This window comes from Sus scrofa, chromosome 10, assembly GCF_000003025.6.
Source record: "Sus scrofa isolate TJ Tabasco breed Duroc chromosome 10, Sscrofa11.1, whole genome shotgun sequence".
Taxonomy (NCBI): domain Eukaryota; kingdom Metazoa; phylum Chordata; class Mammalia; order Artiodactyla; family Suidae; genus Sus; species Sus scrofa.
In genome coordinates this window covers 60,104,708-60,173,810 of record NC_010452.4, presented here as the reverse complement: position 1 = coordinate 60,173,810, position 69,103 = coordinate 60,104,708, and the positions used below count along the sequence as shown (strand labels likewise).

Here is a 69,103-nt window from a genome sequence, read left to right as displayed (position 1 = left end):
TGTCATTGGTAAAGGGGTGGCCCCACAAGTCAGCACTCAAACACTGCGTTTGTCCACCTTAAGGCACAGGGACCAGCCTTTCATCCACAGGCGGCCGTGGCTTCCCGCTGCCCTTGGGCTGGCAAGGCTGCATGGCTGCATGGTATCCAGAGCAGAAGGGGTGACTTAGGGCTGCGAGCGGCCAACACAGCCTGTTTGAGAAGACCTGGGGGAGCCCCCGTGTCTGTCATGGCAGGAAGCACCGAATTCTCATCCTGCTGGTCCTCTGATGAGGATTTTCCCAGACAGGTGTCTTCGTCCATCGTGTTTACTGATGTTTATTTCTTCCTGCCTTTGCTCCCTTGATTATTTTTGCACGTCTGCTGTCCCGGCTTCCACTTCCCTCCCTCGGAGTGTGGCTGGATTCCCTGGGACTTACTTTTCCAATCGCTTTTCCGTGACCCGTCTGAGCTACACTCCCGACAGGGGTTTTGGAGTCATAGCCACTGCCTGGACCTGGTCACTCAGCAGGGACTAGACAGGGAGGTTTCTGTGGGGTTCTGATCCAGCCTTCTTTTCTGAGATGGTCCTAGATTTCTCGCTAGCACGTTAGGGGGATTTCTAACCACTGTATGGATCTCTCCGGTCTTTGGGTCATGCCTCCACATTTTCTGGAGTTCTGGCAAAGGGCTAAGACCCAAGGATCCTGAGGGTGGGTAGGGATAAGAGCTTCCATTTTCATGAAATTTCCTCGTCCATATTGCTGAGACCATGTCATCCACTAGAAAATGTTCTCCCAAAACTCTGGGGACTTGATTGATTAAACGTCCTTTTTATATATTGCTTTCAGGGGTCCATGGCAGGGATGGAAGCGGAGTGAGCAGCTGCTTAGGGCATCACGTTTCTTTCCCTGGCGGTCACTTTTCCAAGTTTACAGTGTGGGGTTGTACCCCAACGGTGAGGAGCTGGACTGGACACGACCATGTTCTATTGATTTCTGACTTTATTTCTTCTTGGAAAATGCAGGTCCCTGAAATTAGAGACCGGCGTTCCACCGCGAAGGTGAGACCAGATCAGGACACCAGCTACGGGGCCACTTGGCAGCTCTGGGACCGTGGCCTGTGTGTCTTCCCCACAAAACCCCTGCCAGCCCTTGGTCCCCCATATGGAGATGGATGTCCTTGTGGCCTCAACCAGAGCCAAGAAAACAGGAACCTGCCTTCCAATGAACTGCCATCTGAGAAAAAGAAAGCCTTTCATTTCTGTTAGGGGCGTCCACCTTCTGTCTGCTCCAACCACAGGGATGGCCTCTGTGGCCATTGCCTCAGCAGGACCTTGTAAAGGACCCACATTCTCTGAGGCTTCCACCCAGTCCTTCTCCAGATGTGCAGGAAGCTGTCTGCCCCCAGAAAGAATCCTTTCCCAAGGCAGTAATAGCAGTTTGGGCACTTGAGGCTCAGAATCTGCAAAGTGCCCTCAAGCCACCAAAACAACCATGGCGAGAGGCGGGCCTCCCCTGTTTAGACAAAGCCCCTCCCTGCGCCCTGGTGTCCACCAGAGCTGACACAGGGGCCGGGGTCACCTGGCCACCCCAGCCAAAGCTCTGCCCTGCGGCAGGGATGGGAGAGGCAAGGAAAATGGTGAGGCATTTCCTCCAGAGTCACAGGCGGACAACTTCACAGTCTCCTAAAATCGTTATTTCAAAAACCATCACCCTCTAAAGGCTGGTGTCCAGAGGCCAAGCCCAGCCTCCCTGCTCTGATCTGGGCTTCACTTCGCCCAGGAAGACTCCTGGCTGACACCATGCCCCTGGGTCGTTTCCAGCCTTTCCAGGCACCAGGTGCCCCCAGCCCCATGGGCATCATCACGCATTTCCTAAATGTACACAGTGTGTGACGTGAGCCTGGGCAGAGAAAGCCAAGTAAGAACTGGCCCAACAGAGAGAGGCTGGTATCCAGAGCCGAGAACCGCTGAAGTCTTAGAGCAGAAGGAAACTGATGAGAAGCAGAGCCACTGTTGGGCAAACCCACCCTCAGGCTTGTTGGAGAGGTTAGGAATCCCTCACCTGATTCCCGGCCACAGATGCTCCCTAGCAAGGGGTGATCCCCCCCCCACCCCGCGCCCACAGTTCTGATAGGGATGGAGTAGGACAATCACGCAGGCAGGCAGTTGTAGAGGTCCCAGTAGGGGACCACAGACAGAGAGGGAAAGCTAGGGCGCTTTGGGAGACCACTGTAACTTACTAATCACTCGAGAAAACCGTCCAAACATCCATGGAATGAAGCAGGCTCGCTTAACTATAAAACCATCAATAAAAGCACCAGATAGGCCTCCGGTCATTAAGTGAAAGATAAAAGGAGGCCAGCATTCAAGTTCAGCAAGATAATGATCCTTAAGGAGCAAGGACAGGAATTGAAGGGAAAGACGGCATTCCAAAGCAGAAGACCCTCATTATACGGAAACCTGAGATAACTCAGCATGTTTTAGCACATGCCACCGCCCTTCCGCTGATGCAAATAAGAGCCACTATGGTCCTAGTGAGACCTCATAGGGTCAAATACTCTCTTACGAAGGAGGAGCTAAGGATGCAAGCCTGATGCTGCTCGAAGAATAAGAAAGAAGGCGCCTTTTCCCCCTCCCCACTTTCCTTGGATTATAAAGATGTAGCCCACCTAACCCTCTGGGCAAAGCCTCTTCCCCTGCCCGCCTGCATCTCTCACAAGCATCCTATCTTAATAAATCTATTTCTTGCTCATCACTTTGTCTCTCGCTGCATTCCTTCTGCGCTGAGACGCAAATAACCTGACCTTCAGTAAGTCCAGACACCAGGTGGGTGATTCTAGTTAAAAACACATGGGTTCAAGTCCAAGTCAGAAGTGTTTCGGTTTCAACAGCAGGAGGCGGGTTGTCCCACGTGGGGTCCACCTGTCCCTGTCTGATCACGGCCTCTTTCAGCTGGGGAGCCTCCTGCTCTGCAGGGCCACTCCTCACCCCACCATCGACCACAGCTCCGAGGGCCCCCGGGGTGCAGCCCCTGTGGTGCAGTCAGGCTATTTTATTAGAAGCCTTTGCAGGGGTGGGTGGGTGAGGAATAAAAACCCAGCAGATCACACCTCTTCACGGCCCCATCCACTCTGTAAGATCATCATATTGTTATACAAGTCTGTTGGGATGGCTTTGATGACAAGTAAGAGCCAATCTAACTCAAAATGGGTTCTGTTTGGGAGTTCCCGTCGTGGCGCAGTGGTTAACGAATCCGACTAGGAACCATGAGGTTGCGGGTTCAGTCCCTGGCCTTGTTCAGTGGGTTAACGATCCGGCGTTGCCGTGAGCTGTGGTGTAGGTTGCAGACTCGGCTCAGATCCTGCATTGCTGTGGCTCTGGTGTAGGCTGGCAGCTACAGCTCCGATTGGACCTCTATCCTGGGAACCTCCATATGCCGCGGGAGCAGCCCAAGAAATGGCAAAAAGACAAAAAAAAGAACAAAAAGGTTTTGTTTGTTTTGCTATTTAGAGCCTCACTTGTGGCATATGGAAGTTCCCAGGCTAGGGGTGAATGGGAGCTACAGCTGCCGGCTTACACCACAGCCCCAACAACTTGGGATCCCAACTGCATCTGTGACCTACATCAGAGCTCAAGGCAACGCTGGATCCTTAACCCACTGAGTGAAGCCAGGGATTGAACTCACATCCTCATGGATACCAGTCAGGTTCTTAATAGATGAGCCACAATGGGAACTCCTCAAAGTGGTTTAACGATAGGAAATTACTGTTTCACACAAATGAAAAGCCCAAATGTGGGATGGGCTTTAGGCAGGGGTTGATCCAGCAGTTCAACAATGCCACCAAGGAGTTCCCATTGCGGCTAAGTGGAAACGAATCTGACTAGTATCCATGAGGATGTGGGTTTAATCCTTGGCCTCTTTCATTGGGTCAGGGATCTGACATTGCCTTGAGTTGTGGTGTAGGTCACAGATGTGGCTCAGACCCTGTGTTTTTATGACTGTGGCATAGGTCAGTGGCAGCAGCCCTAAAAAGGAAAAAAAAAAAAATGCCACCAAAAAATCATCTTTCTGGGAGATTGCTAGTATCCATGAGGACATGGGTTTGATCCCTGGCCTTGCTCAGTGGGTTAAGGATCCAGTATTGCTATGGCTGTGGTGTAGGCTGACAGCTGCAGCTCCAATTGGATCCCTAGTCTAAGAGCTTCCGTATGCTGTGGGTGCACCCTAAAAAGACCAAAAAAAAAAGGAAAAAAAATCATCTTTCCATTTCTTGTCTCTCTTCATCTTCCTGGCATTGGTTTCAACCAAGGGCCCTCTCCTCTTTGGTTACAAGATGATCCCTAGCAGCTCGTGGGAAAAGCTGCCTCAATCCCAAAGACCAAGAAGAGAATAATTCCCCAGTTGGATCTGAAGTCCTGGGCCGTGTCAGTGTGTAACTGAATCACCTCGCACAGCAGAAATTCTCACAACGTTGTAAATCAACTTTATTTAAATAAAACTTAAAAAAAAAAAAAAGTCCTATGGAGAACAGACTTACGGTTGCCAAAGGGGAGGGAGAGGGATGGACGGGGTGTTTGGGGTTAAGAGATGCAAACTATTACACTTAGAATGGATAAAAGCAAGATCCTACTGTACCGCACAGGGAACTATATCCAATGGCCTGGCATAGACTGTGATGGGAAAAATATACTAAAAAATGTATATATGTGCATAATTGAGTCACTTTGCCGTACAGCAGAAATTGTCACAACATTGTAAATCAACTACAACATTTAAAATTTTTAAATTATTTTTAATTTTTTTTATTTTAAATAATTTTTATTTTTTTCTGTTATGGCTGGTTGACGGGGTTCTGCCAATTTTCTACTGTACAGCAAGGTGACCCAGTCACACATACATATATACATTCTTTTTTCTCACATTATCGTGCTCCATCATAAGTGACTGGATATAGTTCCCAGTGCTATACAGCCGGATGTCATTGCTGATCCACTCCAAAGGCAATAGTTTGCGTCTAATAAACCCAAACCCCTGGTCCATCTGACTCCCTCCCCCTCCCCCTAGGCAACCACAAGTCTGTTCTCCAAGTCCATGAGTTTCTTTTCTGTGGCAAGGTTCATTTGTGCTGTATATTAGATTCCAGATAGAAGTGATATCAGATGGTATTTGTCTTTCTCTTTCTGACTTACTTCACTTAGTATGAAAGTTTCTAGTTCCATCCAAAAAAAAAATTAAAAAAAAAAAAAGATGTCCTGAGCATCCTTGTGAAATGAACCACCCTTGATCACATGCCCATCTCTGGACCGATCAGTGTGCCCGGAGGTAAGATGGAACCACCTTAGAAAACAAGGACCCATTTCCGGAGAGGGAGGGAGGGAGGTGGTAGAATAGCCACGCCACCCAAATCACACCCTGCTTTGCAAGCCTTGAGCCTAGAGGCAGGCTGACACAGATGATCTGGGCTCAGCTTTACCATCCATTGCACAAGATACAGGACTACTGAAGAGCATAGAAAACAAAACACACTACAACGTCTGTAGCGGGAAATGGTGTGTGTGTAAAATATGCCTTGACTGATGATCCAGGGGGAAATCTTTAAGGAATACCCTTGTTGTCAGCAGAATTATGGTCCTCAAAGAGATTGCACACCCTCATTCTTGAGATTGCGAATACACTATCATGTCTATGAACATGTTACCTTGCAGGGCCGGGGGGGCTTTGCAGGTGTAATCAGTTGACCTTAAAATAGAGCGCTCACCCTGGGTGATCTGGGCAGGCCTGATATAACTACAGAAGCCTTTAAAATCAGAGGCGGAAGAGGAAGTCACAGAAATGCAAAGCACAAGAACAATTCCACACAGAGGAGGCCATGTGAGAAGGCGAGTGGGTGACCTCTAGGTGACCCAGAGTGGTCCTGGGGTGACAGTAAGCCAAAATGGGGACTTAGGAGTTCCTGTTGTGACACAGCAGAAACGAATCTAACTAGTATCCATGAGGATGCAGGTTTGCTCCCTGGCCTTGCTCAGTGCGTGGAGGATCTGGTGTTGCTGTGAGCCGTGATGTAGGTGGCAGACTTGGCTCAGATCCTGTGTTGCTGTGGCTGTGGTGTAGGCTGGCAGCTGCAGCTCCGATCTGACCCCTAGCCTGGGAACCTCCATATGCCATGGGTTCAGCCCTAAGAAAATGAAAAAACTGGGGACTTAGGGCCTACATTTGCAGGGAACCCAACTCTGCCAAAAATCTAAGACTGAAAGTAGATTCTTTCCCAGAACCTCCAGATAGCAGTCTTGATTCCAGCCTATGAGCCCCTAGCAGAGGATCCAGCTAAAACTGCCTCACTCCACCCTGCAGAATTATGACAAGATGTTGTCTGAAGCCACTGCCTTTGTGGTCACTTATCACGTAGCAAGAAAAAACGATGAATACCGTGAGGTGGGTGATTGCATTAGTGAAGAGTTCCCCAGAGAAACAGAATCAATAGGAGATAGATGGAGATAGATAGATAGATAGACAGACAGATAATTTTGAGGGACTGGCTCACATGATGATGTGAGCTAAGAAGTCCCATATAATCTACCCTCTGCAAGCTGGAGGTCCAGGAAAACCAGTGATGTGGCTCCAGCTCAAATCGAAGGCCTGAGAACCAGGGGGCCGAGGGTGTGAGGTCCTGGTCCAGGTTCAAAGGCCCGAGAACCAGGAGCACCGGCGTCCCAGGGCAGGAGCAGAAGGATGGCCCAGCTCACGCAGGGAGAAGGTTCCCTGTCCTCTGCCTGTGTTTTCTGTTCAGGCCTCAGCAGTTGAAGGCTCACTGCCGTGGGGGTTGGGGATGGGATCCTCTCGATTCAATCCGCCACTGCAGATGCTAATCTCTTCCTGGAAACATCCACACCAACTCACCTGCAGGAATGTTTTGCCAGCTCTCTGGTCAACTCTCAGTCAAGATAACACATAAAATAAACTGTCACAGCACTATTATTATACATTTCTGTTTTACAAGGCACAGAGAAGTTAAGTGACTTGCAAAAGGTGGCACAGCAAGGAGGTGATGGTGCTGCCTCTTCAAATGATACAGGCTCCAGCGACTGTGCTCATAACCATATTACCATCCTGTGTGTGTGTACACACGCATGGACACACACATACACACACACACACGAGGGTGGGGGTAAGGTAGAATTGGACTCAGCAACACTCATTTTCCGCTTTGGAGATGAGGGTCGGGTTTCTCTGAGGCAAGAAGTCACCAGGCAGTGGACTGGTTTTCAGAGCGCACCTTGCAGACTTCATGTGCCAGCACCGGATGCCGCATTCAAAGGTGAGGCTCCCTCTTCATTTCCAGAACAGACAGCTCTGAGGCCCCTGGGGTGGACTTTCTCCTTGTTGCCTCATAGCACAGGTGGCTGCAGAAATGAGTTCAAGCTGGTTTTGCATCTGACGCAGGTGAAGATTACAGCAGTAACCAGGATCCACTCTGCCCTCTCTCCACATTGGGTTCTGGGCCTTTTGCAAACACTGTTTCCTTCAATCTGTGCAGGAGTCCTCTGAGATGGACAAGGACGTTTCTTAAGGCAGAGGCAAATAGATCCAGCCTCAGAGAGGTCCAGTGATCTTCTGAAGGTCAACCAGCCAATCAGCTGGGCCCCAAAGTCCCAAGCCTGAGCCGTCCCTCTGTCCACCTGCCAATTAGGATGATGTCCATGAAAGCGGGCCTGGCATTCTCCCAGATGTGACAAAGGTCACTGGAACATTGAAGAGGGTGGAATTCTTGCTATTGTGCAACAGGATCAGTGGCCTCTTGGGAGCACTGGGATGCAAGTTCAATCCCCAGCCTGCACAGTGGGTGCTGCAGCTTGGATCTGATCTGTGGCCAGGAATATGCCATGGGAGGAGAAAGACAAAAGAAAGAAGGAGAAAGAGGAAAGGAAAGGACGAAAGGGAGAGGGAGAGATTGAGGGTGAGAAAGAAAGAGAAAGGGAAAGAGAAAGAGAAAGGAAGGAAGAAAGAAAATTCAAGAGGGTGTGTGGTGACATGTTTGGGGCCTAGCTGTGGGGACTTAGCAAAAGCTAGATACTAAAGAAAGTCATTTCTTTGAAGCTTGAGGTGGTCAGCACAGTGCTGTTATAAGCCTTCGATAAGCAAAGTGCTGGGTTCATTGTACAAAATCTGGGAGGGGTCTGAGGAGAAGGGACACATCACACTTATCCCAGGGGGCCTCTAAAAACACAGAGTCCTGAGCTTTCCTGCAGATCAAATTAGAACCTATGGGGGTGTCACTGGCACCTCCATTTTTAATAAGTCCCCAGGCAAGCCACAGGTACACTGAAGTTGAAGACTTACTGGTGGTTATAGGTTGAATTGTATCTCCCTCAAATTCATATGCTGGTTCCTAACTCCTAGAACCTCATAACCTCAGATTAGGACCTTAACAGAGAACTCTACTCTATACCTTATAATAACCTATAATGGAAGAGAATGTACATATCTGAATCACTTTACACCTGAAACTAACACAACATTGTAAATCAACTACATTTCAATAAAAAATTTTTTTTTCTTTTTGGGCATATGCAAGTTCCCAGGCCAAGGGTTGAGTTGGAGCTGCAGCTGCTGGCCTACACTACAGCCACAGCAATGTAGGATCCCAGGCACATCTGCAACCTACACCACAGCTCATGGCAATGCCGATCCTTAACCCAATGATCAAGGGCAGGGATGCAACCTACATCCTCATGGAGACTAGTGAGGTTCTTCACCTGATGAGCCAAAAAGCAAGCTCCTCAGTAACACTTTTTTTACTTTTTATTTTATTATTATTATTATATTTGTCTTTTTAGGGCTATACCTGTGGCATATGGAGGTTCCCAGGCTAGGGGTCGAATTGGAGCTACAGTCACTGGCCTACACCACAGCAATGCTGTGATCCTTAACCCACTGAGTGAGGCCAGGGATCAAACCCACATCCTCATGGATGCTAGTCAGGTTCGTTAACCACTGAGCCACTATGGGAACCCCAATAAAATTTTTTAAATAAAAATAAGCTAATTTTAAAAAAATAATGGAACCTTATTTGGAGATAGATCTTTACAGAGATTTCAAGTGAGGTCATTACAGTGGGCCTTAATCCAACATGACTGGTGTCACTACAAAAAAGGAAAAATACTGTCCAAGAGACAGGCATAGAGTTAAGATGAAGAGCCTTTGACAAGCCAAGGAGAGCCTGGAACAGACCCTGTCCCCACCGTCCCCAGAAAGAACCAACCCTGCTGGCCCCTGGATCGCAGATTTATAGCTTCCAGAACCCTGAAACCATAAATGACTGTTGTTTAAGCTATGAAGTTTGTGGTCCTTGATGACAGAGGCCACAGCAAACCAACTCACCAGCCCCACCCAGAGAGGGAGATTTGCAGGATGTGCATCTGCCAGGGGCCTGGGTGGGGGCCCCTGAATGTTCAGAGCCACAGACCCGAGACAGGACGAGTGTTCCCTTTCCCTTCCAGCAGGGAGAGAGATTTTCACACCAAGATCTTGCAGGGAAGTAATCTGAGAGCAGCAGAAAAGCAGTATCTGTTTTCTGGGACAGGATGCAAAGGATGGAACAAAAGCACCTGACCCAGAGGAGGCAAAAAGCAGGAAGGAGAGAGGCTAAAAGTGGAAAAAGACGTGGGGGTGCTGGGAGATCGGCGTTTTCTGTCGCTGTTTGTTCTTAACTTCTAGGCTGCAGCTGCAGGGGGTTCTTCTTTCCTCTGCCTCCAGGAGTTTGAAAAGTAGGATTCGGTTGGCATCCTGAGCCGCGTGCTACTTTGTGAAATAAACGCACCTCTCCATCTCCCACTGGTCCTTTAAGATTCCAGGTGGCTGTTCCTGCGGCAGGGTTTGCGGGAAGGGGGCTGGGCTGGCAAGAAGGGATGCCAGTTACTCCTGGGCAGCCCTCTGGCCTGTCCAGTGTCCATCAAAGCCCTGTATTCCCAGTGGAGTCCTTTAGGCTTCATGGCCCTGGAAATGCTGCCTTTGAAAGAAGAAAGCACCAGAGTTCCCGTCGTGGCTCAGCGGTTAACAAACCCGACGAGCATCCGTGAAAGAAGAAAGCACCTGGGGAGAGGACACCCCCCACCCCCCGACCCCACCCCACCAGGCAGCCCTCGAGACCCAGGGCAGGGCCAGCAACCTCCACGGCCCTTGGCAAATAGCAGCTCTGCGATAAATGCACGATGACGGGAGGCCCCAGTGAGTACAGAATGTCCTGGTGGGGTCATCTCAGGCCTTAGGACGGCCACCACACTGCTTTTTCTATCTTACCCTAAATGATACTGAATGATTTCCCTCCCAGCCTAGAAGTTCCCCAGTTTGCTATAAGCTCAACTCCCCTTCTCTCTCTACCCTAAGAAACCGAGGCACATTCCATGAAATCACGGTTCGCCCCAGCTGGAAGGGATCCTAGGAATCACGTGGTCCACCCCTGACTTTATTGGTTAAGAAAGATGAGGCTCAGAGTTCCCGCTGTGGCGTGGCAGGTTCGGAATCTGACTGCAGTGGCTTGGGTCATTGCGGAGGCGCAGTGGGTTAAAGGATCTGGTGTTGCCGAAGCTGTGGCTCAGATTTGACCCCTGGTGCCGGGAACTTCCATATGCCTTAGGGATGGCCATGAAAAAAAGGGAAAGAGAGAAAGAGAAGGAAGGAAGGAAAGAAAGACAAGGCTCAAAGAAAGAAGAGTGCTGTCTCTCCAGAGATCACTGAGTTTCCCAAGCCCTGGCCAGGGATCTTCCTGTAAAACCACAGCCCAAGGCTGAGCCCAGGAACACACGGGAGGCCGGGGAGGGGTGGAGAGAAGGCGTTTTCCGATCAGATCTGTTTTCAAGACACTCAGAGGTGCCCAGCCCTTTCCTACTCAAGACATTTGCATAAACCGCCCTCCTGCCTCAAAGTCGTTGCACCCAGACCTCTTGCTTCTGGTCCATGGCCTGTTCGTCTTCAGGTCTCACCTCGTTTCCCACAGAAAAGGCGCTCCAGGATTCCCCAGGCTGATCAGTGCCTCACGATAACCGCCCTCAAGACACCGGCTTTGCCCCTGTGCAGCACCTACTGTCACAACTGCATCCTCAGAGCAGAGGCGGTTATTTTCCGTCTGTCCCCTGCTGGCGTACACACGTCACATCATGTTACTTACATATACCCGTCAGGTCAACCTTCTCACCCCCGTGGTCCCGGCACATTAAGGCTGGGAGTGAACAAGGCAGCCAGGCCCGTGCCCCCCTGCGCGTTCCCCATCCAGTTCACTCAGCAAATGCTCCCTGCCGAACTGTTCCCAGGAATGAGTCTGGGCACCAGGGATCCAGCACAAAAAGAGATCAAAACAGATGCCCCGGGGAAGCTCCCCTTCCAGTGGTTCCAAGAGGGAAAGCTGTCACGTGTGCCCAGAAGGGTCATTAGAGGAGGAGTGGTCACGGGGGGATTCGCTTAGAGTTACAGTGGTGACCACCCGAGGGAGAAGGGCGGGACTTCACGCTGGACCCCAGGAGCAGAAAGCGGGGCAGCCCTTCTGGCCAAGGGGCCTCTCAGGAGAGGCAGAGGAATAAGCCCGCTGACCTCACCGCCACCTGGAAGCCTGGGGGCGGGAGAGCCTGTGGATCAGTTCTCTGGGGTCAGCTCCCTGCTGCAGAGCCGGGGGGGGGAAGGTGGGGAATGGGGCGGTGAGGGGCGCGGGGTTGGGGTTGGGGGTGATTTGTCACTCACTCCTCACGGCCTCTTCCCGCATCTCTGTGTCGGCAACTCTCCATCCTCTCTCTTTGGTCTTATAGGGACATCGCCCTATTTTTTTTTCTTTTTAGGGCCACACCTGCAGCACATAAAAGGTCCCAAGCTAGGGGTTGAGTGGGAGCTACAGTTGCCACAGCAACTCGGGATTTAAGCCACATCGTGACCTACACCGAAGCTTGCAGCAACGGCGGATCCTTAACCCACTGAGCAAGACCAGGGATCGAACCTGCATCTCATGGATACTAGTTGGGTTCTTAACCCACTGAGCCACAATGGGAATTGCAAGAGGCATCACTCTGTAGATTCAGGGCCCAGCCCTAAACACAGGATGACCTCATCCCAAAGTCCCTACCTCTGCAAAGACCCTACAGGGGCCTTCGTTTCCGTGTAAGCTCACCTTTACAGGTACCCGAGTTACTCTTGGACATAGATTTGGGGGAGATAGTTCGATCCCCTACGCTAGTACGTGGCCCTGAGAACTGCTTAATGGCTTTGAGCCTCCATTTCCTCACCTGTGAAGGATGGAGCCCCGACTGGAAGGGTTGCTGTAGAGGTTTGGGAAAGATTCGGATCACAGGCTACAGGACGGATGAACCAGCAGACATCAGGCAAAGGGAAATAAGCCAGACATGAAAGGACAAACCCTGCGTGATTCCACTGACACGAGGTCCCCAGAGCAGTCACATTCATAGGGACAGAAAGGAGGGGCTCGAAGGGGGGTGGGGAAGGGACAAAGACGAGTTCGCGTTTAGTGGCAGAGGTTCTTTGTGCAAAATGCAAGAGTTCTGGTGATCAGTCTCACAACCACGTGAGTATATGTAAGACTACTGACTAGTGCTCTTTCAAAGGGTGAAAACGGTACATGTTGTTATGTCTTCGGTCCCAATAAAAAATGCATAAAGAAAAGAAAAAGATGAGGTGATGGAAGTGAACACACTTTGTAAACTGTAAAGCACGATGCACATCGGTGGTATGACAGGCGTCTCCCCAGAGAACAGGGCCCAAGAGTAGGTGCTCAGTAAACATTCACTGAGGGAGTGAATCTTCTTAACGAATCTTATTTGAAGGGGGAGAAAGGGGACATTCGAGAGAGGAGAAGAAGCAGGAGAACCTCACCCTGGTGAACAGATGGTGCTTCCAGGAATAGGGCCCCTTGAGTGCCCAAAGCTGTGCCAGCTGGAAGGGAAGTTGTCCATTGTGTGTCAAGTGTTGGGAGTGTGGCTGACGCCTAATAGAACCTTCAGGATTCTGCAGTCACACCCTCTCTCCTACCGACTTTTCTGCAAGGAGGGGGCATTCTGAATGCCCCCCCCAAAGAAACGCAGGTGCAGGCAGAGGGGGCTGCTGTGTAAAGTCACGCCCACTCTGGATCACACTGCTGCTTTTTTTTTTTTTTTTTTTTTTTTTGCTTTTTAGGGCCACACCTGCAGCATAGGGAAGTTCCCAAGCTAGGCGTCGAATCAGAGCTACAGGTGCCAACCTACACCACAGTCATAGTAATGTGGGATCCAAGCCATGTCTGAGACCTACACACAGCTCACGACAACACCGGATCCTTAATCCACTGAGCAAAGCCAGGGATCGAACCCACATCCTCATGGATACTAGTCTGGTTCTTAACCCACTGAGCCACAGTGGGAACTCCCTGGCTGCATTTTGAACCTCGTCTGGAGAGAGACCCTCAGGAAGATCTTAAAGATATCTCCAAACAGAAACAACTAGAATCCAGACCACCTCCGCCTCCGGCCACAGGTTCACTTCCCGACACCCAGCACAGCTCCAGCAGAGTAACCAGCACACCTCAAGGGAAACAGTCACTCTTTCAGCACCTCCCGGCCTCCTCTCGGCAGCCTGTCACTTTCTCGCCCACTGTGGCATCGTTCCAAGGACGTGTGGGCTCCAGCTCTGCCTGGAGGTTCTTCAGTTTTCGTGGAAGTGTCTCCAACATGAAATCCGTATAAACACCAACTGATGTTTCCTTTCCTGATGAAAAAGCCCCTTAAAAAGAAATCACACCATTTCTGTTCTGTTTGTTTGCTTTGAGACATAGCTGCTATTTCGGGCATCCACAGGCGCCCAGCTGCTCTGGCGGTCCCCTCGGCAGCCCCCCCGGGGAGTCTGCTGCCGTGTAGGTGTCTGAGCTTCCAGAACCCAAGCTACAAAGAGCAGGCGAGGCACCGTGCTTTTATGACACCTCAAGGAGCAGACTGGCATTTGCACAAAGCCTCAGCCAGGAGTGAGGCTGGCTGGCCTCCACCCAAATGAGTGTACAAACGCTAGTGGAAGGAAGGCCTGCGGGGGCCTGGCAGTCCAGACAACGGTCGCCCGCGCATTCACGCACACTAACGTCCACACACACGCTGAGAAGAATCTGCAAGACTCCGACCACATCCGAGGAGAGGGAAGCCCAGGAAAGGCCACTACAAGGATGCTATTCGGGGGTGCAGCACAGACCCGGGCATGGGCACCCCAGGCTGCGCCTTCACCATCTGGATCTTCTTTAGCCTCATCCAGCACTTGTGTGAGGTCACAAAATACATTCCACATCTACCAGTGGATGCAATGGAGAAATAATTTTTTTTTTTTTTTTTTTAGGGCAGCACCCACGGCATATGGAGGTGTTCCCAGGCTAGGGGCCGATTCAGGGTCATAGCTGCTGGCCTAAGATGCCACAGCCACAGCAACACCAGATCCGAGCTACGTCTGCAACCTACACCAGAGCTCACGGATCCTCAATGCTGGATCCTTAACCCACTGAGCGAGGCCAGGGATCGAACCCGAATCCTCATGGATGCTAGTCGCATTCGTTACCACTGAGTCACAACAGGAACTCCAGGAGAAAGAATTTATGGATGTTTTTGAAAGATGTTTTAAGATCTTGGTTGGAGGAGTTTCTGTTATGGCGCAGGGGGTTAGGGACCCAACTAGTATCCATGAAGATGTGTGTTCCATCTCTGGCCTCACTCAGTGGGTTAAGGATCAGACATTTCTGCAAGCTGCGGTGCAGATCGCAGATCTCAGATTCAGCTGGGGTCTGGTGTTGCTGTGGCATAGGCCGGCAGCCACAGCTCCAATTGTATCCCTAGCCTGGGAACTTCCATATGCTGCAGGTGCGGCCCTAAAAAGACCAAAAAAAGAGAGAGAGAGAGAAAGATCTTGGTTGGAAAAAATTCCTGTGGGGTTTTGAGCTTAGGAAGGAGGACTTTTAGGTAGCAAAGAAGTAAAAGCATTGCCATCACAGTGTCCTAGATCCAGTATCCAAACAGCCTGGGGTATTAGGACGGATGGCCTGGAAGGTCTGGGAAGCTTTCTCAGGTGTCCCCAAGGGGCCAAAAGGCCGCCCTTAACCTGACACCGAGCTCCAGGGATGGAGGACTAGGAATTTCAGCCCAGGGACCAAACTCAGGCAGAAAACCGTGCCCCATGGCCCATCCTCCCAGCAAGCTTACCTTAAAATTCACCCCGAACCACAGGGGTGACGACCTCACAGGCATGGCCTGGACTGGGAAGCATCGCTGAGGGCCAGTGCCAGGGATGCCACGCTTGGCCTGAGGAAGAATTGTCCTACCCACGGAGGCCCAGCTGGCCCCAGGAACATCTGTGCTCGGGCAACCCGAGCAAGACCACCCGCCGAGCCGTCTAAGGGCCACCTTTGTATCAGGCCTCCGCGTACCCACCCCCTCAGAGCGGGGCTGCCCAGCGCCAGACGCCAGCAGGCAGGAGCCCAGGAAAAGGCTTCCCAGGGCCTGGCCCGCCACCCTCCCCGCAGAAGTGCCCTCTCCCTCCCTCCCCACACAAAGGATGCTTCGAGGCCTTCGCCCCACGCCGCGTGTCCAGTCTCAGAGAGCGAGCGAGCAAGGGCAGGCAAGGATGAGCGGAAAAGGGAAAATAGACTGAGGACACCTTTCCCCCCCAACTAGTCTGGAAAGGGGTGGTTGGAAGCCACAAACAGGAACTGGACAGGAAAGTAACGAGACGAGGCCATTTCTCAGGAACCGTTGCTTATGCTTTGGGTTGGGATGTGGGGTGCCCTTGTTGTTGCTGCGTTTTGCCAGTTGACTACTCTTCCTGGGGGAAGGATGTGGGGAAAGGAGAGCCTGTGAAAACCCCCAGGCAGCCCAAGATTGAAGACTTGGAAGGGGCTGGGGTGGGGCCTCCGTGTCCTGTCAGCGGCCGCGGGGCAGGACCACGCCCCGTGGGTAGGGGTGAGCACGCCCCCTGCCCATCGCCTGAAAGAGGTCCATCCAGAACGAGGAGCTCAAGAGAAACAGCTTCCTCCTTGTTCCTTGGAGTGGAAAGTTGGGCCCAGATTGCAAGGTGGGAATTGGTTCAAGGGTAAGTTGGCTTTGGCCTCATGGACCCCTCAAAGGCTGGAAGCATCATCCATTTATTCAACCATCGTCTATGCAGGGCCCTGTGCTCAACACTGTCCCCATATCATAATTTGGGTTGCACCCATAGCATGTGGAAGTTCCAGGCCAAGGATCAAACCCATGCCATGGCAGCAACCCAAGCCACTGTAGTGACAATGCCAGGTCCTTAACATGCTGCACCTCAAGGGAACTCCCTAATCTTCTTTTAATAGTAGCCATTTCAATGGATGTGCAGGGGTAACCCTCTGTGGTCCTATGTCGAACATTTAAAAATTTACTGCAGTGCCCTTAAGACTTCCCCAGGGAAAGCCCTGTTCAGGGTATCCACACCAGAGCCCCACTCTATTCTCTGCTATCTAAATGTTATTTGATGTCTTTTTGTTGTTGTTGTCTTTTTAGGGTCATACCTGCGGCATACGGAGGTTCCCAGGCTAGGGGTCCAAACGGGAGCTGTAGCCACCGGCCTACGCCAGAGCCACAGCAACGTGGGATCTGAGCCGCAGCTGCGACCTACACCACAGCCCACAGCAATGCCGGATCCTTAACCCACAGAGCAAGGCCAGGGATCGAACCTGCATCCTCATGGATGCTAGTCTGGTTTGTTAACCGCTGAGCCATGACAGGAACTCCTGTCTTTTTTTTTTAATGGGAAATGTGACTCACATCACTGCGGTTCTTCCCAACTCCTGTTTATCTGGCAGAGCTTCCTGATGCCAGGCAGCAACCAAGATGGGTGTGTTGACTGAAAAAAAAAAAAAAAAAGCGCAATGTAAAATGGTGAGTTAAGAGTTATTTGGGGACCTACTGAGGACTATAGCCCAGGTGGCAGCCTCTCAGTAGCTCTTTGGAACGGCTCGCAAAAGGTAGAGGAGGAGCTAAGATACATACCAATTTTTTTTTTTTTTTTTTTGGCTGGGAAATACACGTAGTCAAGCATACATCTTGATAAAAGATTATTACTGATCACACACATACACACACGCACACACAAAAAAAAAAAAAAAAAAAAAAAAAACAGATGGTTCTTTTTTTTCTTTCTTTTAGTGTCATACCCGTGGCATGTGGAGGTTCCCAGGCTAGGGGTCAAATTGGAGCTGCAGCTGCCGGCCTACACCACAGCCACAGCAGCTTTGGATCCGAGCTGCATCTGTGACGTATACCACAGCTCACGTCAATGCCAGATCCTTAATCCACTGAGCAAGGCCAGGGATCAAACCTGCATCCTCATGGATACTAGTTGGGTTCTTCTTCTTCTTCTTCTTCTTCTTCTTTTTTGACTAGATAGGTTCTTAACCAGCTAAGCCAAGATGGGAACTCCCCAGATATTTCACGTTAATGACGTTAGCGCTTGTCTATGTGTAGGAAGAGGCAAGAACCTGAGGGCACTGAAATGTTCCCCTAGATACACGCATCTTCAGAGCACAGAGTGCTTCCTGCTTTTCTCTGTCCTGGATTCCTCCCAGGGCACAGCGCAGTGGCTGCTGGCTGATCCTTGCAGAACTGGAAGGGCGGGCAACATTCTTTACGAGTGGGATAAGATGCTGTTCCCTTCTGCCTTTCAGTGGCCAGGTGGAGCTCGAGGTGGGCTGTCACCCTGAGTTGGTGGCCACATAGCTTTGTCCAACATACTCTGCAAATACCATATTACCATTTTCTTTTATTTCAGGGTCACACCCACAGCATATGGAGGTTCCCAGGCTAGGGGTCAAATCGGAGCTGCAGCTGCCAGCCTACACCACAGCCACAGCAACGCAGGATCCGAGCCGCGTCTGCGACCTACACTGCAGCTCATTGCCATGCCGGATCCTTAACCCACTGAGGGAGGCCAGGGATTGAACCCAGGTCCTCATGGATACTGGTTGGATCCGTTTCCACTGTGCCACAACAGGAACTCCCCAATGTTACCATTTTCTGTGTGTCCCACAAAATGGAAATGTTTGGGAAGTTTTGTTTGTTGAGTTCTTTGGGCTTTGCCTCTTTCAGAATTAAACTCTGGGAACTCTAAAATCCTTTTCCTTTAAAAACAAAACCAAAAAAACAACAAAACAAAAACAAAAAAACAAGCAAAAACTCAGCTCTTGCAAATGAAATGGGCCTGGGATTTTAAGTCATGAATGACGAGGATGAGTTAAAATCAACAGCTAGGTTCTCTCCAGGTTACTCTGTCATGTCCTTTTGCTGCAACCCAGGAATGTCCCCAGGGCAGCGCAAAGCCGTGGGCGATGAGGGAAGGGTTGCAACGTGGCCAAACCCCACTGACCCCAGCAAAGGTGTCCTCACCCTCCCAGAGCACCAACAAGGTGTGTCTCTTGCCTCTGAGGCCCCTTCCGGGGCCAGGGGCTGTCCCCTTGGGCACTGCAGCCAAACTGTGAGGGGCTGGTTTCCGAGGAAGGCAATGAAAAGAGAGCAGCCCTCCGGAGGCATCCAGAGATTAGAAGACAGAAAGAAGTCTCCCCACAGGGGATGGGGGGGCATTTAGCAGGAAGGGAACTGGTTTTAGGAAGCTCCAGCCTGGATTCGCTCCCTCTGAGAGGCGACATGTGCTCTCTGCGGTCAGTTGTTCAGTCCTTCTGTGTCCCAGTGTCCCCTTCTACAGAGCAGGCCCCAATGTCACTACAGCGCGTGTTGTGGAAATGGATGAATAATCGGGACCTCCCACGGAGGACGGACGCCCTAAAGTGCAGTCAGGAGCCGCGCTGAATGCTTGTCACTGGGAAGCTGGAGAGACACGCTCAGATGCCAAGCTGCAGGGCCGCTGTGCAATGTGTTGTCCACCGTCTCCCCCCTTTTTTCTCCTTCTTTCTCTCTCTCTCTTTTTCCCCTTTTTTTTTTTTTTTTTTCTTTTTGCTCTTTACGGCCATACCTGCGGCATGTGGAGGTTCCCAGGCTAGGGTCGAATCGGAGCTACAGCTGCCGCCTACGCACAGCCACAGCAACGTGGGATCCAAGCTGCATCTGTGACCTACACCACAGCTCACGACAACGCGGGATCCTTAACGCACTGAGCGAGGCCAGGGATCGAACCCGCCACCTCATGGTTCCTAGTCGGATTTGCTTCCGCTGAGCCACAACGGGAACTCCTCTTTCTTTCTCTCTTTCTTCCATCCCTCCTTTGTTCCTTCCTCCCTCCCGCCCCACCTTTTTCTTTCTTTTCTCTTGTTTCCTGCAGCATGATGTGGGATCTCAGTTCCCAGACCAGGGATTGAACTTGGCCACTGTGGTGAAAACACCCAGTCCCAACCACTAGACCATCGAGGACTCCCAATGAAGAGTCTGTCCTTGAAGGAGCTGCTTCTGACAAAAAAGAAGAGCAGGCTGAGTTTCTATAATTCCTGAAAAGCCTCTCTCCCCTTCTTTCAAAGTTCCCCGGGCGGTCTGTTCCCTGGGACAGTAAGTGCTTGAGACGGCGCGTGCACTGAGGTCTATGGAATGACTGGCCAACGGGGACCTGCTCTGCAGCGCTAGGACCTCCGCCCAAGAGTCTACGCTAATCTATGTGGGGAAGGAATCTGAAATGTGTGTACATGCATAACTGATTCGCTGTGTTGTACAGCAGATATGATCACAATGCAAACTATTGCCTTTGGGGTGGCTAAGCCATGAGAGGCTGCTGTATCGCACAGGGGGCTATAACCAGTCACTTGCGATGGAATGGGATGCAGGAGAATGTGAGAGAAAGCATTGGGTATGTGTGTGTGACTGGGTCCCTTGGCTGTACAGCAGCAATTGACAGAACATTGTAAATCAACGGTCATGAAAATGTTTATTAAATTAAATTTAAAAAATAAAAACTATTACAACATTGTAAATCAACTACAATAATACTTTAAAAATGAAAAAGCATATATATATGTGTGTACACACATATATACATATGATCCGTATGTCTTTTGCTTGGGTTGACTCAAAAAAAAAAAAAAAAAAAAAAAAGGATGTGCCTGGAGTTCCCGTCATGGCTCAGTGATAAGGATCCCGACAAGCATCCACGAGGATGTGGGTTTGACCCCCAGCCTTGCTCAGTGGGTTAAGGATCTGGCATTGCCATGAGCTATGGTACAGGTTGCAGATGAGGCTCAGATCCCACGTTGCTGTGGCTCTGGTGTAGGCCAGCAGCAGCTGCTCTGATTTGCCCCCTGGCCTGGGAACATCCATATGCTGTGGGTGTGGCCCTACAAAGACAAACAAACAAACAAAAAAAATAGGTTGCATAAAAGTGATGTGTCTGGAAGGGTCTTCATGCATCTTCTGGTTATGGTTTGAAGACAGTGTTCTGCTGACATAAACCAAGGCCTTTCGCCAGAGCCCACAGATCAGACAGGTAAGAAAGCAGCTGTTGGGTGGCCGGTGGGGCCGGTGAGGCCTGGGGCCTTGCCCTCTTGCCACCCACAGCCCTAAGGCCCCTCCTCATCCCTGGGGCTTCTCAGGGCAGCTTGAAAGCATCCGGACAGATCCTCTGCTTGATCCAACTCTACCCAGCCTCCCCTGCACTCTTCCAGGCTTCCACTTTCGGCTTCCGTGTTCACCTCTGCATGGGCCAATTGTAGCAAGGAGCCTGTTAACTCGGTTCAGCTAGAACCACCCCCACCCTCCATGCAAATCGGGTTCCCCAGCCTCCACCACGCCCAGGCCATATCTGATCACCTGGCCTGCCCTCAGCAGGAATCCTGGCAGGGTGGGTTAGCCAGCCCCCCACCCTGATGTTTCTTCTTAGGAATCGTCCATCCACCACGCCCCCCACCCCACCTGCTCCCTGGCCGTAAATCCCCACTGCTCCTGATGGATTGGAGTTGAGCCTGCTCTTACACTCGGGCGTTCTCCCCCTGCTACAAGACTCCTAAATGAAATATGGTTTTGCTGCTTTAACCGGAGTCCAGCGCTTGGTTTCTTTAACATTCCCAAATAGCTTCTGCTCCAATTTGATAGATAGTAGACAACTATTACTAGAATCTGGGTTTTTTTTTTTTTTTGCTTCTTAGGGCTGTACCTACCGCATATGGAAGTTCCCAGGCTAGGGGTCCAGTCGGAGCTACAGCTGCCAGCCTATGCCACAACCACAGCAACTCAGATCTGAGCTGTGTCTGTGACTTATACCACAACCACAGCTCACAGCAACACTGGATCCTTAACCCACTGAGCGAGGCCGGGGATTGAACCCGCATCCTCATGGATATTAGTTGGGTTTGTTACTGCTGAGCCACGACAGGAACTCCCCAGAATCTGGACGTCTTGATTCCAGTCCCAGTTCATTTCCTTTTGCACCAGGCTGAGAATGGTCAGAACCATTGACAAAGGCGTGATGGAAGCGGTGATGGCGGGGAGTCAGGGCGGGAGGTGGGAAGAGGATGGACAGAGGCCTCAGATAGCTAGAGGCAACATTCTTACAAAAAAAAACAAAATCAAGAGGGCATATCTGACTGCAGGAGGCCAGAGGCACTTCCTTCACATAGAAAAGACACTGCAAAGGAAAAAATCCCTGTCCCATGAGTTGAGAAGAGGAGAGAGCTGTGACCTGCTCCAGCCCCTTGGCCAGGGAGGCCGCGTCTCTGGTGTCACAAAGGCGTATGACTCTCTGAGATCGCCAATTACTGAAGCAGGCATTTTGCAGGTGTCTGAGTCTTAAATCAGTGAGTGATAAGCTAACCTCGACGTGTTACGGTGGGGGTCTTTCTCTGATCGGTCTGTGACTGTCTGGAGTGATTAAACAATATGGTAAAGGTGTAGTGATTCTCAGATTGCTCTGTGCACCCTCTGCTCTCTGCTGTCTCAGCCACATTTCCCTTAGTTGTTGAAACACAGAAGACATCCTTAAAATACCCGAAAAACTGTTCAACCCATAAGGCATGGACACGTACAGGGTAAGGCATCCGGCGGGTACCGTAATCTCTGTGGAGCAAAGTTAACCATATCAGCAGGTGATTTCTAAATCTGATCCTAGGTCATGTTCCCTTCCTCTCTCTCTCTCTCTTTTTAACGGCCGCACCTGTAGCATGTGGATGTTTCCAGACTAGGGGTCGAATCAGAGCTGCAGCTGCAGACCTACACCACAGTTTGTGGCAACGCTGGATCCTTAACCCACTGAGCGAGGCCAGGGATGGAACCCGTGTCCTCATGGACATTATGTCAGGTTCTTAACCTGCTGAGTCACAACAGGAACTCTGTGTACTCTTTCTATTTAAAATACTTGAGACCACAGGAACCATGTCTCTGGAGGACAATTTTGCAGCAAGTTATGGAGCGCATCAAATATGTTCTTATCCTCTGATCCAGCGACTCTGCTTCTAGGAATTCATCCCAGAGAAAACCAGAGATGCGCAGAGATTTATGCAAAAGGTTGTTTATTGAGGTATTACTCATCATACTAAAAATGAGGAAAAATTTAAATGCCTGTCGAGAGGCTGGTTAAGTAAATTACGGTAAAGTGATATTATAAAATAGCATGTTGCTGGGAGTTCCTGTGGTGGCTCAGTGGTTAACGAATCTGACTAGGAACCATGAGGTTGTGGGTTGGATCCCTGCCCTTGCTCAGTGGGTTAAGGATCCAGTGTTGCACTGAGCTGTGGTGTAGGTCACAGATGCAGCTTGGATCTGGTTTTTTCTGTGGCTGTAGTATAGACCAGCAGCTGCAGCTCCCATTCAACCCCTAGCCTGGGAACTTCCATATGCCGCAGGTGAGGCCCTAAAAAGACAAAATAAAGCAAAATAAAATAAAATAGCATGTTGCTATTCAAGTCATTTATGGAATATCAGTGTCATCGAGGTATTTATAATGTATTCAGGGAAAAAGCAGGTTGTAAAACATTACACTGTATTATTCTAAGTTTATATGATGTGTTATAAAATATATACATTTGGAAAATACCTGTGACTTAGATATAAAATGGGACCTCTCTAGTTCTCAAGATCTCGTGATAACTGGTTCAGGACTCCCGCAGCAATTTTACCGGGAACGTTGAAAGCCTTCCCTGAGATTCCTGCGATTCCCAGGAGGAGGGGGAGGGGGAAGGTGCTTGGCTCCACCGTGTTGAGCCGGATGGGACACTCCGCCCTGTCTTTACACCGCCTATGATGACACACAGACACGCCCCCACACAGACAGGTGCACGATGGCACAGCCCATGTGGGAGGGGGGGACGGGGCGGGAGGGGGCGGAGGGAGGAGGACTGGAGGACAGAAAGGCGGCGATTCTATTTCAGCCTGGAAACCACCTTAAACTGAATTCTGCCAATGTATTCAGCTTATTCAAATGCAAAAACACGCAAATTAAAAAATGCAAAGTAGCGTGGGAGAGGGAGAAGGGATCCGGAAAGCAGTGGTTTGACACCCGGAAGTCCATCATCCAGGCCAAAGGCCCCCGGCAGCAGTTTCTATGGCTATGGTTGTAGTGACATCCCTGGATTAATGATAATTAATGCTTTGCCCATTTAGATCAACAGCAGGGGGGGAAAAATCTAGCTCAGGTGGCAGCGCTTTCATAACCCACTTCCCACATAATGTCTCAACATTAAGAATGGAAACAACTACATTCACAAGTAGAAATAAAATTCTGGACCAAAAAATTGTGAAAAAGATTTGCCACCACCTGTCATGCTGCTCAAGAATTCTTTTAAAATTCCCTAGTTATGAGCCCAAAGGAAGTAGTCAATGGGCTTTGATTATTTGGGCCATCTTTTAGATCACTCAGTTTGTCTTTTTAGGGCCGCACCTGTGGCACATGGAAGTCCCCAGGCTAGGGGTCAAATCAAAGCTGCCGCTGCCAGCCTATGCCACAGCCATAGTGACATGGCATTCAAACTGCATCTTCGAGCTACATGGCAGCTTATGGCAAAATGGGATCCTTAACCCCCTAAGCAAGGCCAGGGATGGAACCTACAACCTCATAGATACTAGTCAGATTTGTAACCCACTGAGCCTCAGTGGGAAAAGTCCCAGTGATGCTTCTTTGTTGCATGTACGATAGGTCTTCCAAACACCACATATACTCTTAAAAACCAGAATGGAGGATCAGATAGGGGACTGAAATCCCGTTGCTTATTCCTGGTATGTTTCAGCATTTTCTTATCAAAAGACAATTTTTTCTTGAAAGGAAGAAGAGCCTGAGAGGCAGCCCCTCCCCTGCACACAGCCTGTCGGAATCAGCTCAGGATGCCCTGGCAAAACACCACAGACTGGGTTTTAAACAACAAAGACTTATTTGCTCACAGTTCTGGAGGCTGGGAGGTGGAGATCTGGGAGCCCGCGTGCCCGTGTTCTTGGGGAGGGCTCTCTCCCTGGCTTCCAGACGGCCGCTTGCTCACTGCGTCCACACCACGGGGCCCCTTCCTCCTGCCCTCATCTAAACCCAAGCACCTCCCAAACTCCCTGCCTCCAAATACCACCCCACTGGGTGGCTTCAACACCTGTGTGTGTGTGTGTGTGTGTGTGTGTGTGTCTTTTTTTCAGGGCCACATCTTCTGCATACGGAAGTTCCCAGGCTAGGGGTCAAATTGGAGCTGCATCTGTGACCTATGCCACAGCTCATGGCATCACCAGATCCTTAACCCACTATAAGTGAGGCCAGGAATTGAACCCACATCCTCATGGATACTGATGGGGTTCTTAACCCACTGAGCCACAGTGGGAACTTCTTTTTTTCCTTTTTTTTTGTGTTGAGAGAGCACAATTCATTCCATGACAGGACCCCCAGCCCTTCTTCATTTGGAGGCTCACCATGTCAGTATCACAGCCGTCATCTGCGATCACAGGGCCCCTCGTTCAGAGAAAGCAGAGGTGAGGTTTGGCCTGTTTCTCTAACCAGATGCAATCTTTGGATTTGATTTATTACCTCTCTTACTGGGCCCACTAAATCATGTCTTACATTTCTTTCCTGTCATCCACAGCTGGTCAGTATGATCAGTGAGACAGAATTCAGAAGGGGCCCCTTCATCTTTAAAATAGTTTGGCAACTAATCCAACTAGCGCAGGCCTGTCGTTTTGCTTGGCTGGGGCGCCCCCGTGTGTCCCTGTAGGGAACTACCTCTAGGTCTTTGAAAAACAGAATCTATAATCCACAATTTTTTTTTTCTTTTTAGGACCCTACCTGCAGCCTATGAAAGTTCCCAGGCTAGGGGTTGAAGCATAACTGTAGCTGCTAGCCTATGCTACAGCCTCAGCAACGCAGGATCCAAGCCACATCTGCGACCTATGCTGCAGCTCAAGGCAATACCGGATCCTTAATCCACGGAGTGAGGCCAGGGATTGAATCCGCAGGGATACTGGTCAGATTCTTAACCCACTGAGCAACAACAGAAACTCCAATAATTTTTTTTTTTTTTTTGCATCATGGTGGCATATACAGGGGTGACAAGAACACAGATCATGCCCTCAAGAAACTCATGGTTTCAAAGAGAAAATCAGACCCACAGAAAGAAACAAGGGACAAATGCCTTTTGTGGCAACAGAGAAAGTGCTGAGAAAGCCTGGAGGAGGCAAAATGAACACAGCTGGGTGTGTTGTTGACGGCTCTGTGGCGGGTGTAGCCCATTTGACATGGGCCTTGAAGATTGGATGTGATTTAGGTCCAGGCATTTATTCCTCCCTTCATTAATTAATTAATTAATTTGCTCTTTTTTTTTTTTTTTTAATGGCTGCACCCACGGCATATGGAGGTTCCCAGGCTAGGGGTCGAATCGGAAGTGTAGCTGCCAGCCTCCACCACAGCCACAGCAACACCGGATCCTTAACCCACTGAGGAGGCCGGGGATCGAAGCCGCATCCTCATGGATCCTAGTCAGATTGGTTTCTGCTGTGCCACAATGGGAACTCCCTGAAATATTTTAAATACTGGTCAAATCAAACCAACAAGGCAGAAAAGTGCAGGACTCATGAGAAGACAAGCAAGCGGTTTTGGGTTACGGGAGCAGGGATTTGGGAAGGGTGTGACTGGGAAGATTAAACGAACTTGGACTTCTCTGGGCGGTAGAGAGGAGCCGGAGGAGTGTGGTGCTCATTTATGCTTGATTTACTCCACTGTCTCGTTCACCAGCTCTCAGCACACCTGTGTGTGCCTGGCACATGGCCCTAGGTACCCAGCAGGGGGACAGAGCCACGCAGGCCCAGCCCTCAGAGAACCTATAGCCGGGACAGGTGAGGAAGAATTCACACTCATACAGAGCAGGTTAAAGGTTTTAATAAGGCAGATGAAGAACAGGACAAAGGATCATCAGAGCTGGGGACTTCGTGGAGCCTGAGCTCAGAGGGAACCCCTTTGAGACACGGAAGTGAGAAGTGAAGGATACATGGGTGACGCCGGGGAGGCATGGGAAGTGAAGCTTCCGTGCTTGTGTGAAGGCCCTAAACGAACAATGACTTTGCTAAGCTTGAGAGCCTGGACAAGGGATTCCCGTGGTGGTTCAGTGGGTTATGAATCCAACTAGTATCCATAAGGATGCGGGTTGGATCCCTGGGCTCGCTCAGTGGGTTAAGGATCTGGCATTGCCATGAGCTGTAGTGTAGGTCACAGGTGCAGCTCGGATCCTGTGTTGCTGTGGCTGTAGCTTGGGCTGGCAGCTGCAGCTCAGATTCGTTCCCTAGCCAGGCAACTTCCACATGCTGCAGATGGGGCCCTGAAAAGCGCGCACACACACACACCACAAAGGCTGGACAAAAGGCTGATGCAATGGAAGGGCAGGAACAAGGGGGGAGGGTGGCAGGAGATGGCAGAGAGGGAAGTGAGCTCTCGTCCAGGCTGGCCTTGTGTCTTCGTGGCAATGACCTGGATTGTAAGTGCCTTGGGGTCTAGGGGAGCAAGGGACTGCCCCTGCAGCTCAGAAACATCAGGCTGGTACAGAGTGAAGAATGCCCTAGAAGGCTGGATGGGCAGCTCAGGGGCACCAGTCACGAGGCTTCTGCAGGTGAGACTTGGGATGGAGAGAAGGGCTCTGGAAAGGCTAATCTGGCTCCAGGACGGATTCTGAGAGGAAAGGCTGGAGGCAGGGAGGCCACATTCGGAGGCCATGGCAAGTGCCTTCCAGGCACACAGGAGTGAAGCATGAGAAGGAAGGGTGGTCGGTATGTAGCTTGGAAAAAACTCACCCAAACTCCCAGGGTGAGGAAGCCTCGGTCTAGGGAAGAAGCAACGAGACACTCCAGGCCTTCGAGGAGACGGGAATGCTTTGAGCTTGCATAGGAATCCAAGGAAGCAGTATGAGCGGGTGAGGGCAGAGGATGGGTCTGGCCAGGGGCTTCTCATCTTTGGGATGACACCCAGTTGTCGATACCCAGAAGGAGGGAGAAATGAGGCTGGAAGCCGTGGGTTCATTATCACCCGTGATTCTCTAACCTCTGAGCAAGCTGTCTCGCCTGGACAAGGGGAGACATAATGGCCCTGAAAGGGTGCATGGGGTGCAGGAAGGGCTGTGAGGGTATCACGGGGGGTTGGGGGGATGTTGAGAAGAGAAAGACCACACAAAGGTGCCCAGAGCCCGAGGCACTCGCTGAGCAAGAAACACAAATGCACATGGCGGTGACCAAAAATAACTCTCATCTACATTGAAATGGTTCTTACATGATGTTGTATTAAAATAACAGCAGCTCAAAATGTTTTCAAGACTTGAATCTAAGACCTGAAACCATAAAAAACTCCTAGAAGAAAACACAGGCAGTAAGCCTCTTGACCTCAGTCTTGGCAATAACTGGGGGGATTTAACACCAAAAGCAAAGGCAATAAAAGCAAAATAAACCAAGGGGGACTACACAAAACTAAAAAGCTTCTGCCTGGCATATGAAACCATCAACAAAATGAAAAGGCAACCTACTGAATGGGAAAAAGTATGTGCATCCATCTACCTGATAAGCGGCTCATATCCAAAATACAAACTCATACCTCACAACAGCCAAAAAAACAAACCCAACTGAAAAATAAGCGCAGGGTCTGAACAGATATTGTTCCAAAGAAGACAGAAAGATGGACAGCAAGTATGCAACAAGTTCACCAACATGAGTAAACATCAGGGAAAAGCCATTCAAACCACAACCTCACACTTGTTAGAAAGGCTATTTAAAAAAAAGACAAGGAGTTCCTACTGTGGCACAGCGGAAACAAATCTGACACAGAACCGTGAGGTTGAAGGTTCCATCCCTGGCCTCATTCACTGGGTTAAGGATCCGGCATTGCCGTGAGCTGTGGTGTAGGTCACAGACACAGCTTGGATCTGACGTTGCTGTGGCTGTGGTGTAGGCCAGCAGCTGTGGCTCCGACTGGACCCCTAGCCTGGGAACCTCCAGATGCCATGGGTGTGGCCCTCAAAAAGAAAAAGAAAAAAAAAGCAAAAAGACAAGAAATGGTAAGTGTTGGCAAGAATGTGGAGAAAAGGGGACCCTTGTGGATGGTTGGTGGGAATGGATATTAGGAGCAGCCACTATGGAAAGCCGTATGAGTCTCCTCAAAAAATTAAAAGCAGAATTACCATATGCTCCAGCAATCTTGTTTCTGGGTATTTATCCAAAGGAAGTGAAAACACTCACTCAAAAAGTTATCTGCACACCTTGCCCCACCCCCACATGCATTGCTGGGATTATTCACAAGAGCCAGGATGTGTAACAACCAAGTGCTCATCAATGAAGAGTGGATAAAGAAAATGTGAGAGAGATATATGTAGATATATAGCCATAGACACACACATATATGTTATACGGTGGAATAGTATTCAGCCACAAAAAAGAAAGAAATCTTGCCATCTGCAACATGGAAAGAATTTGAGGGCATTATGCTAAGTGAAATAAGTCAGATGGAAAATACAAGTACTGCATGTTCTCATTCACAGGTGAAATCTAAAAAACAAAAACCAAACTCATAAAGAACAGATTGGTGATTACAGAGGCAGGGGGTGGATGGTGGGTGAAATGTTGAAGGTGGTCAAAAGATACAAACTTGGGAGTTCCTGTCATGAGGCAGCGGAAATGAATCCAACTAGGTTGAGGGTTCGATCCCTGGCCTCACTCAGTGGTTAAGGATCTGGCGTTGCTGTGAGCTGTGGTGTATTTATATATATATATATATATATATAAAAATTTCTAGCTATAAGATAGATAAGTCATGGTGACTACATAATAATACTGTATTATATATTTGAAAGTTGCTAAGACAGCAAATCTTTTTTTTTTTTTTTTTTTTTTTTTAGGGTCGTACCCACGGCATATCAAGATTCCCAGGCTAGGGGTCGAATCGGAGCTACAGCTGACAGCCTACACCACAGCCACCACAACGCTGGATCTGAGCTGCGTCTGTGACCTACACCACAGCTCACGGCAACGCAGGATCCTTAACCCACTGAGCGAGGCCAGGGATCGAATCCACATCCTCATGGATACTAGTTGGGTTCGTTACCTGCTGAGCCACGATGGGAACTCTGCTAAGACAGTAAACCTGAAAAGTTTCTCATTGTGAGAAACAAATAACTATGTGTGAAGATGGATGTTACCTAGACTTACTGTGGTGATTGGTTTGCAATATATACAAATATGAACCATTATGTTGTATGCCTAAAGTGAACATAATGTTACCTGCCAATTAAATCCAAAAGACCAAGGGCTTTCGAGGCACTCAGCTCTGCACACGGCTTACCAGAGGGACAAAGACTCAGAAGGCAGCCACTGGGGGCACTGGTTCACATGCACCCTCCCAGTGTTTTTCCCTCTGTCAGGGCCCAAAGCTCCCCAGAGGAGTCAGCTCTAGTTGCTGGCCCTTCCACAGCCTTTGTAAGTTCCATGATTCTAGCATTTTCCTTCTGCATCTGCTGATATGCAGTCATGTGCTTCATAGTCACTTTACCTCTCTTGGGCTTTGATTCTTCATGTGTGTGTGTGTGTGTGTGTGTGTGTGTGTGTTTTAAGGCCACATGTGTGGCATATGGAAGTTCCCCAGCTAGGGGTCAAATCAAGCTGTGCAGCTCACAGCAATGCTGGATCCTTGATCCACTGAGCAAGGCCAGAGATCAAAGACATCCTCATGTATACTAGTCGGATTGGTTCCCACGAGCCACAACAGGAATTCCCTGATTCTTTAAGTTTCAGTTCATACACTCCCTCCTCCAGGAAGTCCTCCCTTGATACCCCCCCAAAGGTCGACCTCTCTATAGGCTCCCGTTCTATTTGCAGAAACATCCATTTCAGTTCTCACCATCATCCCGCACAAATTCTTGTCTGTAAATTCATGTCCTCCACCTGGAGAACTGAAACCAGAAACTTCTTCGCTTATGTTCTCATAACCTCGGCCTTTACCACAATACATTTTTTTGTTGTTGTTGAAAAAAGTAAATAACAGAAGCTAAACATTGAGCTTCCCAAGCTCATACCGCACATGCACGTACATCCATTCATTCATGTACATCATTCAACGTGGTAACAGCTGACATTTGCATGGCCCTTCCAGGCACAGATCTAAGCTTTTTACATGTATTCCCTCCCTTGTGGCGCTGTTACCACCACTTTGTAGGTGGAGAAATGGACATAGAGATAAGAAAGATGCTCCAGTTCACACAGCAAGTCAGTGGCGACGCCGGATCCAAACCCAGGCAGTTCAGATCCTGCGTCTCGGCTTATCCACAGTTTCTGTACACTTTTCATGTTGTAGAATAACCATAACCACTTAGGGCATAAAAATAAATTGCTGAGGCAAAATCCTTAGCATCTCCCTTGATCCTCTGTCTCTCACACCCACGCCTGCGGCACCAGCTCATCCCCTCCCTCCTACCTTCTGAGTGTGTCCAGACCCCACCATGCTCCCTGCTCCACCTCCGGAGACGCCCGGGCCAGGGGCATCATCTTCCTTCGGTCTGGTTTCTGCTCTGCTGCCTGCAGTTTAGTCACAATGCAGACCCCAGGGGAATCCTTTGAACACGAGAGTCCTGCTACTTATCCACTGCTTAAAACCTCCTATGGGTCCCCCTCCCTCTGTGTGAAAATGCCAAGGGCTCACCGCCACCTGCATAAAAGGCCAGTAAGAGCTGGCCCCGCCTCTCCTGCCCTCACTCCGCTCACACCACCACCTGGAAGCCCTCCTGCCCCACAGCCCCAGGGCTGTTCTCTTTCCCTTGGCAGCTCTCTCCTCCAACACCACCTTAACCAAAGTTCCCTGCCCCGCCCTTAAAACAGAATAACACCACCTCCGTCTGCCCCTGGCCCTCTGCTTTATCTGTCTTCAGGGCATCCGTCCACCCCCTCCCCATTTCCCTTCCTTCCTTCCTTCGCTGCCCCATGGCATATGGAGTTCCCAGGCCATATATTAGATCCGAGCCACAGTTGCGACCCAGGCTGCAAATACGCAATGGGGGATCCTTAACCCACTGTGCTGGGCTGGGGATCGAACCTGTGTCCCAACACTCCCAAGACTCCACGATCCCTTTACACCACAGCGGGAACTCCCCCATTGCATTTCTAATTAATTTTCACCCCACTTGAGTCATGGGTCTTTGTGAAGAAGTTTTAGGTTTGCAAAAAGCACTTGGATAATGATTGGTAGATTATAAATAAAATATAAAACCGGGGCTTGAAAAGTATTTGCAACTGCGGGAACGACGAACGTCTGAAACCTCTCTGGTTGGTGGGTGTTCGATCCTCCCATGACTTGTTGTTGTTGTTGGGGGCGGGGGCAGATGCGGGGAGCAGGAGGGTGGAAAGCTAGAACAGGAAAAGCAGCCGGATGCCAGAAGAATCTCCACCGAAACTAGAGCTCCCGTATCTTTCACACTGTACCTCTGAACCGTGTCATTACATGCCTGTCTTGTAAGGGGCTGATATCAATAAAAAGAAGTTCAAAAACGCTCCATAAGCAGCTGAAAACCTGCCCTTCGCTTTCCTTTCTCTGCACCCTGAGGAGTTCTAAATCTTCCTTCATCCTGACATCAAGCTGGAGATGCCCGGCTCCCTAGAACTGGCTTTTATTTTGCATTATTTCTGCAACGTTCTGCCAAGCTTCGGTGGGTCTTTAAAGGGACTGTGAAAAGGGAGCGGAGACACATCCGAACGGCAAAGACATGTGGCACAGGGAAGGCGCCCATAAATCAAAGCCAGAGAGAAGCCTGCCAGCAACCTGGAAATCAAATTGTGTCAGGGAGAAGGCCCGGGTGGAAAAATAGATTAGAAGGGCACTGAACAAGAGGGAAGAAAGACAAGCAGCCCCTACCAAAATTAATGAGAGGCAGAGGGGCCTGGAGAAAGCACCCGAATGAAAAGACTCCTGCACCGCTTAAGGATGGACGAGCATTTCGCAAGTGATGTGGGCTCTGGCCTGAATAATGTGATGGCCGTCCATCTCCACTCCCGTCTCACACCAGGGCTAGAGACTCTGAAAGACGTGACAGGAAAGGGATGGAGAGCAGGGCTAGGAGTGTAGATGACCACTGAAAACTCCATTGCAGCCGCATCCCCCAGGGGACCTCCAGCGGCCACTTCCAAATTTGCACCTGCTGGGCTGAGTGTGAGTGCGGCTGGCAAAGCCTCTCTGAACTGGGTTCCTGCCTCACGAGTTGCCCTAAGAAAAGTGTCAAGTGCAGGCGCTGGCACAGGGTCTGGGGAGCTTCCTAAAGAGTCACTGTCATGATTATTATACACAATTTAGAAGCAGTGGAAGCTGTCTCTGAAACCTCCCATTTTTATCTGTGATGTTCAGGCTCCTTCTATTTCCTGCTCTCAAAACTCCTACTCCAGGTCTCTCTCTACTCCAACTCCTGTGCTGGGAGAGATGCGTCTCTTCATTTCCTCTTGGTCAAGCCCCACCCCACCCCGTTCTGCCAGTGACAGTCATCTTGGTAGAAGTGTGGCATGTCTCCGGAGGCGGTCTTTGGCCCCTGACGGTTGTCACTCTGATCAGAATGTTTGATCCTGCAGGGCCCACAGCCTCAGGGAGCACGTTCTGTCTCTTCTGCAGCTCTTGGCACGGCTGACGGGATAGACACAAATCCCAGGGCACAAACTCAAGTGTTCTAGAAATTCGACTTCCTTTTATTTCTCAGCTTATTTCTATTACAAACCCTCATTCTGCCTGGTGGCAGACACTAAGCTGATTTGGAATTCCATCCGCAATCCCTGAGTAATAAGCATCAGTTAGTTTCTAACACCAAGGCTTTGTGCTTGGGCAGGCGTGGTGATCATTGCCCCGGAAGACTTCCCTCTTGTACTGCCTTGCACATCTGAAGGTAAGCACGGCTGTGTGAGTTGCTTAGGCAAAGAAACAAGAGCAAGTGGCGTTTCCAGAAAGACGCTTTAAGTGCCAGTTCACGTTTCTCCCGTCCCTTCTTCTTCCTCTGCCACAGAGACTGGCAATTTCCAGACAGAGGCTGCTCCATCAGGTTCCCAGGCAAGGACAGTGCTGACTCAGCACAGGGCTTTCAGGTGATGTGCAGGAGACCAGTGGTGTGAGAGCCAAATGAGGCTTTGTTGTTTGAGGCACTTAAATTTTTTTTTTTTTTTTTTTTTTGCAGTTGTTTTTGTTACCTCAGCATGTTCTAGCCTACCTGAAGGGCACAGGGGACAGCATCCATCCAAGATGCCCTTATGCCCACCTTGTCTTCAACTTGTCCATCAACACTTGCTGAGTCATCTCTGCTCCTGACCTCAGGTCCAGACCTCTCTCAGCATTCCCAATTCCCTCTCAGAGGACAGGGGTCAGTCTGTTGTCCCAGCATCACGCTGGTCCATGGGAAATTCTGTGAGGTGTTCAGGTCCATCTGCCCAGATATTCCATGCCACCCAGAGTCTTATGACTGGCCGGAGTTCTACCAAGAAAAGGAATAAGCCTTTCCACTAGTCTGACTTCTCCTCCAGGAGGCGTTACCAAACACTGCCCCCAAATCCCACAACACTTACCCTCTTCTGGTTTTTCCCACAAGTCTCTATGTGTCCTATCCTTGCCTTCAGACCTGGGGAAACTCAATCTGGTCTCAGGTTGGAGAACTTGGTTGGATTCCTCAGTGCCCCTGCCCCCCCCCTCCGCAAATCTGTTATGCCTGGGTGGTGTCCTTTCCAACCCAAAGGCTGGACTTTCGAAAATCGAATGCCAAGAATTGCCCCTATGTGTCTCTGAGTTCTGGCCCAACTGTCTGAATAGAACAAGGACAAAGGAAATGGAGTGAGCAGTGGTAGACATCTCAATGATATTTCAAAGTATTATTCTGTACATAAGTGTTCTGTCCACTGATAAAGCTGAGAGCTAAAGGGGGTCGCACTCAAAGGAACCCAGAGTGTGACTATTTTAAGCCACTGTGCATCCTCCGTGGCCCCACTTAAGGATGCATTTGTGTAATCGTTATCTTTGCAAAATTTCTCAGCTTGAAAGCTCATGGAGGGTCCTGGGCACAGTGTCACCCCTACAACTTTGGGGCCATTCTTTCCACGTGTCTTGCAAATCTCCAGGCTTTGGGAATTTAAAAACTAGAAGCAGATTTAAGTCGTGAATTACGGTGAGGGTATCAGGAGCAGCAGGATGGGCCCTGTCTGGTGCCGGCCACTTAGATCCTGAAAAGGGCCTCCCTTCCCTTCCTGGGTGCACTGAAAAAACGCAAGGTGCAGATATAGGTCCAACGGGTTCTGGCTAAGAGAAGACACAAAGCATTCTAAAGTCAACGCCTGCGTGGGATACAGCTCACGGAGTGACCCGGGACCCCTGCATGGCCTGGGATGGGATGGGTGGCACAGATTAATCTGTAAAAGAGTGGAGTCCAGAGCGCACATCGTTCGCTGCCCGATGACAGTGATTTTTCTTCTAATCTAGGCAGACCCCTCTGTTCTTAATGTCGCAGCAAAAAGGAACAAGCGCACCCATTCCTCGCCTCCCTTAAACCCTGTCTGGCCTTGCCAAGGCAAACAAAGCGCAGAGGGCGCCCTCGGGTTTAGTCTTCCACCCCGGCCCCGCCCCTCAACTCCTGGGGTGGGGAGGGGTCAGGGGCGGTGTCGGGATTTCGGAGGCGGCCCCGGAGGCGGGGCAATGGAGGGCTCGGGGGTGAGGGCGGGGTTATGGGCGGGGTTAGGAGCAGGTTAAGAGGCTGGGGGCGACATAAGGGGGCGGGGGGGCGTGGCGGGGGTGACGGAGGCGGGGTCCGGCCTGGGAGAAGAGTCGGATCCAAGCCTGGGCCTGGGATCCCCGACCGGTTTCGCCGTGCCCCGAGCTGTCGTAGCGCAGCGGCCCGAAAGTCTCCCCACGCCTCTCCGAGCGCCAGCCCGCGGCCCTCGGCGTCGAGCTCGGCGGCGTCCGGCCTCCAGGCGCGTCACTGGCCGCCATGGCCGCCTCGGGCTTGCGGGCTTTGGGGGCGAAGGGGCCCGGCTGGCTCCGGCGCGGCCCGTGGGCTCCGCTCGCAGCCGGCTTCTGCAGCGGGGCTCGGCTGGGGTCGGGCGGCCGGAGCCGGGGCCGCGACTCACCAGCGCGCGGCAGCGGGACGGCATCAGGTCAGTGCTGGGCTGCCGGGTGCCCTGGCCCTCCGGCCCGCGGGCGTGCGGGGCTGTTCCCAGGGCATGGCCGGCGGGACCGGGAAGAGAGGGGAGAGGAGTCCAGGGAGTTTAGGTCAGCGGTCACCTCCGCCCTCCACGGAGCCGTGTTTATCCATCACAGCCGACGGGGCAGGCGGGGAAGTCGGACACAGAGGGAACCGCGGATGCAGCGTTGAGAGAGGCCCCTTGCCTGGGCTCAGTGGCCTTTGGGACCCTGCTGGACTCACACGGAGGATTTAAGTGGGGCTGCCTCGAAGGGCGCCAGCACTTCCTGTAAACCCTGGGCCAAGTCGACATTGGACTTGGGCTCAGCGTGCACAGCCTGGCAGGTGTGCCTCCGAGAAAGCCCTTCCATAGAGGTTCTGCGCCACCCAGACTCAACCTGGCTCCGAGGCGAGGCCAGGCTTAGCCGAGCTGTTCCTTGGCCCTCACCCAGAAGGGCCCACAGGGGGCGGGTAAATAAACAGGACAGAGGGCACAGGGCACCGAGCTCGGCCCTTTGGCTCAACAAGCCTAAAACCCTTTTAAAAACACACAAACACAAACTTGAAACTGAACGGTGGGATTTTGGGTAAAAGGGCCCCAGGCTCCCGTGGGCCTCACCCTGACATCTGCCTGGCCAGGCCCAGGGTGCAGCAGGAGGCCTACGGGCAGTTTGAGCATTTAGAACATACAAATCAAGCTAACTGCCACATGTTTTCTTCTCCCCTGACAAGCAGGAAGGCCTTCATAAGACCGGGAAGGAAGGCTGTGTTTAAATATACAATCCTCAGGCTCCTGGGAGCTCCCCACAGCAGTGGAGAGCCAGCTGCTGCCCTGCAGCTTTGTTCATTCCTTCCCAACCTCTGCTCGCCCCCTCACCTCCCCTAATCTCCCTCCCACTGCTCTACCAGGGGCTCGGCACACAGGCTGCAGCTGGCCCGGGCAGCCCTAGTTGAATCCCTCACCCTCTATAGACAGCTGCTCTTGGCTACCCCATGGGCGGAAGGGTGCCCCCTGCAGGGCCAGGGACTTCCAGGGTCTCGGGTGACCGGAGCAGGGTTTGGAAGAGGGTTGTGAAATCCAGGTAGGCTCAATATCTCATCACCCCAGGGGCCTCCTTGCTGGCCTGAGGGACACTCCTGGAAAAGAGCACAAGCAGGGCTCTGCAAACTGCAGGCCCAAGCAGGGCCCTTCTTGCCCGTTTCCATGGGCACTCTGCCTCTGCAAATCTGGTCCCATCCAGTCAGAAGCCTGACTCCTGGCCTGGGAGGTGGCCGACAGAAGGCCCTGTGGTTGAGTTCTCCAGCGTTACCTGTGAATCAGAAAAGAGGATGCTGGAACCCCTTCCCTAAATGCCGGGGACTGATTAGTAGAAGGCAGGCCGGAGGGGTTAGGCTCTAGGTGGATGTCGCTTTTCAAAGCCGCCGTCTCGGTGACCACACTGTCGTGTAGTGAGGGCCAGCTCTGAACTGGCACTGTGCCAGGCACCGCACACTTGTCCCCCTGACCCTTCCAAGAGCCCGTCAGGAAGAGAAGGTTATCCCCACTTTGCAGTGAGGAAATGAATTCAGAGAGGTGACAGCCTGTCCCAGGCCACACAGCCAGGAGGCAGGAACGCTGGAGTCAGAGAAGGGGCCGTCCGCCTCCAAAGTTGTCCCCGCTCTTGTCCTGTCATCTCAGGGTACTCACCACCCAGGTTTAAGAGACGGCGGAAAACTGGATGAGATGAAAATCCACAGCAGTTGGTGAAACTGGCTGCGAGAAGCAGAAATGCTCTTTTTGGTCGTCCCCTCATTCAGCAGATAGTTGTTGAGTGAACCTGGCCGTGTCTCTCCCCATGGGCCTTCTGGGGGTTTACAGCGAGAGGGTGGCCTTCAGACGGCTCCCTGGGCATCTGCGGCACCATCTCTTGCCTCATGAACGGAAAGCTTACTTTTTTTTTTCTTTTACGGCCACACCCCAGGCATATGGAGGTTGCCAGGCTAGGGATCACTGCAGCTGCCAACCTACGCCATAGCCAGAGCAGCACTGCAGCTTGTGGCAACACCAGATCCTTAACCCAGTGAGCAAGGCCAGGCATTGAACCCACATCCTCACAGAGGAAATGGCAAGTCCTTAACCCCCAGCCACCATGGGAGCTCCTGGAAAGCTTACACTTTTATCACTTGCCTTGGTGGGGCCTCACTCTTAAAGAGATTCCCTGTCAAGAGGGGTGGTGCTAGGAGTTCCCGTCTTGGCACAGCAGAAACGAATCCAACTAGGAACCGCGAGGTTGCCGGTTCCATCCCTGGCCTCGCCCAGTGAGTTAAGGATCTGGTGCTGCCATGAGCTGTGGTGTAGGTCACAGACAAGGCTCAGATCCTACATTGCTGTGGCTGTGGCGTCGGCCAGCGGCTGTAGCTCCTATTGGACCCCTAGCCCGGGAACCTCCTCGTGAGTGTGACCCTAAAAAAAGGGGGGGTGTTAAAGCTCCAGGCAAAACATCCCACATTTTTAACCAGGATGCCAAGAACTGGGAGAATTCAAACAGGCAAGATTTTTAGGAGGTATTATCCACTAGGTTTGAAGACCAGTTGAATGAGGAATTGAGCAATGGATTCTCTCTCTCTCTTTTTTTTTTTGTTTTTTTGTTTTGGCTTTTTTTTTAGAGCTGCACTTGTGGCACATGGAGGTTCCCAGGCTAGGGGTCTAATCGGAGCTACAGCTGCCAGCCTACACCATAGCCAGCCACGCAGGATCTGAGCTGCACCTGCGACCTTCACCACAGCTCATGGCAATGCCAGATCCTTAACCCACTGAGCGAGGCCAGGGACTGAACCTGCAACCTCATGGTTCCTAGCCAGATTTGTTTCCACTGAGCCACGACGGGAACTTCAGATTCTCAATAACCCGTTGAGCAGCAGCAGTCCCGGATGGCTTTCTGAGATGACCAAAGAGGGGAGGAGCCATTGGGTCTCTGGGGACGATGCCCACGGGGTCCAGGGGACATTCAGATGAACCTGTGGATCTAGAGCTCAGAGAGAGGCCTGAAATAGGGCAAAGACAGGGTGTCATCAGCACAGAGGCTGTAGCTGATGCCAAGGCCATGGTGAAGGTGCCCGGGAGGAGTGTAGAGAAAAGAAGAGGGCAAAAGAGGGAGCTCTGAGGATTGCTGGTGTTGGGGGTGAGCAGGCGGCTAGAAGGAGGAGCGGCCAGAGAAGTACCGACAACCCAGGAGAAGAGGCATGTGCTTCCAGAAGGCGAGCGTGATCACCAGGTCCATTGGATCGGGTTCTGGCAGTCCGGAGATTCTCGGTGGCGACAGTGTCAGTGGGGTGGCAGGAGCAGAAACCTGGTTACACTGGGTTGAAGAGGGAACTCGAAATTTCAAGCTCTCTGACTGGCTGTGTGAGGCTCAGGCCAAGGATTAATGGGACAGTCAAGGGCCTTTGAGGGCTGGCCTCTTTTGCCTGAGGCCCTAGACTGTAATTTAAGCGTATGTCACCAGTGGGCCGGCAGCTTTGTAGGTGTCACAACGAGCACGCTCGTTATTTTGTTGGGAGGTGGATCAGCAGTCTCTCGCCACCACCCCCGAAACACAGGTTTCCAGGTCCATCGGCCTATCGGCTGCAAGTCACTCTTATACGTAGAGAAGCTGGTCACGAGAAACCAAAGGACCCGCCACCTGAAGATGGCAGCAAAACGAAGTGGCATTCCGCAGGAAACAGTTACTCTTACTGCACCAAAGTCAATTCAGTCCGCAAGGGGCTCCCCAGAAAAGAGCAGCACAGAGGCTCTTATGGAAGGTCCAAGGCGACACACAGCAGCGGGACTCTCAGATTCGAAAAAGGGTGAGGAAGGCAGAAGACGTGTGGGCCGACTCGGATGTGAACAGAAAAGACAGAACAGTCATCGGGCGTTTGGCTTGTCGCCCGTTTCTCATAAGAGCAAAAATAAGACACTTCTGTGTGCAGGCGGTGAGATGACAACACGGGTTATTGCCGTCAGTGGGTGGGGCGCCTTCAACAGCCAGCTTCGGGACATCAGGGCCAGGGAAGCCCTCCTGCTGTAGTTCTGTCTTGTTCCTCGCGTACGGCGTTGTTCTCAGAAGCAGAAATCACTGCAGAATCGCAGTGGGGATACTGTCATGCGTGCATATCGGCACCTGCACCCTGCCTACCTCCTCCGTGGGGTGGGGGGGGGGGAATCTGGGGGCTGATTTTCGTTCTTGGCTCCTTCCTGAACCTGATTCTTTGCAAAGAACCCTGGAGAGAAGTTAAGTTGAAGGTAGCGCTGTGGGTCCCATTCCCCTGGCCCCTGCCACCACCAGAAGGTTTTGTTTGTAAAAACCTGGCAGCTGCTCAGTTGGGGCGGCTGTGATTTTGGAACTGCTGTCCTGTCCTTCCTGCTGCAGTGATGGTTCTGACCACGAACCTGGAGAAAGAGCGAACCAAATCAAGGGATGAGGGAGAAAAGGCCACCCGGGTGCAGGTGGTCCCCGTGTTTTGACTTGGCTGTCCCTCCAGCAGTTGACAATCCCTCTCAATGGCCTCTAAGTGCCCACAGCTCTCTCTTCCGGGGTTTTAAAACTAGCTCCACAATTAGGAGTGGCAGGGGTCCTCCCTTCTTTTGACTGGCGCAGAACCCAGTAATTATGCGTTCTTCCAGGAGCATTGTCCTGAACAATCCAAAGAGAAGGAACGCACTGTCACTGGCAATGCTGAAATCTCTCCAAAGCGACCTTCTTCATGACGCCGAAAGCCGAGATCTGAAGGTCATTGTCATTTCAGGTATTTATCCAATGTCCATCCTCAGTATTTTGCAGAACCCAGAAGAGGTGTTTCCAAATTCTTTAACTGGGGCATTCCCTCACTTAAGGGGAGAACTGTTTGAAGCTCCTTTATAAGAAATTCTTTCTGGAAAACTTGTGCAGAGGCAGGAACTGGTCTTCACAGAATTAACTGGAATTTCTTTTTTTTTTTTTTTTTTTAAGAACTTTCCAGCATATGGAAGTTCCCAGGCTAGGGGCTGGGCTAGTTGGAGCTGCAACTGCTGGCCACAGCCACAGCCACATCGGGATCCAAGCAGTGTCTGCGACCTACACCACAGCTCATGGCAACGCCAGATCCTTAACCTATGGAGCGAGGCCAGGGCTCGAACCCGTATCCTCATGGATACTAGTTGGATTTGTTTCCACTATGCCACAACGGGAACGCCTAACCATGGAAATTATGGAAGAGATACTGTGCAGTAAAAATATGTGTGTTTCCCTTTTTGTTGGATGTGAAACATGGCCACATGTGGTAATGCTGGTTTTTCCATCAAAATCGGAGAATGGATTTCCTCCTGGACCTTATACGATGGGTTTAATCACCAATTCTTTTGGTAGACTGCGTCCTTGGCTGGGACCTGGACCTGGCTGCTAGAGCATCTGATTGGTTTGTCTTGCAGTTCTTACCAAGCTTTACCCGAGGCTTGCCGCCTTCTTCAACAGTACCAGAAAATGTGCCGTATTTTGCCCTTTCTTTCCTTGCTCTTTTTCCAATAACAATTCTTACTATAGTATTTGGTGGTGATGACAATGGTATAAATAACAGCAACATCAGTATTTTTTTTCCTTTTTAGGGCCACACCCTCGGCACATTGGAAGTTCCCAGGCCTGGGGTTGAATCAGAGCTACCGCTGCCAGCTTTCAACACAGTCACAGCAACGCCAGATCTGAGCTGTATCTGTGACCTGTGCCACAGCTTGAGGCAGCGCCAGATCCTTAACCCCCTGAGCAAGGCCAGGGATCGAACCCTCATCCTCATGGATACTAGTCGGGTTCTTAACCTGCTGAGCCACAGTGAGAGCTCCCAATGTCAGTATCTTAAAGTATCCACAGACGCATGATGCAGAGGGTGCTCTGTGATGCTTTTTTAAAATTAAGGATCAGTGTTTCGGGGAAATGTGACCTTATCCGTGGTTGAATATGCATTTTCAACTGTTTTGTGTGGTGAAGGGAAAAGAAGCGGAACCAGAAGAGGTCCGCAGCCAGAGGGGTGTAAGCTGAACGCGGAGGTAGCTCGCTTCCAAAAGACAGCTCCCCGTCGAAAGGGAGCAGTTCTGCCTTTCGGAGCCACCGCAGCAAAAGAAAATAGGAAGCGTCAGCTCCCCGGTGGAATCGCGTTTTGTGCTAGTTGTTAACGACAGCAACGGTGACAGCAAGACCACACCCTCACATCCCTCGATCACAAAGCAAAGGGACTCCCTTCGGGCTCTGACCTTCCTGATTCCAGCCCTGTGGGGGCTGCCGTCTGTGGACTAAAGGACAGAGGCGCCGCTGAAGGCCTGGTGGGTCACAGGGGGCTGGTATACTAAGGCCAGGCCGAGTCCAAAGATGAAAGGGTGAGGCCAGAGGTTCAGGTCTGAAAAAAGAGCAGTCGCCTTGGCTGCAGGCCTTCTCCCCTTTGGAATGGCGTGTCTGCAAGGGTTTCCACCAGGGACCTTTTAGAGAACAGACACCTCAGCCTGCCTTGTCATCCCAAAACACTGGCCGTCGCTTTTCCGGCGAACGGGAGTCCTTCTGATCAAAATCAGGCCGTCCACTTTCTTTTTTTTTTTTTTTTTTTTTTTTGTCTTTTTGCCTTTTCTAGGGCTGCTCCCCATGGCATATGGAGGTTCCCAGGCTAGGAGTTGAATCGGAGCTGTAGCCACCGGCCTATGCCAGAGCCACAGCAATGCTGGATCCGAACCGCATCCACCACCTACACCACAGTTCATGGCAACGCCGGATCCTTAACCCACTGAGCAAGGCCAGGGATCGAACCTGCAACCTCATGGTTCCTAGTCAGCTTCGTTAACCACTGAGCCACAATGGGAACTCCAGGCCGTCCACTTTCTCTGAGCAGCCACCGGCCTGGCCACTCCCGATGGTGAGCCGGTGGATGAGGAAGGGACCGTCCCAGCTCTGGCTCCTCACGTCTTTGTCTTTTCTTTCCTCGCCTGGAAACCCCTGCAGCCGAGGGGCCTGTGTTTTCCTCTGGGCATGATTTAAAGGAACTGACGGCGGAGCAAGGCCCGGATTATCATGCTGAAGTATTTCGAGCCTGTTCTGAGGTAAGCTGGGGGGGCGGTCGACGTGGCCAGCCCAGGCACCAGAACTCTGCTAAATATCGGATTAGGCTTCTGGTTTACAGCTAAGCTTTTTTGCTGTGAGACGTAACCCTGCAGAACGACTCAAACCTCTGCGGTCATTGGCGAACCCTGCATCCAAGCAGCTGTGTGCTTTAGACTTTGGAAGTGCCGTGGTTTGCATTTGACCTTGTCACAGGCCAAAGAAACTAAAGCATGTGCTGAGTTGCTGTCTCTACCTGGTGGGGGCGTGTCTTGGTCTCCGGGTCTTAAGTAAGAGGTAAAGGGTAGAACTAAGAAGATTAAAAAGTTTTCATTTTAAGCTTAAACAACTCTGTCAATGGGAAAGAGAGCATTCATAACATCAATGGTTTTTAAAATTATTTTCTTTCTTTTTTTTTTTTTTTAAGGCCATACCTGAGGCATATGGAAGTTCCCAGGCTAGAGGCTGAATCAGAGCTGCAACTGCTGGCCTACACCACAGCCACAGCCACAGCCACAGCCACGCCAGATCCGAGCCGCATCTGGGACCTGTGCCATAGCTTGTGCATGCCAGATCCTTAACCCACTGAGCACGGCCAGGGATCAAACCTGCATCCTCACAGACATTGTGTCATGTTCTTAACCTGCTGAGCCACAGTGGGAACTCCTAAAATTATCTTCGAACCCTTCTTTCAACTAACTTTTATAAGCACTGCCTCCAAGTAGGAAAATTAGCCTCTTCACTTTTCACCTCTTCTCCCCTTCTGTCTCTCTAACCATACTAAGGAGAGGAATGGACCACGGATACAGAGCAGGAAGAAGCTACGTTTGCGATGACTCGTAAATGTATCAGATCAACCTGGATAATCAAAGGTTGAATACAGAATCCAACTTTAAGTCACACATCGTTCATTTAATAAGTATTTGTGGAGCACCTGCTATAAGCATAATACTTGCGAGATATTGAGGGAAATAGAAGGAACAAAGCATTTCCAGTGAACCTGAAACTGGAAAGGTAGTTGAGAAGGAAGACAGAGCGAGCAGTTCCATAGCCTGACCCTAAGTCACTGCCCCGACTTCTCCGTCATACACCGAGTTCCTCGTTCATCTCTTGGGTCATTAATGAGTCACAAATACCGACAAATACCTTCAACATCCCCCAGACAGAGGCGAGCATCAGAGAGGGAACAGGAAGTGATCGGGGTACATTCTTGCATTCCTTGCCCTTCCAGCAACCCCTAAGGAGAGCAGGTTCTCGTCGTCTCCTTTCGTGGAGGACTGACCTGACTTCATGGAGCAGCGGAAGCAAGCCAGAGCCTAGACTTGGTTTTTGTTTCACATGAGTGATGTTTAGGGGACATCCCGCTCTTGTGTTTGCCAGGACTTGGTGCTTTAAAAGTTATTTTTCTACAAGTTTGGTCAAAATATAAAATCATCAAAGAGAACCAGCAGAGCCCCTTCAATCCTCCCTGAAGGCCCGCTTTGATCGCTGTGCCTGCCGTCTCCGCGACCCGAGATCTGAACGGTTAGCAAAGGCCCACAGGGGAGCCGAGCTCCTTCCAAGAACAAATGCCAGGTTTCCTGGAAGCTCCCACCCCATGGATACCTCCAGGTCACGTAAAAAGACGCAAACAGCACCTTGCCCTGCCGTAGTAACGTAGGAGGAGGGAACGTGCACTGATTTCTTTAATCCTTTGTCCAAGAAAATCAGGTTGCCCTGGTAAATAGGAGCGCCGTGACCTTGTGCAGGATGTCAGTGCCAAGGGTGCTCAGCAGGCAGACTGGGGCGGGATGAGCTAGACGGTTCCCTGTCCAGTTCACACACGAGAACAGGCGATGGTGGAAAGGAAGCGAGTTCTGGACTGGCTCCGCATCTGAAAGCTATAGCAGATTCAGACCCTACGCAAGGGCAAATGATGGTTGATTGTTTACAGGTCAGGAAGGGGGCGCCTTCTGCAGGCTGAGCAGGGCCTTCACTGGAGACCAGCCCCTCTCTCTTCTTTTGTCCTGTTCAAGCTTGAAGGTGAAACCCTGGTCCAGAAAGAGTCTTCCCTCCTCCTCATGCCCACTGACAAGCGGAACAAGGCCGCTGGCTTTGGGAACCAACGTGGGACCCTCCCAGATGTGGTTCAGAGAGGCTGGGGCAGTTAAATTTATGTCCCATTTTGGAGCAGCCAGGACCAAAACATGTACTGAGTTCAGGTGAACTGGAGGAATGCTCATTCGTGATGATCAAGGGATTGGTGACCCAGCTTGTGTGTTAGCTAGGTTCCCCTGTCTTTTCCTTCCCTCCTTCCTTCCTTCCTTCCTTTCTTTTCTTTCTTTCATCTTTTCTAGGGCCGCATCTGCAGCATGTGGAGGTTCCAGGCTAGAGGTCAAATCGGAGCTGTCGCTGCCACCTACACCACAGCCACAGCAACACCAGATCTTAACCCACTGAGCAAGGCCAGGGATCGAACATGCGTCCTCATGGGTGTTAGATTCGTTTCCACTGAGCCATGATGGGAACTCCTCCTCTGTCTTTTCTGAATCGCTCGCTAATGTTATTGAAAATATTTTTTAATTGTAAAAGTAATCATACTTATTACAGAAAATTTGGAAAATCTAGAAGGAAGACAAATAAATTACTGAACTATGCCGTGATCATACCATCCAGAGAGAACTGTAATTAATATTTTATATATTTCTTTTGAAGCCTTTGCCATGTATACCCATTTGTTTGAATAATTCTGCATGGGTGCTATTATACAGTATAATTGTATAAATGATTATAGCATTGAATGCTGTGTGCCGGGTAATATTCTGAGAGCGTTAGACATGTTACCGCATGTAAACCTCATGTTCTGGAAGGCTGCTACTATAACCATACCCATTTTACAGACGTGAAGACTGACGGATAGGCAGCACATTAGCGGTAGACAGGGTGTCAGCCCCCAGCAGCCTCGCCCCAGACCTGCTGATGCTTCTCCCGGAAAATGTCATTGGAATGAGAATGCGGCATTCCATGGCAGGGATGCAGTTTAGTTCCCACGGCCCGTTTACTTATTTTTATATAGTGACATTGTTTGTAGTTTTTACTCTTATGAAGTAATGATCTGGTGAACGTCTTCGTGCAGGCAGCTTGTTGCCCTGTTTCCGATTCTCTCTTAGGAACAGTATTCCAGGATGGAAGGTGTGGATAGCGCTGATGTGGGTGATTCACGGGATTGCCTGAGCCTTTCCCACCAGCCCTCCCCGGGTGACAGACAGGGGACAGACTGTGCAACCCCAGCCACAGCCACCTGACTTTTCAGACCTTGGGTTGATCGGTGACAGATGACACTTAGAGCTGAAACCATCTTTCTGCCTCCGCAATAAGACCTCAGACGCTCTGGGCAACCTCTGCTTTTGCTCCTGCAGCCCCCCGAGAAGCAGTCCTCACCACCCCCTCCTCACCCACGCACCGCACCCCTAAGCCCACCAGCAGTTTGGGGCGCGGGTACATCCGTGTGAATTTTCTGGGGGAAGGTCATTAGCACGAACTGAAAGTCAAGACTGTGATATCCTTAAGAATGTAACTGGTCATTTTGTAATAAAGCTGGCAAACACCAAAGCTTCATGAGCACAGAAGGTGAGTTTCTCAGGCCAAGTCTTGGAATCCCTGAAGGTCGTTTTTCTTGGAGTCGCCGCGCAGGAGGCGAGCCCAGATGCCGGTCCCCCTTCCCCGCCCCCCACCTCCCTCCCACCGGAGTCAAGGGCAACCATTTTACACCAGAGTTACCATAGCAACACAATCTGTTTAGCGTGTCAGGGACAAAAATGGAGAAATCAGCCAAGTTATTTCATCAGCTGCAAAAAAATAAGTTAAAGTTGTAGAGACATGGGGGAGGGGGTCTCACACGAGCCAGTTCCTGACTCCCCGTTCCGTGCAGGTGGCTCTGTCTTAGGAACTGGGTTTATTTTGATGACAACGGGGTCCCCCCCCCATTTTAACAGAACTGAGAGAGTAACCGTGGTGGTAACTGGAGACGTGCTTACTGAGAAATTGCCTCCCAGCCCCCTGCCCACCTTGATTTTTCAAGGAGGACCCAATACCAGTTTGCAGACTCTTAACGGGAGAGCTGCACGCAGGCACCATCGGAACAGAACCGCTTGGTCCCCAGAGGTTAGGGCAGCCCTTGCCTCCTGCAGGGTTACTCGGGGAGCAGCTGAGGAGACATCCTCACAGATGTGCTGGGTGGACAGACCAGGGGCCTGGCATCAGACGGAGGCGACTCGGACCCTACAGCCACCCTCGACCCAGTAGCCTTAGGGGGTCCCTTCCTCCATGAGCCTTGACGTCCTGGTTCCTTCCTCCAGGATCTCAGGAAGACCCAGTGGTACAGCCTGGCTCACAGGCGCTATGTTAATGCAAGTTAGTTCACTTTGCATCTTGTCACTGAATCTGATACAGGGGTGTCTATGAAAAGGGCCCTGAAAATGGTAAAGTCACGTAAAACAGTGTGCTTGCTCCTTAGGTCATGATGCTGATCCAGAACCACCCGGTCCCCATCATTGCCATGGTGAACGGCTTGGCCACCGCTGCCGGCTGTCAGCTGGTGGCCAGCTGTGACATTGCCGTGGCAAGTGACAAGTCCTCCTTTGCCACACCAGGCGTGACCATCGGGCTCTTCTGCTCCACCCCCGGGGTGGCCGTGGGGAGAGCGCTGCCGAGGAAGGTAACTGAATCCCCTGCAACCTCTCGATAGCTGTGATCCTCCAGTACCCATGACGGTCGGTTCCAGAACTTTCTTGTTGAAAGTACCATTTGATTCAGGACGTTCTGCCCACAGCAGAGCTGGCCGGATGCGCTAATGTCTTGTGTTGGGAGGGAGTGGCCTGCTCCTCTTGGGCTTCTCGCAGGGGCCTTCCATTTGGAAATCACTGCGTTTCACTCTTGCCCGACCCTCAGTCCAGCTGGGTAGGTTTTGAGATTTGCTTTGCTTTCATAAAGGCACACAGTTTGTTTGTTTGTTGCAATCTTATTTGGAATGTAATTGAGACACCGCTTTGTTGCCCGTGAGATACAAGAGCATGGTGACATAGGCCAGCATCAAGGGGCCAGGACACTGTGTCACTGGCTTAACTATTTGCCAGCAGTCTGTCTCGTTCCAGAACAGACTGCAAGGAGCTGATACCCTGAGTGTGTCAGGTTTCTGGTGTTTAGGAATATCCTGCACAGGGGTGTTGAATTGACCCCAGCAGGCGCCGTGTCGCCAGGGTCGTGTGGTTGTTAACCAGAGTGTGTTCCGTTTTCCTCACCAAGTTCCCTCCTGCATCAGCAAAGAATGTTTCCTGAACATCTCCTAAGTGGAAACCAATTGTTGCCTTGTTCTAGAAAAATACATCCTCCTTCTCAGTTGGAAATCTGTTTTTAAAGTGGGGGGCAAAGTTATACCAAATAGGGAACCTAAAGTGCTTTCTAGAATATTCCATCCATTGTAGCATCAACTAGGAAAATTAGCAATTGCTCAAACACCTAAGGCGCAAAAGAAACGAGACCCAAGAGCAATCAAGCCGCCAGACTCAGGGGTTCAGGGAAGCACACCTGCTTTTCATGCCTCCTCATTAGTTTCTACGGAAACGTGTGCTTATGAGGAAATTCTGACAATAGACACCTACAAACATGCACACTTATGAGAACCAGCTGAACGTGGGCTCCCCGTTGGAAATGGTGACCCTCAAAACACAGCAGCTTGCTCCACTGTCCTAAGACTTGGGGTGTCTGGATCCTGTCAGGATATACATTTACCTTAAATGTTATCTATTCATTCAGCACATTACCTCTTAAGCCTTACTCAGCACCAGGACGTTAAATGTATCATAAGATCTGGCAATAACTTTGTGAATCAACTCTCTCATAACGGTGCAAGCCTCAAGGCCTTTTGCACTTAAAGGTGGCTGGCTGCTTGGCCTGCCTGCCCACTGCTCATCTTGAATACTTGATGACATTCTGGAAGGTTCCATGTTAAGGCATTTGAAACCGTTAATCAGCCCTCCTGTCAGGACAAGAATCTATTCTTTCTCAAAACAAATTTTTAAAATCAAGGCTTATAACTGAGTCCTAGAAACTTACACATTGTATCACGTGTCCATTTTAAAATTCATTTTCGAGAAGAAATAGGGGAGAAATGTGACAAAACAGGCCTTAAATTCCCAGGAAGCCCAGTTCTCAGAACCATTCGCCTAAATCTCACCTGCAAGGCTCCCACTAGGTGGAAAACTAAGGATTCACAAAAATCTAAACCTAACCAGGACACAACAGTTAGTGCTTGGTGGCACCTACAGGGACACATCCACACACACGCCCTCTCCCACTGTGTGTGGGTAACGGGCACCTGTCCCTGGGCATCCACCCAGAAGCAAAACCAGCAGGTGCCTTTGAAAAGATGCTCAGCATCAGTAATTATCAGAGCAATGCAAATCAAAACTGCCAGGAGGTACCACCTCACTCCAGTCAGAATGGCCATCTACAAATAATAAATAATAAATCTACAAATAACAAACGCCAAAGAGCGTGTGGAGAAAAGCGAACCCTCCTTCTCTGTTGGTGGGAGTGTAAACTGGTTCAACCACTATGGAGAACAGTATGGAGGTTCCTTAAAAACTAAATATAGAATTACTATATGATCCAGCAGTCCCACTCCTGGACATACATCCAGACAAAACTATAATTCAAAAAGGCGCATGTACCCATATGTTCATAGCAGCACTATTCACAATAGCCAAGACATGGAAGCAACCCAAATGTCCACTGACAGACAAATGAATTAAGAAGGTGTGCATATACCCAGCGGAATCCTGCTCAGCCATAAAGAATGAAATAATGCCAGTCACAGCAGCATGGATACAACTAGAGATTATCATGCTAAATCAGAAAGATAAATACCATGTGATATCACTTACATGTGAAATCTATAATACGACACAAACAAACCTATCTGCAAAACAGAAACAGACTCACAGACATAGAGAACAGACTTGTGGTTGCCAAGCGGGGAGCGGCGAGGGGAGGGATGGCCTGGGAGTTTGGGGTTAGTAGATGCAAACTATTACATTTAGAACGAATAAGCAATGAGGTCCTACTGTACAGCACAGGGAACTATGTCCAATATCCTGGGATAATCCATAATGGAAAGGAATTTCAAAAAAGAATATAAAAAAAACTCCAAGCAGGTGCCTTTGGAAACAGGCCTGGTCCAGAAGCACCTCCCCTCACACCAGCTAAGGCTGCAAGAGTGGGTCACTAGTGCCCTCTGCTGGTCACTGTAGGGAACTGCTCAGCTGTGCCCAGAATGCTGCCTTTTGTCTACTGGGACCAGAAATGATGGCCAGGAAACCTGAGCCCAGGCATGAAAAGTGGAAAGTACCCCCTTCCCCCAGTGTGACTTAAATATGCAACCTCATGGCACCAAATAAACAACCTGCCCGGCACAGCTACTCCCTTCCCAGACCTGGCCTTGCCCAGCCCTCCAGCAGCAGGTACCCGCAAGACCAGAGGCAGTCATATTCCCCCACAGCAACTGTGCATCTGGGGAATCCGAGCTCCTCATCGTCTGATTAGGTCAGAGTAGAACCTCCAAGCTGCACATCGTGTTAAGTGAAAGCCTTGGACCCCAGGCTGTGTGCAGGTCACCAGGAGCCTGGGAAACGGGGGTCTCAGCAGCACCCCCCACCCCCATTGGCGACCGCGTCAAAATCTGCATGTTAACGGTTAACGTGCCACAGGCAGCCCCATCAGTGGCATGTAGCTCAACAGGCCCCCTCACGGGGGCGCTGGGGTCTCGGCGACTGACCGCACGATTCCCAGCTAAGCCAGCCCAGACCGAAGGCTGACCGCCACCAGCCAGTTCCTGGCCTGCAGGAAACTTGAGGGATCCCAGAGACCCCTCTGCTTTGCATAATTGGGGCCATGATACTTAAAGCCAAGGCTGGAGACCATCACAGATTTACAGGAGAAAAAGTCTGTTAGGAACAGTCACTGCATTTATTAGGCGCCTTCTGAGTGCCCAGCTCTGAGGTGTAAGTTTTACACAGATTTCTCGAACCTTCACAGTTCTGCAGGAGAAAGGGGTCTTTACTCCCAGGTTTTCGGATGCCGAGGAAACAGACTCGGAGGGATTAAACTGCCCCCTGAAGGCCCAGTGGTTAGTAAGTGGCCAGTCTGGGATTAGACTCTGGGGACAGCTGACTCCAGGGGACAGCCGACTCCAGGGGTCAGCCTCGGGGGCCAGGCTGGGCCGCAAGTGTCTGTGGCTTTACTGCAAATACTCCAGGAAGAGGAAGTGTAAAATCACGGCCTTGTGTTAGGGCCGAGGAGGCGCCGCCCTGTAAGGCGTCCTAGGTTAGTTACGGGCAAGGGCGAGCGGAGGCATCGTCTTCTCCCACTGAAGGTTCGGGGGAAGCTCAACAGCGAGTCAAGATCGCGCTGGTTCGCTATGAAATAGGCTTTCTCTTTCTCAGGGAGTGCCTCTGTTATCTGTTCTGCCGGGTTCAAACCCTGTGAATCGGGATAGCGCGAAATAGCCTTAACCCACCAGGCAGATAAGGACGCTGAGGCCAGAGTCGGGTGTGAACTGGCCGGGATCGCGCAGGAAGCGGAAGGCCGGCCAGGAACCCAGCGCCCAGGACAGGGGGCGACGCTGGGGTTCCCTTGCCGCTCCCCCAGATTGGACCCCCGTCCTCTGCCCTGCGCTGGGCCTCACTGGGAGTGTTCAGTGACATCTTCCTGAACAGCCCTAAACCGACGGCACCAGTTTTTAGCTCCACGTTCAAACAGGTGCTTCAGACATGCCTCGCAGTGACAATGCTGTGTCTGGGCAGCTACAGCATCGTCCCTGAAGTGACCCATGGACAGCTATTGCCACTGCCTCCAACAGGTCACCATGAAATGTCCAAAGGGGCAGCATGGGGGCTTAAGTCCTCTCCTGAACTGTGCAGAGAAGAAAATAGGGCTGCCGTCACCTTGCCCCTGGTCCCACCAGTTGTGTCACATCTGTGCCGCGATGGCAGGAGGCCTCCGCCCTGCCTCCTGGCCCTTCCTTCTCTGCCAAAGTCCAGGCCCTGGATGATGCAGTTCGTCTCATGAGGGACAAAACCCCCTTAGTCAGTCGCTTCCACCGCGGAGCAGCATTGGCGATGCCTCAATAGTCCCAAGTTGGGCAGGGGCACTGCTGGCACCAGTAGACAGAGATCAGAGAGGCCACAAACATCCTACAGAGCACAGGACAGCCCCGCACACGGGAAACTGGGCTGGTCCAAAAGAGGGAAGAGGGCTTAGGTTACGAGTCCAAGATCTGAACGCTAGCGACTCCCAAGCTCACATGCAGCTAGCCCGGCATCCAGGACCGCACGACCACCCCCAGCTCAGTGGCTCCAAACAGCAACAGGCATTTGTTCAGCTCGTGAACCTGCAACGTGGACAGGGCTCAGGGAGGAAAGTGCCCATGGTCTCAGCCGGGAAGAGCCGAGCACAGGAGAGTGACAGCTGGGGACAGTCATCTGAGGGCTTGTTCACTCCCACACCTGCCTGTTGAGGCCGCCTCTCAGCGGCTGGTCAGCGGCACACACAGCACAGCCCGAGGTGTGGCCTGGGCCTCCTCACAGCACGGCGCTGGCCTCCAAGGCCACTGGACACATGTCACCTGACCCAGCCTCTGAAGACTGCGGCATCACTTCTGCCGCACTGCTGGCTTCCATCGATCCAGTTCCTTTTTTTCTTTTTTTTCAAGGCCACACCCACGGCATATGGAGGTTCCCAGGACAGGGGTCAAATCAGAGCTATACCTGCCGGCCTACACCACAGCCACAGCAACGCCAGATCCGAGCCACATCTGCAACCTACACCACAGCTCACGGCAACACCAGATCCTTGACCCACTGAGCGAAGCCAGGGACTGAACCCACCTCGTCGTGGATACTAGTCAGGTTCTTAACCTGCCGAGCTACGACGGGAGCTCCCGTCCATCCATTTCTTAAATCACTCATCAGTAACTATTCCACAGGCTGTCGGGAGTCCAGATACCCATGAGTCGAGTCTCTGCCGAGTGAACTGGGTGGGAGGTGCTCGGGGGGCACTGGGTCCCAGGACAGCCCTGAGAACCCCCGTCTCTCCTGCAGGTGGCCTTGGAGATGCTCTTCACCGGGGAGCCCATGTCTGCGCAGGAGGCCCTGCTCCACGGGCTGCTGAGCCGGGTGGTGCCCGAGGAGCGGCTGGAGGAGGAGACCATGCGGATAGCGAGGAAGGTGGCCTCGCTGAGCCGGCCCGTGCTGTCGCTGGGCAAAGCCGCCTTCTACAGGCAGCTGGCCCAGGACCTCAGGACGGCCTACCACCTGGCCTCCCAGACCATGGTGGACAACCTGGGCCTGCCTGACGCGCAGGAGGGGATCCAGGCCTTCCTCCAAAAGAGGGACCCTGTCTGGTCACACTGAGCAGCCTCATCAGGGCAGCTGGGAGCCCCTGAGCCCAGAGGGCGGTGCTCAGGACCCCTCCCCCTCGCTGCCTTCGGACCCCCAACCACCGCCACCGCTGCCTTGTGACTGTCACGGTCTGCCTGCCTTACAGCCTTGGTGATGCTGTGGGTGCCCACGGTCCGTACGAAGAGCCACGACTGCCTGGGGAGAGGGTGGCTGGAGAGTCAGGGGCTGCCTTAGGGGATGGTCTCCGGGCACCTCTGCTGAGCCAGCTGCCTGAGGAAGCGGGGGCGAGGTGCTCCCACCCACGACCGTGGCCAAGGGGACACCCCCAGGGGAGAAGGTGGTGGTGATGTGGGGCCAAATGGAAGGACTTGGGCTGACTCAGTGACAGGAGGCTCCCAAGGTGGAGGCAGTGCCCGCGCCCAGGACAGGGCAAAGGCCTCAGACCTCCGCTCTGAAAATCGCCTGGATTCTATCGAGAAGTAGCCGTGCCTGTGGCTTTGGGATAATCTTACGTGACTTTTAAAGATGACCTATTTAGAGAGACTGTAAGCTGGCTGAGAGAAGGACGTCAGCGAAGCCTTCGATGCCGGTACCCATGGACATCCAGGGGGGAGGGTCCCTCCCGGGCGCGGACCCTGGGCTGAACCTGAGGATAGGGGCTCCGGGGGAGGAGGGAGGAACACGGAACAACCCCTTCCAGCCACAAAGAGTCACCTGCTCCGGACACACTTCCATCCCTGCTCAGCTTCTGGCAGAGAATCCAAACTAGCAGCAGACACCCGAGATCCCTGACAGCGAGTATCAGCATCGACTCCCTGACAGCGAGTATCTCGCTTTCTCGCTTCCGGTCCAATTAGGTCCCAGAAATGCCCGCAATCTCGTGTCCACCAGCTCATACCTGGGGCTGATCAGTTTTTAAGGCTTTTTTTTTAAAAAAACAAACAAAACACCTATGAGGAGAATTTGGCCCAAATGCAATGGGTACCAGAGATAGAGAGCCATGTCTGCCAGGTGGTTCTCATTCTGAAGGGGGGTCACCCAGTGGGTTTCTATTGAGGCTGGCTTTTTCTTTTTCTTTGCCAGAGTTTAGAAAGGTGGAAAAGAGTGGTTTTTTTGGAAAGGAGGAGCCTGAAACTAGAAAGATCACGGGAGCCAGCGTTCCCTGGACACATACCTTCTCAGTGAGCTCCACTGGAACCAGCGCCCCCACCACCACCTCCAGCTTACAGGGGGTGGTTGAGACCCGGGAGAGTGAGGTTCAGGCTCTGTGTACCCCATGAAGCCGGCTGCCCAACTCCTGCCCCATGCAGCTCTCCAGAACCCAGGGCTGGACTGGGTGCTCCTGCTGGAGACCTCTGCCAGCTCACGGATCTGACTGCCGCCCGACCACCTGCGGAGTTTTTCCTATGATAACGCTGATAAACAGCTGGCTGAAGTCCCAAGCCAGTCTGCCCAGGACTGGGGCCATCGTGATCGGCTCCAAAAGAACGCCACCAGCAGGGCCCTCCGGTTTGCCCGCCCTGGGAGCGGCCGTGTGGCCTTTGCCACGGTGAGGAGAGGGTGTGATAAACTCTCTGGGCTTTGGGGAACGTTACCAAAGCCTCCGCATACATTCGGCAAATGAAAACCAAAAGCTGGCTTTCCAGTTCCTCTGCAAGCTGCACAACCACAGCCCCACACAGGAAATCTCAGGCCTCGAGGGCCTCCCAGCCCACGTGCCCACGGGGACCCGCCATAAATCCTAATAATGACCGATGCGGAAAAGAACCGAGAAGGATACCCTGCCGCCCAGCCAGAAGCGCCACATAACTCATCCCCAGGGCAGGTACAGATTGGGAGTTAATTTGCATGCCTGCTTCCTCCGCTGGGAGAAAACCCACCCATCACCGCACACCGAGGCTGCCTTCGGGAAGCCTCAGGCGGTCCCCTGTCCCTCTGCACCGTCACTCCTCAGGGAGCTTTGCTGAGCTCAGCCCAGCCGTCCAGGCACCCGCAGTCGGGCCAGAAGGTCAGTGCGGTGGGCATTTGCTTCCGCCCGGCTCGGCTCGGCTCACCTGAGCCCCACAGAATGTAACCAGAAGGAGCAATGACTGATTTTACACCAGTGGGTGTGGGGGCCGTCAGGAGGTTTAATGAGCTGAGACCCCTGCCAGGCAGCCCCCAGAAGTAGCTCACTGCCCCCCGAGGCTCCGAGAAGTCGAGGCACTGGCCGCGCGCAGACCCGCCTGTGGGTTTAGACCTGCCTGACTCTGTCCCGTGCCCCGGCTGCTATCCTGGTTTCCTCCCTCTGCACCAAAAAGATTACCGGAGAGACCGGCCTGGAGAGACCGGCCACTCAGAAGTGGCAGAGCCAAGGCAACACGGCTTTGCTTACCCCGGGGGTCCGAGAGAGTGTGGATCCGACTTCGCAGACGTTCAAGTCCCCGCTTTGCCGTGGGACTGCAGGTGACCAGCCTCTTCCAGCACCCAGGTCCCCTCCCGCAGACACGACGCCGTGCGCCCCTTGTCCTCCTGCATCTGGCGTCCCGGACTCCACAAAACCGGGACTGGAAGCTCGCACCGAGACCCGAAACAGGCAGCTCTGCTCAGAGAAAACGCTCTTCCAGACGGAGAGGCCGGGCCTTTTGCCCGAGAGGTGGCGAGCAGTGCAAACACCTGGTTACACAGAAGAGCAGTCAGAACGGGGGCCACACCTGCACCTTCTGAACCTGCACCTTCGCACGGGAAGACCCTATGCGGGCAGAGCTCTGTGGGAACTGACGGCCACCCCAACCCTGCCTGGGCGCCCCCTTTCCTCTCCCCATCCTCTGAGAACCACAGCGCTAGTGTTGCCTGGCGGGGTCCCTCCCCAGGCCTACTGCAGATTCCGATTTCTGGGGCCCAAACCATGCATTTAAAAAAGATTTCTGAGTGATTCTGCTGCCTTAGGGTGGAAATGGCAGGTGTCTCTCCAGCAGTACCTGTGTTTTAAAAGTGGGAATCAGTGTGGCCTTTGAGGTGGGGTTGTGGGCCGTGGTTGCTGGCTTGGAGGGGGCAGGGGAGGCTTGAACACTTCAGGTGCCTCTTAAAACCCACTTGAGCAGCTCTCAGGGCTTCATAGGCCCCAGGTGCTCCCCACCCAGCACACAAAACAGGATACACCCACATCCTGCACTATATATTCTTCTGTGTAGAGAAAGAGGTTGACTATTTGCTTTTAAATTGTTTAAAAATATTTGATTAACTAATGATTATTCTTTCTTGGCAATCATTAAGAGGCAAGAGCTCAATTCAGCCTCATGGATGTTGACCTGTTACCGTAAATAAAAGATGAAATTTCAGTCTTGCAAGTGTTCTTCTTTCATACTTTGGAGCCCCAGATGTATTTTTCAGATCCCAAACAGAGGCCTCCCAAGAAGCTGGCCGCCTGTCTGTCTCTTGGTCGGGGGGGGGGGGGCACCTAGTCCCACTCCCTGATGAGGGTGGGTGGCTGTTGATAGGGAGGGGGGGGCGGCCAAGTGCAGCTGAGCCGGTGCTGTGAGGTTTATGATCCCAGCGTGGCCGTCTTCTGAGTCCTAGTTGATTTTATAGTGATGTTTCCTTCAGGATCTGCCATTCCTGCCCCCGGATGTTTCAGCGCTGCCCCAATTTGCAAGTATTTGCTTACACATTTAAGAGATCCTTCCCAGCGTTCCCCTCCTGGTGCAGTGGAAATGAATCTGACTAGCATCCATGAGGATGCGGGTTCAACCCCTGGCCTCGCTCAGTGGGTTAAGGATCCGGCTTTGCCATGAGCTGGGTGTAAGTCGCAGACATGGCTAGGATCCTGCATTGAGGTGGCTGTGGTGTAGGCCAGCAGCTACAGCTCGATTTGACCCTAGCCTGGGAACCTCCATGTGCCATGGGTGCAGCCCTAAAAAAAAAAGAAAGAAAGACATCTTTCCCTTTTATGCTGTATGTTTTCAATATTTACCTTACCAAATTCTACACTGAGATGGTACTTGCCGGCTTTAGAAGTTTCTATGAATTTTAGAGTTCCTGCTGTGTTGCAACAGGACCAGCAGCGTCTCTGAAGCATTGGCACAGCATGTTTAAGCTCCTGCTGGCTGCGACCAAGGTCCCACAACTGTGGCTCGGATCTGATTCCTGGCCCGGGAACTCCGTATGCCTCAGGGCAGAAAAAAAAAAAAAGTAAGAAAGAAAGAAGAAGAAGAAAAAAGCAATTTTGAGGAATTTAGAAAAAGGAAAAAGCATGTATGGTTCGAAGTGGAGTGTGATTCAGAGCCCAGCAGTGCCTCCATCCATGCAGTGATTCTCTGTGCCAGGCGCTGGTTTTAGCATTTTATGGATGTTAATCCATGAATCCTCACAAAACCTCTCTGCAGTAGGATTTACGAACCCTGTTCTACAGAAAAGAGACTAAAACCGCGGCATTAAGTGACTTGCTCTTCATCATACCGCCGGTAGGGGGCGCTGCTGGGTTCAAAACCGAAGCGCTCTGCGCCGGGCCACCCTGCGGCCCCTCCTCCTCTTAGGGAACGGCGACACTCCCATCACTTTGCAGGTCCCTCTCTTGTGCAGGAAGCACAAGAATTATTTTTAATTCAGTCTGTCATGCTCCCTGCCCCCAGCAAGAGCGCGCGTTCCCGCAGGACCCCATCAATCTTGGTTTAATTCTCGTGCCTGGACCCTGCCCGGCACCCAGCAGACATTCCACGGGATGGGTGGGGCCCAGTTCAAGGTCGCCAGGGCCCAGTTCCCCGGCACCCCCTCAAGGCTCATGACACAGACACGAGAGAGTTCTTTACGTTCTCAGGCCACATTTTCTAAATCGGTTTTGCAAAGTTAAATAGCTGAACAGGAGTGAAATCCGTGTTTTCTCGTGGGTCCAGGTAAGTTGGTGGCAACTCTTTGTAAGGGCGGGTGATTATTCCAGAATAATGCTGGATGAAATCAGACCCAAGGGTTCTGGAAAAGCCCATTTTCTTTCTCTAGAGCACAGCGGAGCCACATTTTGGCCTCCAACTGCTTGCGCTTCTGGTGATAAAACAGAGGTGGAATATGTCAGTCATTGGCAAAGGGTGAAGAAGCTAATAGACTTGCTCTTGATAGGATCTTTTGAAATGGTTTCTATGCCTACTTGCATTTTTTTTTCTTCTTAGGGCCGCACCTGCTGCATATGGAGATTCCCAGGGCTACTGGTGGAATCGGAGCTGCAGCCGCCTGCCTGTGCCACAGCCACAGCAATGGGCTCACCAGATCCAAGCCGAGTCTGCCACCTACACCACAGCTTGTGGTAATGCCACATCCTTAACCCCCTGATCGAGGCCAGGGATAGAACCTACATCCTCGCCAACCGTGTGTCGGGTTCCTGAGCTGCAGCAGGAACCCCTCTATGCCTATTTAAACCCTAAACCAAAACTGGCTCTTCTGTTACTGTCGTCAGAGTTATTATTCTGACCCTTTGATAATTAGCCCCTAAGACACACAGTCTGTCCGGTTTTCACCGCGAATTTTCTTCAAGGCCCCTAGTCCTACACCAGCTGCCCTGCCTCATCCCTAAGGAGGAACGGGCTCCACATTTGCTCACTGTGCCCCTCACCCCACCCAGCCCACACCCTGGAGGGACCCCTGGCATCCCCTCCTCCTGCTGGGCCCCTAGGGGTGACCCGTCTCTCCTCATAAGTGACCATGTTCTCACGAAAGCAGATTTAACTTCATTTCAGTTGCATAAATTTTTTTCTGGGTCTAATTCCAAAAGAAAGAGTTGAAAGGATTTTAAAACCTCAGTGCATATATTTATTGAGTCTATCTAACTGCAATGCACTGTGCTGGGTATTATGGACTCTTTTAAAAAGACATAAGACAATTCCAACCCTCCACGAACTTAGTCTAGGAGAGGGGACAAGTCATGACCACGTTCAAGCTCAAACACAAAATAGTTGTCATGGGATTTCCTCCTGTGACACAGTGGGTTGAGAACCCGGCTGCAGTGGTGTGGGTAGCTGGGAGATGCAGGTTCAATCCCCAGCCTGGTGCAGTGGGTTAAAGGATCTGGCATTGCCACAGCTGCTGTGGCTCAGATTCAATCCCTGGCCTGGGAACATCCATATGCCATGGGTGCAGCCATAAAATTTTTTTAAAAAGTCATGGACGGGAGTCAAATGCAGGGCAGCCTCGGTGCTCACCCCCGTGGCTAGCTGTGTGATGTGGGCTGCGTGTCTAACATCTCTGAGCGTCAGGCTCCTCATCGTTATAAGAGGGGTGATAATAGTAGCCAGCCCCTAAGAGACTGGAGGATTAACAGAGATGAGAGCTGATGACCCCACCCCCATGTCCCCATGACACACCTCTATGTCACCTGCAGCTGTGGTGGGCACTTTTCCAGATGACAGCTTCCTCCGTTATGAAATGAGCTGTGTTCCCACTAAATTCATATGTTGAAGCCCTGCCCCAAATGGGACTGTATTTGGAAATAGGGCCCATCAGAAGGTAACAAGGTTACGTGGGGTCATAAGGATGCAGCCTAATTCAGTAGGGTTAGTGTCCTTAGACGCACAGGGAGAGACACCAGGGAGGGGCCCGCACAGAACAAAGGCCACTGGAGGACCCAGAAGGCGGCCATCCGCAAGCCAAGGAGAGAGGCCGTGGGAGAAGCCAAACCTGCCCACACCTTGACCCTGCACTTCCTGCCTCCAGAACTGGGAGAAAATACATTTGTTTTAAGCCCTCCAGTGTGTGGTGTCCTGTTATGGCAGCTGGAGCGGCTAAGACACACATCCCCCAAGCATCCTGTCTGTGCCTCTGCAGTGATGCTGGCCCTCTAGGAGCTTTGCGTATCTACCCGGAGTTGGGGGCGGCCGGTCACCAGGAACACCCCTCAGCCCAGCAGTGGGGTGTGTGGTCCCTGCCCCAGGCACAGGTCGTTCTCAGGCACCCCCTGCAGGGCTGAGCCCACCACCTACAGCACCGACCTTCTTGTTAAGGCAGAGTCATCTGCTTTTCCCCTTCCTGCCTTCCCTGGTCCCACGGCCTCCCCTGCGCTTTGAGGGATGACCAGCAAACCAACCACCTTCACAGGAGAACTGAGTCAGGAAGCAGAATCATCTCAGCTGCACAGCGGATGCCCCCTAACCCCCCACAGAAAAGTGGGAACGAGATTTAGCAACAAAGACACGTGGCAGTGAGGCCATAGGACCGGCTGCTAAACTCCATGGGGAGCAAGTTTTACAGGAACTAAGTGGAAAAACCAACTCTGGCTCATTCGTGAGCAGATGGAATTCTCTACAGACACCTTAGCTTCTCAAGCCGGAAGGGATCTCGGCACCAGTTACCTTACAATGGTGACATCGCACAGACAAGGCTTAAATGACTAAAAGATACAGACCTAGCCAGCAGCGGGACTCCCATCAGGCTGCTCTGACCCAAAGCTGGGGGCCCTCCCTGGTGACATCCCCTGAGACTGGCAGGCTGAGAACACGTTCCAGAATATTTTCAGCTTTTTCAGGTTTCCTTAACAATGTTTTTTTTGTGTGTGGGGGGGGGGTAGGTGGGCAGGCAGAGCAAGTATGTGGTCCCCAAATTCCCCTCCTCTGAAAGGGAATTTATGAGCCGCTGCATCTCCTGTCCCCTCCTTGGCTTTCTGATGAATGGTAGAGCAATTTTTCTGTCAACAGCTTCCCATTAGAGGCCTGGTGATGTGCTTGGTGACCATTATTTTCCTCGGGATCGAGCCTGGTCACTGGAGGAGAAGAGGTTCCACTTAGAAACCATCCATCTTTGTAGCGGCGAAGAGCTCAGATAACTCCACCTAAACCCTGCTGGCTGACGGCCGCCCCGGGGCTCGCACCCAGAATTCAGCTCCTCCCCTGGCCCAGTGCCTCCCCGTTCCCTTAGAGACGTAATTCAGGTTTGATTCTCTGTTTCTTTATAAAACGAATGTATGGAGAACATGCTGGTGAATTTAGCCCTAGGAGTTACTCCTTAGAAATGACAGGTGCTCCTGTGAATGACACGTCTTCTTGGAAAAGCCTGGGACCAGAGGTGTTGGGGGAAGGTGTCCAGTTTCCTAAATGGACTGGGTCTTTTTGTTGTTGTTGTTTTTTGCTTTTTAGGGCTGTACCCACAGCATATGGAGGTTCCCAGGCTAGGGGGTCGAATCAGAGCTACAGCCACCGGCCTACACCACAGCCACAGCAACACCGGATCCTTAACCCACTGAGCAAGACCAGGGATCGAACCCGCAACCTCATGGATACTAGTCGGATTTGTTTCCGCTGAGCCACAGTGGGAACTCCCTTAACGGACTATCTATCTCACCCCTGAAATGCACTGTCTTCACACAGAGGTGCTTCAGGGAAGCATCTGGAGACTCTGAGGCTCCTGTCACCTGTCAGCATCAAAGTCAACCTTCATACACCCTCTTCCGCCCTCCCTACCACCTGGAATGGCTATTTATTATTATTATTATTATGAACAATTCAAAACACAGGAAAAAGTCAAGAGAGTGAGCGATAAGCTCTCATGTCATCAGTGGAGCGTTGACAATCCTGGCCAATCCTGTGTCACCCGGCCCAGCCCCCTGCTCCTGGCCCAGCCTATTCGGAAGTGGCTCCCAGAGTCGTTTCACCAGAAGACCCCGCTCCCATCTAGGAAATTCCAAGCACGGGGGAGCTCTGTGTCAGGAGCCAGAGTCAAGGTGCAAATACCAGGACAGAAAATGCTCCTGGCAGGTGCTCTTAACCATCAGGAAATGACAAGGACCCTGGGAGCCCCTCGCCAGATCCCAGGGCACAGACCGACACGTACCTTTTCTCTCACGACAGCCCCTTAGATGTCTTTCCCTCTCTGACCCCTGGTCCCCGGTCGCTTTCCACAATAACTTCTTCCTCGCAGATCTGGGGCTCAGGCTCTGCTTTCCGGAGTGGGGGGGGGACCCAGGCTGAGATGCCCACATGGGGAGGGGCCAAGGGAGTCCAGGGGGCAGGGGGCAGGAGGCATGGAGAGCAGATAGACGGACAGAAGGAGCACGGAGGCTGCGAGGCGGATGCGTCCAAGGACAAGCTGAGACGCCCAGACTCCATGAGAACGCGGCTGACCTGGGGGAAGGCGGCTCCCCAGAGGCCAGCGGGAGAGCCTGGGGCAGTCGGACCAGCTTAGGTTGCATCAGAGAGCATCACTGCGGTCGAGGATGTGGTGGTGTGCCCCGTGGGATGGGAGTTCGGTCACATGAATCCACATCCTTAGAAAACGCACCCACCCCCCTCCCCGGGAAAGAATCAGAAACAGAACGTCACGAAAAACTGTGAGCCAGGGTGTGATTTACTTTGGCATTTTTCTTAAAAGGCAGAACTGCTTGGAGTCCAACACAAGGGTTGTGATTCAGGTCACTGGCTGGAACATCACTCAGCCCCAGTGCCAGGTGCTGCACGCAAAGGGGGGTCCCATCTGGCATTGACCAGGACATGGGCAGGAGTGGAGACCTGGGGAGACTGCTTGTCCCTGCCGTTTGATTAAGAGAACTGCATAATGGGGAGTTCCCATTATGGCGCAGCAGAAACGAATCCAACTAGGAACCATGAGGTTGCAGGTTCGATTCCTGGTCTCGCTCAGTGGGTTAAGGATCCGGCATTGCCGTGAGCTGTGGTGTGGTTCACAGACGCGGCTTGGATCTGGCATTGCTGTGCCTTGGTGTAAGCCAGTGGTACAGTTCCAATTAGATCCCCAGCCTGGGAAACTCCATATGCCTCAGGTGCAGCCCTAAAAAGACCAAAAAAAAAAAAAAAAAAAAAAAAAAAAAGAGAGAGAGAGAGAACTGCACCGCTGTTAACTTCTTAGTTGTGGTGAACATGGTGGCACAGAGGCTAACACCAGGTGGAGCTGCCTGGAGGAGATCAGGGAACACTCTTCTGTGAATCTAGAATTGTTTCAAAATAAATGGGTTTTTAAGTGATCTGTATCTGTATTAGGGTTCTTTAGAGAACCAGAACCAACTGGATGGGTGGATGGAGGGAGGGAGGAAGGGATGGCGGGATGGATGGAAGGAAAGAGAGAGAGGAGATAGGCAGGCAGATAGATAAAGAGGTGGCAGATGGAGCTCCCCAGATTTATAAGAAATTGCCTCTTCAGTTAGGGGGTCAAGAGGCCCCCTAATCTGCTGCCTACAAGCTGGAGACCCAGGGGAGCCTGTGTAGTTCAAGCGCCTGAGAGCCAGCAAGGAGGCCAGGAGGTCCACGTCCAGCTCGGACGGGCAGGCAGGAGGGCGACCCCCTCTTGCAGCACCTGGTTCTTCTCTCCAGGCCTAGGGAGGCCTGGACGGGTCCCCCACCCGGGAAGGAGACTGCATCGCCCTCGGGTCACCCATTCTGTTGCTTATCTCTTCTAGAAACACCCTGGCAGAACCCTCAGGAGTGGTGCTGAACCAGCTACCTGGGCATCAGTAAAAGTAACCATCACAGTATCCGTGTCAGGGGCGCAGCCCAGCCCTGGAAAGACGCCAAGTGGACCAGGGTGTCTGCCTCGGGGACAGAGGGGTCAGGGGAGGGGCTTGCTCTTGTCCTGAATGGCCTCTTGCACTGGGCAAGTGTTCACACGAGCACGTGGTACCATGCTCCAAAACGTGAAAACATTACAGCGTTTCTCCGGCTACCCAGAGAGGGGTCCGTCCCCTCCTAACAGGAAACTTTCACGACATCGGGAGCCCTGGCTGTCCTCAAATTCCGCACAACAGGAGCCCACATGCTGGCACCAGCCTTGACTTTCCTAATGGCAAAGACGTGGACAGAGCAAATGTGATGGCCTTTGCATCAGAGATCTGAAGGGAACCCGGGAGAAGATTCTGCTGGCAGAAGCCTGAAAACCCTCAGACGCCAGGGCCGCCCCTCCAGGAACACAGGCCCGCCTGGCTGCGGTTGCGGCTGCCTCTGGGGGGCCATGCCTCCTGCTTCACTTCTGGAACCTTCACCACTCAGATCCAGGCAGCCATGCAGGAGCCCCCACCTCTGGTGGTTCCTGATCCCAGGGCCAACCACCAGCTCCTCCCAGAGGCATCCACTGCTGCATAACACACTGCCCTCTGGCTGTGTAGACACCTGCCACCCACACAACAATGAAGGGCCTCATGCTGGGGAGGCTGAAAGTTCTGCCCAGCCTGCGTGTCTCCACACCTGCTCCCACCTCCGCAGAGACCCCCCAGGGGATGGAAAACGAAGGGCCCCAGGAGAGATGTCAAGGCCCGCCCCAGCTGTCCCCAACCACTGGCAGGGCCCACGAGGACGAGGACGGGTCCACAGCCCCCACTGCTCAGGCCACCAGATGGGGAGGAATGACGGCCTGGAGCTGTTCATCCAGAAACTCAAATAGTGAAAATCAGGATGATGGGCAGTAGACGGCTTCTAAAAAAAATTTTTTTACGTTAGAAATCCCAGTCGCGGGCGCACACACGCTGCTCAGGGTGCAGACGGAGGCGAGGGGCTCGTCGTGGGCGGGATGTATTCAGGAAGCGCCTGGCGACCGCTGCGGAGGAAAGGAGGCGGCAGGTCCGGGGGGCTGTCCAGAAAGGCGGGCCACCAGGTCCTCCCTGTTGCCTCATCCTGCCTCCGCCAGGCCTGGATGCAGGCTGAGCGAGGCTGGGAGGGGTGCGAATCTGGTCCAGGTACCCCCCCCCCCACCGCCAGTTCTTCCCGGAAATGGGTCTGGGCGGTGCAGCCCCGCCCCTGACGGTAACAAAACAGGCCCATGACAACGTGGAGACGCGACTGTGATGCTTAGAGAAAAAAGAAAACGGGACACACGTTTTTATCCGTAGTATGTAACAGCTCAGCAAATAAAAACAGCATTTAAAACCTTTTTATTTTCCTTAAAAAAGGACTGGAAGAAAATAGTCCAAAAATGTAAATACTCATATTTTTCGGGAAGTGAGACGTCAGAAATTTTTCTTCTTCCCTTTACTTTCCTCTACTTTTCCCAAATGTTCTCGAATTTTTAATTAGTCAAAAATTTAAAAAGAGGGTTGGGGGATTTGCTTCCGCTATTTCTATCATTAAGCTTGGATACCATTTCATGAATTAATTCTGTGTTTCTAGGGGAGGATGAGGGATATATAATCATTATTAAATAATGTCTAAATGTTTAGGGTACTATATCAGAGGAGGTCCCGTCTGGCTCAGTGCGGATCCCATGTTGCTGTGGCTGTGGTGTAGGCCCGCAGCTACAGCTCCAATTCGACCCTAACCTGGGAACCTCCATGGTGCGGCCCTGAAAAGACTAAAGACAAAAAAAAATCAACCCTATAAAGCAACATACATCCTGTCCTTTTAGGGAATCACACGTAAAGAAAAAGCCAGGGGCCCCATACGCTTAGTACATTAGAATCTTGTTCCCAGCACTTAAAGCAGCAGTTCCAAACATCTCCACCAGAGGGCAGTGGTAGCCTACTCTGGCTCTGGATGGAACAAACTGCTGCTAGGTTAGCTGGACGGGAAAAATCACGCTTTTTGCCTTTTAGTCCTAAGAATAAAAGAAATGTATTTAGTAGATTCAACACTAGTAAAGTTAGATGTGAGTTCAGCTGAAGCAGTGGAAAGGAAGAAGCTTATAAACAGAATTGTTTCCTTTTTTTCTTTTTTTAAATAATAGCGTCAGCAGACCTCCTATTGCCCCCTGACTTTTTATTCCAGGGCGGTCATCAGAGGAGAGGCTCCTGCCCAGAGTTTCTCAAGCTTGACACTGCAGACATTCTGGGCCAGCTGTTTGTTTTGGGGCTGTCCTATGCATTGCAGGATGTTTAGCAGCCTCCCGGGTTCCTAGAGACACCCTCTTCCTCTAGTTGTGACAGCCAGAATTGTCTCCAGACATTGCCAAATGCCCACTGGGAGGGAGGAGGGGGAGAGCCGAGATCACTCCCGTTGAGAACCACTGCTCTGGATGATTATCTGGACTAGTCAATCTGCTAAACATGGTATTGAAGATGCAAATGAGGCCAGAAGGGAGCTTTTAAGCCTGCCTTGGGCCATCAATTGCAAAGGGTTACTTTGTAGATAGGTTTGTCTGGTGTCATATTTTAGATTCCACTTGTAAGTCATATCACATGGTATTTGTCTTTCTCTTTCTGACTTACTTCACTCTAGTTGCATCCATGGTGCCCCAAATGGCATTATTTTGTTCTTCTTTATGGCTGAGTAGTATTCCACTGCACATATGCACCACATCTTCTTAATCCATTCATCTGTCGATGGACATTTAGGTTGTTTCCATGTCTTAGCTATTGTGAGTAATGCTTCAACGAACGCAGGGGTATTGTCCAGATAGATGCCCAGGAGTGGGATTGCTGGATCATACGGTAGTTCTATATTTAGTTTTCTGAAGAACCTCCGGAGTTTTCTGTAGTGGTGTACAAAACAGACTCACGGATACAGAGAACAGACTTGTGGTTTCCAACGAGGAGGGAGGTAGAAGTTTGGGGTTGGACGGATGGAGAATGGAGAAGCAATGAGGTCCTACTGTACAGCACAGGGAACTATATCCAGTCTCTTGGGCTAGAACATGATGGAAGATACTACGAGAAAAAGAATGTATATATCTGACTGTACAGCAGAAATGGACTCAGCACTATAAATCGACGAGACCCCACTAAAAAATAAATTTTAAAAAATTGTAAAAGGCTGCGTTTATTGAGAGCTTCCCCAGGGGTTAGGGTGCTGAAGCTGCTTCTGTTCCAGACCCAGGCCCACCTCTGAGCAGAACTCAGCACCCTCAACTCTCCCCACGCAGACTCAGCCCTCAGAGCGCATCAGAGAAGAAGGGCAGTCTTCCTGAGATGACCTGACGAGGAGAGGACACGCTCCTTGTAAGACTTCCCCTTTGACATCTTTGTCCTTGACCCCAAACTCCTTTGCCAGCCCGGGTGGGGGAAAGGCAGACTCCCCTCAGCGTCAGCTCGCCCCACACCCCTCCCAGGACGGCGTTACTCCTCCAGCGCACCCCACCCCAGACTCATCCAAGTGCCCCATCAACCACGTTTGCTGCTCCATATCGTTACCCCTTCATTCGCCTCACTTTTATAGGGAAGAATGCCAAGGGACTGCCCCCAGATCTCGAAGCTGCTACGTGATGGAAACAGGATCTCAGGACAGACGAGGGAGGGGACCTCTGTCAGGTCTTGTGATACTTTCACAGGCTGATGAAAATGTTTTCTTGTGCATTTTATTTTTAAACGTGTTTTCTTCTTTTCTTGTTTTAGCTTTTGAGGGCTGCACCCTCAGCATATGGAAGTTCCCAGATTAGGGGTTGAATCAGAGCTGTAGCTGCTGGCCTACACCACAGCCACAGCAACACGGGATCAGAACCACGCCTGTGACCTACACCACAGCTCACAGCAACAGTGGATCCTTAACCCACTGACTGAGGCCAGGATCGAACCTGCATCCTCACAGATACTAGTCAGGTTCACAACCTGCTGAGCCACAAGGGGAACTCCAATATTAAACTTTCAGTTTAAATACATTAGTTCCAAGTTAAGAAAAATAAAGAATTTTGTTTGACGCTAAATCCTTGGGGCACCATATCTCTTTAGACATGTTTCCAGCCCTGGGCCTAGGGCTGGAGATGGGGGTGGGGGAGTCATGTCCCTTCATTCATTTTACTGCACCCCGTCTCTGGGCCAACTACGGGTGACAGATGGGATGTCTCCAGCTGCTCAGGCTGCCATAACAAAACACCACGGACCAGGGGCCCCAACAACACAAGTTCATTCTCTTAGAGCTCTGGAGGCTGGCAGTCTAAGGTCAAGGGCCGCCATGGCCCGGTCGGGGTGAGGGCTCCTCTTCCCGGCTTGCAGACGGCTGCCTTCTCACCGGACCTCATGTGGCAGAGGGTCGGTGGTATCTCTTCTTCTTCTAGGGGCTCCAGTCCCATCAGATCCGGGCCCCACCCTCGTGACGCCGTTTAACCTCTGCCCCGTTGAAGGCCCCCCTCTCCAAATCCGTCACACGGGTCGGGGTGGGGTTAGGATTTCAACATATGAACGTGGGGGAATGACGCCTTTCGCAGCTGGTGAGTGGGTCAAACAATTGATCGCTGGTCTATTTTTAAGTATTTAACCGCAAGGCTGCTGTAATCAATCAAGGAGGAAGGGGTGCAGTTCTTTCCAAAAACCTCCCCTCGTCTCAGATCCTTTGCTCCAGTTAATGCGAAATGTGGTGACATCACACCCTGATGGAAACGTGGTGACGTCACACCCTGATGACGCGCTCTTCTTTCATGGCTGGAGTTGGTCCGTAATAGGGGTTATTTCTGTTGGGGGCGAGGTGGGATGTTTTTGGTTGGGTTGGTTTTTTTCTTTTTTCTTTTTTTTCTTTTCTATTCTGAGAACAAGAAAAGGCAGAATTCCTGCCTAGGGAAGAGGGCAAATTAGTTACTGTGGAAAGAAATTCTATCAGAGCCGACGATTCCTTTTCGCTGCTAAGCTCTATTTCTCACAGGTGACTCTGATTCCAAACAGTCCATTTAAGTGGAGCTATGAAGAAGAGAAATACGATTTTTTGAAAATGTATTTAAATAAAATACCATGATGCTGTTGGTCTGATTTATATTCTTCTTCCCAAGTACATAGTCCCTCTTGGTGGAATGCCCACCCCCTCCCTTTTTTAGTATTTTTTAATAGGTTATTTATTTTTACTTTTTTTGACCATTTTGACACAGTTTTTACTTTCTTGTTTGTTTTGTTTGGGGTGTTTTTTGGGCCACGTCCACAGTATGCAGAAATTCCCAGACCAGCGATGAAACCTGAGCCACAGCGGTGACCACACCAGACCTTTAACCCACTGCAGTACAAGGGAACTCCTGAATGCCCCTCTCTTTGGTGTTTGCTTTAATGATTTCTTGACATTCAGATAATTCTCAGCTGTTTAATCTGAGACAGCCCCTCGCTAACCACCCAATCCAGCTCCTCTGGTCATGCCATCCACCATCTTTCTCGTCTCAGCAGCAACAACTCTGATTTTCTTTTCTTTCTTTTTTTTTTTTTTTTTTTTTTTTTTCCTTTTTAGGGCCACACCCTCGGCAT

The 69,103-nt window shown here is 51.5% G+C and overlaps 1 protein-coding gene across 1 annotated transcript; it reads left to right on the top strand.

The window, feature by feature from the left end:
* On the top strand, positions 35,149 to 56,386 carry ECHDC3 (enoyl-CoA hydratase domain containing 3). Its single transcript, XM_005668202.3, is given in 6 exon segments — positions 35,149 to 35,448; positions 35,451 to 35,526; positions 40,198 to 40,319; positions 42,530 to 42,627; positions 47,121 to 47,321; positions 52,762 to 56,386. Coding segments are annotated over 6 exon segments (897 nt in total). The 5' UTR covers positions 35,149 to 35,360; the 3' UTR covers positions 53,074 to 56,386.